Source organism: Malurus melanocephalus, unplaced genomic scaffold (assembly GCF_030028575.1).
Source record: "Malurus melanocephalus ecotype Western Australia unplaced genomic scaffold, MMel_1.1 scaffold_66, whole genome shotgun sequence".
In the NCBI taxonomy this organism is placed as follows: Eukaryota; Metazoa; Chordata; class Aves; order Passeriformes; family Maluridae; genus Malurus; species Malurus melanocephalus.
In genome coordinates this window covers 2,214,607-2,285,074 of record NW_026623298.1, presented here as the reverse complement: position 1 = coordinate 2,285,074, position 70,468 = coordinate 2,214,607, and the positions used below count along the sequence as shown (strand labels likewise).

The 70,468-nt window shown below is 41.5% G+C and overlaps 5 protein-coding genes across 21 annotated transcripts in view; 3 read left to right on the top strand and 2 right to left on the bottom strand.

The window, feature by feature from the left end:
* The window catches only part of MYCBP2 (MYC binding protein 2), a 168,462-nt gene extending 161,399 nt beyond the window's left edge, over window positions 1–7,063 (top strand). For all 15 annotated transcript variants that reach the window (XM_057366504.1, XM_057366511.1, XM_057366497.1 and 12 more), the window contains 8 exons: window positions 873–1,005; window positions 1,233–1,336; window positions 2,394–2,582; window positions 3,075–3,182; window positions 4,184–4,393; window positions 4,956–5,063; window positions 5,269–5,434; window positions 6,255–7,063. In XM_057366504.1, coding sequence (XP_057222487.1) covers window positions 873–1,005; window positions 1,233–1,336; window positions 2,394–2,582; window positions 3,075–3,182; window positions 4,184–4,393; window positions 4,956–5,063; window positions 5,269–5,434; window positions 6,255–6,370 — 1,134 coding nt within the window. In that variant the 3' untranslated portion in view covers window positions 6,371–7,063. The remainder of the gene's footprint in view (window positions 1–872; window positions 1,006–1,232; window positions 1,337–2,393; window positions 2,583–3,074; window positions 3,183–4,183; window positions 4,394–4,955; window positions 5,064–5,268; window positions 5,435–6,254) is intronic.
* An 8,377-nt stretch (window positions 7,064–15,440) lies between these two features.
* Window positions 15,441–33,548, top strand: FBXL3 (F-box and leucine rich repeat protein 3). Of its 2 annotated transcripts, none has more exons than XM_057366490.1 (5): window positions 15,441–15,696; window positions 19,856–20,219; window positions 22,305–22,427; window positions 25,454–25,625; window positions 30,461–33,548. In XM_057366490.1, the coding sequence occupies exons 2-5, from the start codon at window positions 19,857–19,859 to the stop codon at window positions 31,102–31,104; spliced, it is 1,302 nt and encodes a 433-aa protein (XP_057222473.1). In that variant the 5' UTR covers window positions 15,441–15,696; window position 19,856; the 3' UTR covers window positions 31,105–33,548. The 2 variants fall into 2 exon arrangements, with proteins under 2 accessions (XP_057222473.1, XP_057222474.1); XM_057366491.1 differs by lacking the exon at window positions 15,441–15,696 and adding an exon at window positions 15,895–15,976.
* Window positions 33,549–35,897: 2,349 nt separating this feature from the next.
* CLN5 (CLN5 intracellular trafficking protein) lies at window positions 35,898–43,427 on the bottom strand. The gene is made up of 4 exons (XM_057366493.1): window positions 43,266–43,427; window positions 40,286–40,451; window positions 38,913–39,138; window positions 35,898–37,100 (listed from the first exon to the last, which is right to left on the bottom strand). Exons 1-4 carry the CDS (start codon window positions 43,370–43,372, stop codon window positions 36,589–36,591), a joined length of 1,011 nt encoding a protein of 336 aa, XP_057222476.1. The 5' UTR covers window positions 43,373–43,427; the 3' UTR covers window positions 35,898–36,588.
* A 4,752-nt stretch (window positions 43,428–48,179) lies between these two features.
* On the top strand, window positions 48,180–54,283 carry LOC130573786 (glutamine amidotransferase-like class 1 domain-containing protein 3, mitochondrial). 2 transcript variants are annotated; one of them, XM_057366495.1, is made up of 4 exons: window positions 48,180–48,407; window positions 50,365–50,536; window positions 52,365–52,569; window positions 53,589–53,935. In XM_057366495.1, exons 1-4 carry the CDS (start codon window positions 48,300–48,302, stop codon window positions 53,713–53,715), a joined length of 612 nt encoding a protein of 203 aa, XP_057222478.1. In that variant the 5' UTR covers window positions 48,180–48,299; the 3' UTR covers window positions 53,716–53,935. The 2 variants fall into 2 exon arrangements, with proteins under 2 accessions (XP_057222478.1, XP_057222477.1); XM_057366494.1 differs by lacking the exon at window positions 53,589–53,935 and adding an exon at window positions 53,971–54,283 and having other exon boundaries at window positions 48,188–48,407.
* Window positions 54,284–54,779: 496 nt separating this feature from the next.
* Window positions 54,780–62,378, bottom strand: ACOD1 (aconitate decarboxylase 1). Its single transcript, XM_057366489.1, has 5 exons — window positions 62,323–62,378; window positions 60,761–60,922; window positions 59,581–59,670; window positions 57,364–57,569; window positions 54,780–56,788 (listed from the first exon to the last, which is right to left on the bottom strand). Exons 1-5 carry the CDS (start codon window positions 62,332–62,334, stop codon window positions 55,834–55,836), a joined length of 1,425 nt encoding a protein of 474 aa, XP_057222472.1. The 5' UTR covers window positions 62,335–62,378; the 3' UTR covers window positions 54,780–55,833.
* Window positions 62,379–70,468: the final 8,090 nt, after the last annotated feature.

Below are 70,468 nucleotides of genomic sequence, written 5' to 3'. Positions count from 1 at the left end.
CTGTGTGCTTCCTGTTCTTTGTCCAACTTCCATCATACACACCTCTTTAAGTATTTTCTCTCCCTTCAAGAAAGGATAGCCTGTGAGTTACTCAGATGTGCTTATGTGAATCCTTTGTGAAGCAGTTAGAGTTTTTTCCTGACTCTAGTAAKAATTAAAGTGAGTGTATACATCTATACCTAGGAAAAGTCTTAACTTCTATTGCATTGCAGGTGAAACAAATGCAAACAGAACTGCCTTCAAAGCTTGGGAGAAGAGCAAAAGGAGAGACTGCATGAAGTCCTCTAAGGATCTCATGCACTTTTTTTTTTATTTTGCAAAACAAATTCCTCATTGTAGCCAAGTGTTTTTATCCACTGTGTATCTACATGCAAGTCAAAAATATTAATATTACACACTTCTGTAATTGTTATTCTATGTACATATTATTAAGACCATAATTTTCAGTGTTGCTTTGATAAACTGCTAGCATGGTTGTGTGAACATATTTCTGATGTTATCTTGTGCTTTTAATGTACTGTGGCCTATTGGATGTCTTGGGTAGGAATTACGAAGTCCAAGCTCTGTATTTATTAAATCACAAAAAATGTGCAGCTCTCCTCTTAGCATTGCAGTACTATTGTTTCTCAGCCATGTTAGATCAAGAGTTAATTTTATTCATTTTTACTTGTAAAAATATAAAGCCTTTATTAATTCTGCAATATGTACAGGTTATGRAATGTATAGAAGAGAAAGAGCTTGCAGTAGACAAGCTCCACAGAATCTATAAAAAAAATTCTGGTGTAAATCCAAAGAAAGCGACAAAAATAAGAGAGAGACATCTATGCTCTCACTGAACATGCTATTTATTATCTGTTTGGTTAACCTGACAGGTGTTCAAAGAAGAAGAAGAAGCTATCAAAGTTGATCTTCATGAGGGCTGTGGTAGGACCAAACTTTTCTGGCTGATGGCATTAGCAGATTCTAAAACTATGAAGGCTATGGTGGAGTTTAGAGAACAGACAGGTAAAACACAACTGTTATTACTTGCTCTTTTCCTGATTATTGTGGTTTTCATCTGTTTTAGGGCAGTGCTTTAAATTGTTGAAAATAGAGTAGTGAGTAGTATAGCTGCATAAGAATTTCTGGATTTCTGTTTGATTTCTGTGACTGCTGTGTTGATGTCTGTTAGAGTATCAGTCCCTGGTGTTTCAGTAGAACATTTTTGTTCTTGTTCTCCGTTGTGGCTGTAGGCAAACCAACCACCAGCAGTTCTGAAGCGTGTCGGTTCTGTGGATGTAGGAGTGGAACAGAATTGTCAGCAGTGGGAAGTGTTTGTTCTGATGCAGACTGCCAGGTGTGTATACTGCAAGTATCAATCATCATTAATTACATAAATAGAAAAGATCATAGGATGARATGGGCTTCTGATATTGAATAAACCTTGTTTATCCCTGTGGTCCATTTTAAATCAGACCTCTCATGTGAAAACATTCTAATATTGAGTATTATCATTCAAATACTACTCAGCTAATATACTGGGTAGTTTCGCTGTTATATGTTCAGAAGTATCTCAAGTTTTCACAACAGTCTTGCATTTATAAAGTAAAATACATACTGACAACATAAAGCCAAAGGTACTGGAAAGCTTGATAAAAAGTTTGCCCAACAGTCTGTGCATTGTGAGCGTAGAACATTTAAGACTTGGCCAGTATCTGTATCCACGTATCCAGAGTGTTTTTATGYCCTGCAGTGTGGGTGCAAGAGGGCCAAATCCTAGCCATTTTCTTACCTCATCGCACTTACTTCTGTCTAAATGAAGCATATTGGTTATCTTTATTTCTCTCTCAGCCTATGAAAGCATCATATTTATGTGTCTTAAATTCAGTTCGATTTGCTGTTAGCTTCTGGATAACTTTTATAAGTTTTCTGTTTATTAGGGATGGGAATTAGAGATGGTTAAAAATCCATTTCCATGTAAAAGCACTTTATGCTGATGAATGATTAGCTTATAATGTAGTCTTACGAGTGGGTTACTTGATACCTCTCCAAAACCTGCAGAATCTTAAAGGCTGTTAATACAGGGTAAGCAGTGTTTATGCAGGAAGCACTCAATATGTAAAATGCGCACGGGAGGTTCAAAGAACAGTTCTCTTTCTACTGAAATTTTTAAATTATGATTCCATTAAGCCATTTCCATCCAGAAATAATGCAGGTAAACAAAGGAAACATTGTTGCTTAAAGTACACAAYATGCTGCTTTTCCTAAGTACCTGATGCAGCAGTAGACCATGTAAGTCRTGACTCTGTCACCTCACTTTATTGCACTGACCAGCCATCCTTCAGGAAGTGACACTGTCAAAACACCCAGAGCAGGAGAAAAGCTGATTAATTCTTTACATTGATTTTGTTTAGGAGTATGCTAAGATTGCCTGCAGCAAGACGCACCCCTGTGGTCATCCCTGTGGAGGCGTTAAGAACGAAGAGCATTGTTTGCCTTGCTTGCATGGCTGCGATAAAAACGCTACAACTCTTAAACAAGATGCTGATGACATGTGCATGATCTGCTTTACTGAAGCACTTTCAGCAGCACCAGCTATCCAGGTTTTTTGTTTGTTTTTTTTCCCCTTTTAAGAGATTACTATTATGATCATAATGTGTAGTGTRAAGGAAGTGAAAATGTAAAGTCTTTCAAATTACGCTCTTAAAAATTTGAAAACAGACATTATAATAATATTTAAGCTATTTTAAAAGCTTTATTTTTGTCCAGTATTAATTCTATTTCAAGAAGGCAGGTTGGATCAATTTAGTTTGCTGTGTCTTGCTTTATTAAAATACATGGTATTTTTTGAAGGAGAAAAGCAATGTAGATAATTACTGGATATAATTCACATGTAATTCACATGTCCATAGGTGGTCTTGGAGTGGTTAGGATTTTAATGCCCGTTTTATGTTCGTTCTTGTGGTGAAGAAGAAAATAGGTGTCTTCTAGGATTTKAAATAAATTGGAAATTGATATATGTTGCCACTTAAAAGCAAATAACTTCTACTTTAGTAGTTAACATAACTTCAATATTCACTTACTCTTTCCTAAAGCTGGACTGCAGCCATGTTTTCCATTTGCAATGCTGTCAACGAGTGCTAGAAAACAGATGGCTTGGGCCAAGGATAACTTTCGGTTTTATGTCCTGCCCTATTTGCAAGGTAAATGAGCTGTGTACCTGCCTAGGTCAAGCAAGTTACCTGATACTTAGCATTTCCTGTTTTTTTTTGTTAATACTGTATTGCTTGTTGTGGTATAAATTAGTTATACATGACTTGTTTTCTTAATTTCACATGTTGCTGTAGAAAGACTGTCAGTGATGCATCTTTTTACCTTCTACTGCTCCCTCAGGTGTCCTCTTAGAAAGAAAGATGCTCCAGACGTTGCCTTAATGTTGTTTTATTCTTAGCACCATCAGCTTGTGAATTCCCAGTATTTGGTGGTGGTGGGGAGGGGAAGAAGTAATCTTAATACACATTATCCGAGGCAGGAATTCTGTGTTTTACTAACCACTTTTAAAGCTACTTTGCTTTCCAGCGTGAGAGTGGAGCTGAAGAATACATGTATTTAGTTCAGCTTAAATTACTAAGAATTCCTCTTGTACTCTAAAAAAATTGCTGTAAGCAAAAGCATATGATAGGTGCTGGAAAGAAGAGCACCTTAACATACCCTAGGAATTTGAAATTTGGAAATGGTCAGCAATTCAGCATGCTTTGGTTCTTCTGTCATGTTACATTGTGGTAATTCATGGCAATAGCTCGTAGACATTAAATGACAAAGGGCTGCCACGACTGTCAGTCATTATGCTTCATTGCTCAGCAGTAAGCCAAAAAGGACCAAAATTACAGAAAATACACAATCAGAAAATTCCTGCGCTGTGCTGAACATTCCATATACTCTTCACCACCTCCATGGCAGTTAGTCTGCTGGAATGGCAGATGTTTCCATATGACCACCGGTCCTAGAAAAAAAATTCGTGGACACTCTTTTTGCAGCAAATAGAGTATATGCTCTATCAGCCATTTTTTGAAATGTTTATTGCCCAGGCTCATATGTTTTTATGACATCTATCATGCTATTTGTGCCTGATCATTACACAAATTATCGTAGCTGTTGGGATAAAGACGCAAGATACTTAAATCAGTATTTTTTTTTATTTCAGAACAAAATCAATCACACAGTATTAAAGGATTTGCTTGATCCAATCAAAGAACTCTATGAAGATGTAAGGAGAAAAGCACTAATGAGATTGGAGTATGAAGGGTTGCACAAGAGTGAGGCCATCACAACGCCAGGTGTTAGATTTTATAATGACCCAGCTGGCTATGCCATGAACAGATATGCTTATTATGTTTGCTACAAGTGCAAAAAGGTACGGTGGTGAGTTACTAAATGTGTGTTACCGTTTCAAAAGTAATTTCTTAGAAGAGAATGTATGTTTAATATATTGTGTATGGAACAGAAAAGCAGGAAAAGAAGTTGTTTATAGAATTATAATTTAAAAAATCGAGTATTGGGCAAATGAGATGTACATAGTAGCTTGTGAAGCTCAAATGTGTATACAGAGCAGCTCAGAAACCAAAAGCAGAGTGAKTTGGTGGCCATTTATGATAATATGCAGTACCTGTTCACCTTAAGCTATTATTTAATTCTCTGACATAGAGTTCACAGAACATCCAAATACCGTTCCAAAACCCCTACAGTCACAGACCAGAGTAAATTGCACAGTTTTTGGTCTTGTTTATCCTGAGACTGAGAGACATTGTCAAMGTCTCTCAGAGACAGAGTCGAGAGAGATCGGAATAGTGGAGGCCACTGAAGTGGCAGTCATTCGTTGTATTCCCCTTAGAAATGGAATTGGTTAAACTGAAAAGAATAGTTAAAAGAATAATTGTCTCTGATTTAACATCCAATCATTTCTATCTGCAATTAAGGCATATTTTGGTGGTGAGGCTCGTTGTGATGCCGAGGCTGGGCAAGGAGATGACTATGATCCAAGAGAGCTTATTTGTGGTGCGTGCTCTGATGTTTCAAGGGCTCAGGTGAGTAAATAACTTCTGTTCATGTTCTTAATTCATTCTCAAACTCTGAGTAGCTGAGCTGCACAATAATTCACAGTCATTTGTAATTACATGTATTGTACAATATTATATAGTATTAATATATAYGATAGAATGTAGCAATGAGTTGTTGGGATTGTTAGAACATGGGTGCTTCATTTATTGATGTTTTCTTTCYTTTGTTCAGATGTGTCCCAAACATGGTACGGATTTCTTAGAATACAAATGCCGCTACTGCTGTTCAGTTGCTGTTTTTTTCTGTTTTGGGACAACGCATTTTTGCAATGCTTGCCATGATGATTTCCAAAGAATGACAAGCATCCCTAAAGAAGAGCTCCCACACTGTCCTGCAGGTAAGACTTCTAGAAAGCAAATTTACCACACTGTATTCTTGATTGCGGTTGAGATATGGATTCTGCTTCAGAGGTTTTTTGCATGCAGAATTCCCCATAAATTCTGAAATAAGGAGCAAGTTCTAATTCATAATCTTAACTTTCCTCACTGATTTTTTTTTTTTTCTTTTCTGGCAATGTCATTGCACTGATCATTTAAACATTAGKTACTTTGATACAGAAAGACATTTCAATTTCCCTATACCAGGTCAGACTCTGGATGTAGAATGATGTGTAAAAAAGTGTATTGCTAAAATTAACACATTATTAAGTGATGTACCTGTAGTTAGGTAGCCATCATTTGCAAAGTGTTACCCCAATGCCTTAGTTACTAAGTTCATGTGCTGTGTATTGATTTGATATTAGTAAATGATTGGGAAAAAAGTGAGATCTTTTTGTTAAGATACTTACATAAAATAAGTAAACAAATTATGTKTCCTGGTATAATCTTAGAATTACAGTTTACTGCAGAATGTAACTCTTGTTCATTATTATCCATTTTGCCGTCAAATTGTGTGAACTTCTTCCACGGTATTAATGAGACAAAACTTCCTTAAGTGACTCGCTATTAAGCTTCTTGCCTTTTTTACTTTGCATTTTATTGGTTTAAATTACATGGCAGTTTGATTATTTGTTTTCTTTTCGAATACCAATTCAGCATTTGAATGAGATGTATTGCCTTCAGTTAGCATGTTTGGGGTATTTTTTGGGAAATGTAATATGTTGTTGTCTGCAAGCATTAATCCTTTTTTTTTTTCTCTTATCCTTAAATTCACTGTAGGTCCCAAAGGTAAACAACTTGAAGGAACAGAATGTCCACTTCATGTTGTCCATCCACCCACTGGTGAAGAATTTGCTCTGGGTTGTGGGGTTTGCAGAAACGCTCACACTTTTTAGACTAGCATTTTGTTTCAACCAGAGCAAAACAGGTGCCCTCATCCCTCAAGTGTCCTGAAAACAAAGCCCAGCTGGGATGAGGATGGGACCATTCCATAACCCAGGTAAAAGGAACAATTTACAGTGCAAGAAGGATGCCAAATACCATGTACATAATTCTTGCTGTGAGATATTGACATTTTTTGAACCAAGACATCAAAATTTGTGAGGTGTTTGCATGTGGCCATTACAGTCATCGGCTAGGAAACATTGGACATTTAAAATAAACAATTGTTATTAAAGGATCTGTGTGTCTGTGGACTATGAATGATGCTGGCTTTCAGGAGAAAGAAAAAATATTGATTATTGTATACTGACTTTTTGTAATCTTGTACAATTGTAACGCATCACAAGTGGGGATGGGAAAGAGGAATATTCTGGCTTATTTCCTAGACTGTTATAAAAAAATGTGTTAGGAAGGCATAAATGTAACAAGTATCACACTGTATATAAAGGTATCAATGTTTGTCCTGTATAAGAAATATTAAATTACAACAGCAGTTTCATTTAAACTTCTGGGTTATGTTTGAGCCTGAAATTTTAATGAAGTGCAATACTGAGTGTGCCTCATATCTCGCAGCTGTAAACATAATGGAATGTACATGTCAATAAAGCCACTGTACATTTTTATACAGTGAAAGTCTAACAAATGTGTAAGCCTCCATTTTCARAAACACTTTTAAAGCAGAGTGGGGGGAGGGAGGTGGAAGAGGGAGGGTGTCCTTCAATTATTTCAGCAGAAATAATTATTTTTGAAAAAGTAGGGAAGTTTTTTGGGTAAACTGGTGTTTATGGAAGTACTTAAGACATGAAAAGCACTGCTCCATTTTTCGACAGAAAACCTGGRTAAGTGTGCTAGCATTCATATGAAGAACTTTATTTCCATTTAAATTACAAACAGTGKTTTAAAACACAAAAGAAGACTGCAATTTAAATTATTTTTGTTCAGTTATATTTTACTGAAGACTCTTAATCACTCYCACTTCTAGAACAAACAGCTTTTTTCATGAATTTCAAAATGTTCATTTCATAAGAGTYCCAAGTGCTTTGCACATGCATAATGAATGCAAAATATAACTTCCACTAAAAACTTTCTTCTGTAAGATTTTGTTTCTAGATTTTTTTTTCTTAGATGTGTTCAACTCCTAGCATTTCTGTCTTGAAGCTGATGAAATGTGTATTACTAGCTTTTACATTTAGGATGTTGGTAGATGGCATCCACATCAGACAATATTGATCAGACTGGAACTGTGGGATCCATCTTGCCTAACTTCAGAYATTTGTGATCACAGAATCACAGGTTCGGTTGGAAGGACTTTTGGAGATCGTCTTGTCCAACCCCACCACTAAAACAGGCTCACCTAGAGGAGGTTATGGATCTCTGCACTTTGAAAGAGTTCTGAATAGTTCACACAACTCTGAAGTACAACTGATCTTACTCATTCTAGCTCTGCTGAGGAATCAGGGTGGATCAAAAGGCCAAGGCCAATTGTAGGAGATTCAACAAAACCAAGGACTGGATCCTACACTTGGGTTTCAACAACCCCRTGCAGTGCTATGGGCTGGAAAGCTGCCCAGCAGGAAAGCACCTGGAGGTGCTGGTGACAGTGACTGAGCAGGGGCCAGTCTGGCTGAGAAGGCCAATGGCATCTAGCCTGTATCAAAAATAGTGTGTCCAGCAGGACCAKGGAAGTGATTGTCCCTGTACTGGATGTCTGAGCCATTGTCATGTCTAGAAAATTTCAATGTAGCACCTTAATTACAAATTAATTCTATTTTTTAATTTTTTGGCCTTTTATTTTAGATTAATGTGAATGTTAATTTAGGAAATGGAGATCACTGTGTGGAAAGGACATGACACTGTTCATRTTTATTAAGTGGATAGAGTGAGGGGTAGGCAATACTGGGGAAACATTTCTCTGACACAAAACTGACCACCCCCTTTCACCACTCCAGAGAGGCGGCATGGCCACGTGTGAGCATCAGGCTCTTGCACAGAGCTCAGCTCCCTCACGTAATGGTTGAACCTTGGACACGCTGCTCGTGCACTGTCTCAGACATTCACGTCACCACATCTCCCCCACGCCGATCTCTACTGGTGATTATAGCAGATGCCAGCACAGGCTGCTAATCAGATCAGTGCACAATAAGATTGCTGTATGCCTTTCCAGCAGTCTCACATGTTTTTCTGTCAGCTGTTGATCTACAGCCCACGCAATGGAAATAGTCAGTTTTTGTTTCTACCACCCTGTTTGCCACAGCCCATCACACTSAACTAATTTATACCAAGCTCGGCTGCTGGCCAAGGGGAGGCCTCAGTGCTTACCCTTGAATTATTAGTGTATGAATAGCTTAAACTTTAATGGGTGTATCCACCCACTGAACATTAGACGAAGTGAACAGTAGACGTTAATAAGACACAGCTAATTAACATGCCACCATCAGGGCTGAATGAGCTTCATCCTTACAAAACAGGTTTTGCTGATTCCATCATGCTACATTCATGTTTCACCTAGACAGAGGCTTAGTTAGGGAGCTTCTGGACCACCCAGTCATTTGGAATAGAACTCAAACTTTGCAGGGCTTTTCCACTGCCCTCTGGTTAAGCCATGCCAGACACTGCAGGTGACAGAGTGCAGTGGCTGYAGGTCAGAAGCCTTGTCCCTCAGCCCAGGGTGTACTGGAAGGCTGTGCTGTGCCGCCCCTACTCTCATTGATGGGATCTGGTAGTGAGCTTGCRCTGCCCAGTGTTCCAGGTGTCTGCCTCCTCTCCAGGTGTTCCTGCRGAGATGCAGCCAAATATAGAACAAGAAAGCAACCAGCAACCAGCTGCAAAGGGGATCACGAGTCTTTGATCATCACCCAAAGATATCCCCTGCCATCTGGTCCAGGGTGTTTTCGCAGGTAATACCCACCTCTGCAATCTGCTGGGATTCMGCAAGTACTCTCTGCTCTTGACACAACGTTGCATGCAGGCTGTGGGCTGCTGCTTGAAATACAATCCCTTTGGATGTAACAAGTTTCTTTCCATTTGCCTAATCCAGGACAATGAAACCTGGGACGGGTACTTGTGGCAGTGCTTTGGGTCATCCACTGAGCCGCACACAATGCTCTTTGCTGTCACCATCCGTGGCCTTGCTTCTGCACTCCCACTCATTTCTGCATCCCAGGTGACTCAAGTATCCTTAGCCAGTGTTAGGTCTCAGCTAATCTATTATTTCCACYTCCCTGTCTGTTCATTCAGTAATAACTCCTTTCCTGGATGTGACTTCGTATACATCCTACACTGCACAGTTTAACTTGCTGGCTCAGTCAGCTGCCCTGGAAAGCATTCCCGCTCCACCCAGCTACATTCCCAGGTCTCTTCTCTGCCACATACTCTGCCAGAGCAGCTATTAGAAGAAGGAAGGATGGCATTAAATATTTTGGCAAAGGGAGTGCACACTGCACTGTGGCCACATGTGCAGCAGTGTCACATCACTTAAAGTTAGAGATTCAGGTGGTTTGGTGCAAATGAGCTACGATCCACTAGGAGTAACTCGCCATCCTAATGCCAGTTCCTAACAAGATGCTTAGAAACTTGACTGGGGGACCTGAACAGCAGCTTTTTAAAAGCATTTGCCTGCGGGCAGGTTCTATCAGTGACAGTGGACTCTGTCACAGAGCAATAATTGCAATGGGGTGATTGCAATAATTGCAAGGGAGTTGGTGTAAACACAACTCCCCACAGGTTTTGCTCTAATGGACATAATGTATGTAAGATGATACACTGTGTTTGCATCCACCTCTGTCTCCCTTTTCTCCAAAAAGAATTTGAGCAATAACATTCCAGTTCAAGATGCTGTTACTCATAAGATTGTTGTCTCTATTTCTACATCTTTGGGTTTTTTCCATGCTCCCAGTGGGTTGTGGAATGGCCTAGGCTCATAAATCTTTATTTCCCTCATGATGGAGGCTGGGCACAATTAYCTACCTTCCAACAGCCAAGTCCTACATTTTGGCCCTGACTGCCTTACTGTTTGTTGACTGAATTTGACATTACCCATGAATAGGTGCCCATTGACAGGACTTTGGATCTGTTCATCCAGCACTCATACATTCAAGGAACTGGTGAATAACTGGGGGTTTGCCCCCAGTGCTAACAAGACTTACAAACAAGCCGTATTTGAAACCCAGCATTAGGGTGTCCTTGCAGGACACGTTTCACATGACACATAAAGTACCCTCTTCTGTGCCTTGGTACCAAGGCTAATCCTAATACAAATGCCAGCCCCCTCTTAGCAATAAGTCTGTTTGGGAATTTTTAYCACTGTGGCTTGCTAATCATGTTAACTCCTCACCCACTGGCAGAGTCTGATTTGCACTGATTTGCAAGGAGCTGCACAGAATGCAGAGAAAAGCCTTGTAAACAAAAACCTCTTCCACCAGGATGCTGTCAGGTCSACACTTAGATGAGCTGGTGCTGTCCCTTTCCAGCAGCATTGTTCTCCTGTCCACAGTTCACACCATGGCAAAGATGAGGCGCTATCTGTGCCGCTGTGCRCAGCCCACTCCACCCGTTTGTATGCAGCCCTAGCCAAGGCCATGCCACRAGACTCCCAGATGAGAGGGATTCCAGCAAACAGTAGTTTTTACTGTTACCTAACAAAATRCAGCAGAGTGGTACCACAGCTTTTACCCATGGAGCAATCATGTGAGCTATTCATCTGGAAAGAATTAACTAGAGCCTCTAGAGACAGAAACAATATTTAGACAGTGAGGAGCCTTTTAAAAGAATTCTCTCCAGCTTCTACTGAAGCATGAGGTAGACATCAGGTAATCAGCCTGTTGCAAGCAACACTCTATTCTGCTGTTGCTTRTCCTTAGTTTTATCTTTTTATTGTTCTGTGACCATGAGGCCTTAAATTGAGGCCCACTAGTTTAAAGACCATTTCACTTGTGGTTTTGTTGTTTTTGTTTTGTTTGGTTGTTTTTGTTGTTTTTTTTGTTTTTTTGTTTTTTTTTTTGTTACAGTCCCTGTTTTATGAGTCTTGCTTGTGATAGATAGAATGTACTTATTTTATCAGTCCATAATACCACATTCAACAGTGTAAGAAAGTTCCATGCCCTAGAAAATCTTCCTGTATAGATATATTAAGATAATAAGACCAGGAAGTTTCCCTAATGATATCTATTGCTGAAAAACATTCACTTCTTTTGGCATTTGATAAAGAACAAGTTCAGATTTCCTCTGGTTTTTATTTTTCAGTGCAATCTGTTGAGGATTAAGATTGTCATCAACATTCTAGACCAGGTCTTTCAGCCACTACTTATCACACTAATGTTCTCCATGTTTTTCACAGCTTGTATTTTCATTAAATCTGAATGGGCTACTCATGCCCTGAAAGCCTGACATACTTTCATCATAGCTGGATCTGGTCTGTTGTTGTTACTTAATTCTCTTCCAACTACTGTGATTTTCCCCTCTGCATTCTTACCCTAGCCAAATGCAAGCCAGGCTTATCAGGGTGGAGCACAGCTGCTTGCTTCAGGAATGCTTCAGAGCTAGTTGAGTATGGCCAGAAAGTCAGCACAGGAGACTTTCAGTGCTAAAAGGTGCAGCATTTATAATCAAGACCTGGCATTTGCAAGGTGACTGTGGCTTCATCAGGCAGGCAGTCTGCTAGCTGAAATGAGGTGCTCCTGTACAACCCGAGCCTGAGGTGGTGAGATCCCCCATTAGACTCTGGGATTTTACTGGTTATCTCTTGACTTCTATGTTCGTGGGCTGTTCCTCTTCCTCACAAGGTGACAGTGAGGGCTGCTTCACATCTCTCCCATAAGCGAGTGACTCTTCCACCAGAAAAACTGGAACTTCAGAGAGCTTCTCCTTCTGTTTCAGAAAAATAAAAAATTACAATGTAGTTTCCTCAATAGTCTAATTTCTGCATAGCAGGGCTCAGCACAGGCCCCGGACTTTTTCTGTTACTACTGAAAGTGTACACAAATAAAAATAATTTCACATTCATAATTTAAAATATTCTTCTCTCAAAAACTCATCACCTGTTAGTTAAGTGATTAAAAAGGCAGAGAGACTACAGAATGCGACACACCTGATAAAGGAGTCCAAGTTCCTGACTGAAGCTCTAAGGTGCCYGGCCTCCGCTGGCAACAACACAGCTCTTTCACAGACCAGCCCAGACCTGAGAATGTTCTTTGGACCTTTACTACTTGGACCCTTTGCAATCTGCTGCCACCTATCTCAGTGCCACCTCCCTGAGTCCAAGAGCTCTGCCAACAGCAGGGCTTTGCCTGGCACCTAAGCCACAGCCAGCCCTGGGGGGTCACCAGGAGCCCACACCAGGAGCTGCCCCCAGGTTTTCTTTCATTCAGTTCTGATGAACTCTCCAGTTCTTGTGCTTCACCAGCTGACACCACAGACATTTTTGTCAGTGCTCTGCACTATGTCCAGGGCCTGGTTCAGCCTCAAGGACAGAGCTGCAGCTGCCTTTCTTGTTGATTTTAGCTGCTCTGTCCCCAGATATGTGACACTGAGGGTTCTTTCCATACTTGCTCTCCCCTCCTACACACACAAAGGGTGCCTAAAACATACACAAGCGGTTACAACAAAGCAAATAAGGGCAGAGGCAGTGAGCCAAACTTTGTTTACCCTGAAGATAAGGCAGCAAAGTGTAACTGCACGGCACTGTAAGAAGTCCCTCCCTGTAAGTCAATACACTGAAATTCAGATAATATAAGAAAGAGTTTTAAAGTAATGTTACCTTAAAAATAATGACATGTTACAGATGTTACATCACCCAAGACTTCTATACAAACTCAGAGAATATTTGTTTTGGTCAAAAGATGTTCCTTTTTTTTTTTTTTTTCCTGCAGACCCCAGAATTTGACCAAGAAGAAAATATATTTTTACTGATCTCACATGACATGGCTCAGTTAGATCACATCATAATGGATGTAATGCTGCTTTAAAGCAGTAAGAGAGGTGACCAGGAGAAGTATAGCTACTTGCTTTGTATTTGTTGACAAATAATAGATCCTTCTCCTACAGAGTGGGCCCRGGTCTGGTTCCAACCTTTGCAGTCAGATTCTGACTTTGTCTCCCACATCTCCAGCAGTTTGCAAGTTATATACTTGCAAATATAACCTCCCTTTACTAGAAATTGTTATCTTCCCACCATTAGAAACCAGCTCTGCTGGAACACAGGGCTGAAAATACAATTCCTAAGCAGCAAGAATTGAAGACACTGAATATTTCCACATGGGGACAGCAAAAGTTACTGCAGGTTTCTTGACAGTATTGGCTTTGTTCCTAAACACATCTTATTATCTACCAAGGTTCACACAGTTGTCTCATATAACTGAGCAAACTATACAGTCATATATTTGCTATTTACAAGCTTGTCTAAGATGTTCATTAATCTGCACAAGGTGAGGTCATAACTCACCTCTTATTTCCAGATTTTTGTTGCATTTCCTGAAAAGCTGAAGACAGATGGAGGTTCATAAATACGCACAGAACTATAATGGCTGAGCTTTAGTAAATGGCTCAAGACATTTTGAACTGGAGAAAAAGATATTATTTTCTCACACAAACTCAAAATAAAAATGAACATTTCCCCACTGAAAAACAATCCTCTTTCCATACAAATATTTTTTCCTCACTAATAATCTCAAGGAAGTAGACTTAAAAATGGAAAAAAAAATAACAGACTTTATGTATGCAAGGAAACATATTTACCTAAAGTGCTTCTCAAAGATTTCAGGGATGTGAGTGACCACTGAAGAATGTTTCAGAGCCATTTCAAGACTGGGGCAAGCACCAGATCACATCCAGCTGTTTCCAAGAAACTTAATGGCAGGAATTGGGATCACAGCCATTCCAGCAGTAATTTATTTACTATAACTTGCAATAAATGAATAATTAAGTTTTGTAAATCTCAGCAACTGTGGACAGTTTAGACACATCCAAGGTAGAGAAATGAGGCATATTGGAGTGTACCACATATGTGAGGGACACATGGTGACAAGGCATTTGCAGCTTACAGGAAATGTCACATGCCACATTATCTTCTCTGCCTGGCAATATCCCCAGCRCATCATTCTGAATACCTGCTGGCCCCAGCACACCTTGGTGGTTTGCTTCCCCCATTACATCTATCCTAAGGCCAGTCTCACACGGAGCTCTCAAGTCACGGATCCTAACCGGCTGTACTGGTGATAAAGACACARCTCCATTGCTGGTAATATTCCATGTGTCCAAACGACCAGGAAGGCTCACGACAGCCGGGTTGTATCAGGAATAGTGTGGCCAGCAGGACCAGGGCAGCGATTGTCCCCCTGTGCTGGGCACTGGTGAGGCCACAGCTGAAGTGCTGTGTCCCGTTCTGGGCCCCTCACTGCATCAAAGACATTGAGATGTTGGAGCATGTCCAGAGAAGGGCAATAGAACTGGGGAAGTGTTTGGAACACAAGTCCTGTGAGGAGCAGCTGACGGAGCTGGTGTTGTTTAGCCAGCAGAAAAGGAGGGTCCTGTCACTCTCCACAATCCCTGAGAGGAGGCTGTAGCCACGCCGGGCTCGGCATCTTCACCCGGGCAAAGTGACAGGACACGAGGACATAGTTATAACCCGTGCCAGGGGACGTTCAGGTTGGACATGAGGAGGAATTTCTTCACAGAAAGGGTGATTAGGCRTTGGAATGAGCTGCCCAGGGAGATGGTGGAGTCACCATCCCTGGAGGCGTTTAAGGGAGACCGGACACGGCATTGAGGAGGCACTGAGCGCCATGGCGCGGCTGACATGGGAGTGTTCGGTCACAGGTTRGACTCGMTTATCTCGGAGGGCTTTTCCAACCTAACTGATTCTGGGACCACCCCCGGCACACCCCCAGACTTCACGACTCCCTGCCCCRGGCAGGCGACGCCCAGGGCCGAGCCCGGCGGAGAGAGGAGAGAGCAGAGAGGAGCAGAGAGGAGGAGCGAGCGCGTCCCTCGCTGGCGGCGCCGCGGGCGGAGTGCTCTGAGGGAGGGGCGGGGCCGYCGCCTCCCCGCCCGCCCGCCCGCCGCCATTTTGGCTGGTTCGCGTCGCTTCCGCCGCTGGAAGTAAACAGAGAGCGAGGCAGGGAAGGAGGGAAGCGGCGACGCGGGCGGGACGGGACGGACCGGACGGCCGGGGGAAGAAGCGGCGGCCCTGGGGTTGACTTCGGYGGAGAGAGCTGATGTGGCCGGAGCGGAGGCGCCAGCGCGGCCCGAGCCCCGGTTAATAGGAAGCGCAGCAGGGAGCCGCCAGGTGACGGGGCGAGAAGGGGCGGGCGGCGGCGCAGCCCTCAGGGTCCCAGGCCCCGGGAGCGGCGGGGGCGGYGGAGCTCGGGGCCTGCGGGGCTGGCGGAGCCCTGCGTTCCGAGTCGGGGCTGGGCCGGAAGGAGCCGACCCTGAGGGGAACCTTCTTCGGGAGTAGCGGGCGGTCCCTGAATCTTAGTCYTTCGATTTTGGGGGTCGCTGCCTCGCAGCTTTCCCGTGATAGCGATAATAAATCGTGAAGCCCGCTCTGTGTCCTGATAACGGAACAGGTTGGTTGCGGCAGGGAGGGGTTGGGTTCGTGCTCGGGTCGCTCCCTGTTTTTGCCCGTGCTCCGCTTTAGCGCATTCCTGGTGTTCCTAGACCAGCCTTGGTGCGGGGGTGAGGCACAGCGAGCAGGTTCCTGGGTAAGCGTTATCAGTACGGTGCAAACAGCTCTGCACAGTGGTTTGTTTTGTTTGGTTTTGGTTGTGTGTTGGTTTTTTTCTTTTTTTTTTTTTTTTTTTTTTTTTTTTTTTTTTTTTTTTTAACTGCCGTTGTGTTCTGGCTGCACCTTACTCGGTAATAAAAACAATGTTAAGCACGTGCTTTGCTCCTCCTCCTCGGTGACTGAACTGTGTGATTAGGGTTGGACATGACTATTGCAAACAAGATAGCGTGGGTTGCGCCCAGGTGCGGAGTTCAGATACAAGTCGTTRTAATAGGTGGAGAAATTAACTTGGAAAATCGTAAGTAGTCAGGCACCCGGCTTTCAGCCATTCTCTCTGCATCGGTAGAGTTGGTCTTTGTTGTCTTTTTTTTTTTTTTTGCCTTTCTGCTAAGATCTTCGCTTCTAAAGCAAAGTTGATTTTAGCAGCAGTTTGAAAAACATCGATACATGTGTGCCTGAGTATGCCTGAGAGAGTTGAAAGCGAGATTGATGGTTCATGCATTGCTAAGAARTGATAAGTAATCATTCCTTGAAAAATAGGTTTTACTCATACGGTAATTTGCTACAAAGGAATTTTGTGTWCGTGTCTTCCTTGTTGAAAAGTTGGCCTTGAATTTCAAATGGTCAAATCTTTAAATTATTGGATCCATAAAGCAAAGTGAACGGAACTCCCAGTATCTTTCCAGATGGCTTTACAAACTTCTGCAGGCAAATATGTATTCTTTAAATTTTATATTTGTTTTATTGTTAGTCATGTAAAGAGGTTGAAAGCAGTTACATTAAAAAAAAAAAAAACCAAAATTGTTCTGATACTTTAAGTTTGGCAAAACGAGATGCCAAAAACTAGATGAACAAATTGTTTAGAAAGTAGATGACAAAACAGTCATTTCATTCTTAAAATCATATTTTTTAGTCTTGAGCTTAAGCACTTTTTTCCTGTTTGGAAAAAGTTTGCCAAGGAAATACTTTTGAAATGTTGTACTTAATCTCTTTTTAATTACAAGAGCATCCAAGATGTTGGTAATAAAGTTGTCTGGAAATCTTACTTTTTCCCCATCCCTTGCTGTAAGTCATAGCATTTAGAACATGTAACATCTAATTTCCTTGGAAGAAGAAATCATGATCAATATACCTGTAGTGATGGCTGTGTGGTCTCTTTTTTTTTTTAAATTCGCTGTTTATAAAAATGTGACAGTATCCCACAGCTTCCAAGAGACGATTTTGGTCTGTAACCAGCATACGTTAACTACTTACAGCTCATCACAGTTAACTCAGAGGTGCAGATTGGGAGACTGATGACCTGGTTCGCTTCTGTTGGCACATCACAGAGGCTTTTTTCCAGTTGAAAAATTAATACGGTTTTTGTCAGTGGCAGCTCCCTCCTGATCTTCTCTGRAAGTGAGACAAAAAAGACAGAAAAAAAACCCCAAACCCTACCTTAATGCAGTGATAGAAGTAGCCTATAAAGCTGGAACATTTATGCAGGTTTACTACCTGATTAGCAAAACATAAGACAAGATCTCGGAATAGGAGAGCCAAGTCTAAGAGTRCCTTGTGTAGCTTTTTACAGATGGCTTTGGAAAGACTTAGACATCAAACAGGCAAGCCTGAATTTGGCAAGTGAATGGCTTGCCTGTGGTGAAAGCTTGTTGTAACCTAGTTATTTGGAATATCTGTTTAGCCTAAAGTTTAAGCACACTTTGCATTTCAGACTAACTTATTATAAATASTGTTCTAATACTATGCTGAGTTGTTATCTGAAACAGAAACATGACAGGCTTGCAGTGGATTTGCCAATTAATTCTTGATTAATTTTAAGTTGAATTCCATTTTCATGATTGCAAAATCCAATTCCTTTATATTTTTGTTAGTTGCAGATGGTTCTGAGTCRCTGTTCAGTTTTCTTGCTTTTATTCACTGGTGAAGTGGCTCAGCAACAGAACTCTGTCTCTGGCAAAAAGCTTCTTCCAGCACAGGAATTGTGTTTTGCATAGTCTCGTAGTCGTGAACTGAATCACGGAAAATAGCTCTCAGWAAGCAAGTAGAGACTTTTTCCCAGTACTGTTTTCATCCTTTGCTTGTCCAAGTGCTGCTGGGAGTAAAAGTTGGGAGTTGAAAAAAGTGAGGAGACAAATTTTGTTCATCAGTCTTTGATGACCGTATGTTCAGGTTTGTTTGCATCATCTTATGAGTGGCTTTAGACTTTAGGTGATGATAGCTTGCTTCTGTCATGTGAGCAGCTAGGATTAAAGTATTTTTAAGATAGGTAGAGAGGTGCTGCCTTTGAGAAAATAATCTGTGATGCATTGGATTATAAGCAGTGTAAGTTTTCACTTGCATTTTGTTTTAAGAGGTGCTTCCAACATTAGTTGCAGTACATAGCAGGGAAACTTAACTTKCCAGATCCTAGAAGGACTGGGCATATGGTAATCTTAGACATGTAATTGTACTTGAATGTTAAACCAGAATAATTTCACTGTGTATCAAGTCCTTATTTATCTTCTAGAAATCATGGAGGCTGGAGGTCCTTTGTGTGTCAGGCCCACCCCACCCCACCCCACCCCTGGATTCTTTCAGTGCTTTAGTATTGAGTGTATCGTAGTTTAGTATGATGTATCACAGCCCTTTAGGACATGGTGTGCATCACACTGAGGCTTTTAAAAATAAATTTTCAGATGCCAAGTTCACTGTAGGATGGCATGTACAAGAAAACAYGTTTGGATCAAAGCCCGATGGTAGTTTAATTTCAGATGTAGGTAATGGTTAGGGGTTTTTCCTCTCTAATAATGTAATATATGGTAGAATTGTTTAAGTGATGTCATTGTGAAAAAACGGTGCTGCAACCTTTTGCCTCAGGCGTGCTGAATTTACTATAATTTTGAAGAAAGTTTTCTGGCCCTTCTGTGGGGTGGGTTTTTTTTGGTGTTGGTTTTTTTTTTGTTGTTTTTGGGTTTATTTTTTGTTTGTTTGTTTTTTGTTTGGTTTTTTTTGTGAGTTGAAGCTTCCAGACTGTTACTGGAAATCTTCCGTAATCCCTATTTAGTAGCTGGAAAAAGGAAAACACACCAATGGACTTGATGAAATACATTTTTGAGGATACTGATTTAAACCAGATTCCTATTGAAGCAGCATTTTAAGTAAATAAATTAAAAAATAAAATACTCTTCCTTTCTGAGAAAAAAATTATTTGGTCTGATACATCATCTGCAATATGGAGTGCCTCAAGCATGCATACAGTAATTATTTACTTCCTTGCATGATTTTCATCTCCACAGTTTCAACTGTTGTTCCTTATAAAGAAGACTGGGGCAGCAGTATGGATGTTGTTTCAAAAAATTGTTTAGAACACTGTTCTACTTTTCATTAGTAGAACTGTAGAGTGATAATCAGCAACACAGTAAAACAAATTAGGTTCAAAGTGTTCTCAAACACACAAATGAAACACYGAAAGGAGAGTGACTGTTATAAATGGGTTGGCACTGTTAATGATTAAAAAAGTAATATTAAAGAGATGAGTTTACATGATAATGTTATTTCTGGACTGYGACTGGTTTAATTGTTAATTGGGTTTTTTTCTTTATATATGGGAGGAGAAAAACTCTTGTCAAAGCATTGTTTGAGAAAATACCTTTTGTGACCTCCACCATTTTCTAATAATATTGTTCTCAGCTCTATAATGTTTACAAAATAAATAGATTTATTTTTTGTATTGGTTCTGTAGGATGAAACGAGGAAGGAAAACTAATGAGGCCAACAGCAGTTCATCTGAAGAAACAACTGAGAAGGAATCCAAGAGACACAAGGTTGTAGAGAAGAAAACCATAGTTGTGCAGAGTCCTGACTGGGCAAACCTTCTCCAAGACATTATCCTGCAGGTGTTTCAGTACTTGCCCCTTCTGGATCGTGCTCATGCATCCCAGGTCTGCAGGAGCTGGAACCAGGTGTTTCAYATGCCTGATCTCTGGAGGTGCTTTGAGTTTGAACTGAATCAACCAGCTACATCTAACTTGAGGACTACCCATCCCGAACTGATCAAGCAAATAATAAAGAGGCATTCCAATCACCTGCAGTATGTGAGCTTCAAGGTACTGTATTTTATAGGCTTTTTAAAAGTAATTTATTCTAAAAGAAATAGGGCAGCTGTCAGTGTGATAAGTGGCCTTGTTTTCAGGTTTGGTATACTGAAAAAAATGGGTTCTTTAAATGGATATGTAGACATGGAGATTACTTCCCAATTAATTTGTTCTGATGTATTTTCAGGACCATATCTTTTCGTTGCCTTATTTCTGTTAGATGGGAATCTGTTTGATGGTGTGGTTTGTTTGGTTTTTTTTTGTTTTGTTTTTATGGGTCCTTTGTTTATCGGGTTTTTTTTGACGGGTTTTTTGGTTTGATTATTTTTTTGGTTTTTCGGGGGGGTTCTTTGTTTGGTTTGGTTTTTTATTTTGTTTGTTTTTTTTTTATTTTTGGTAGCAGTTTAGCTGCTTAAAATTCTGATTCATTGAGTAGACAGAAATAATTCAGTTCTGATACAACTGCATGTGTGGGTTCCTGCCTCAGAATTAAGTTTCATCAGGATGCATAAGTTGATCATTTCCCCATTTCATATCCTGTAGGGCCTTGGCTCTAATATTCGTGGTTAGAAATCATCTAATGCACAGAGAGTGACTACAGTACTACTAGTCAGCAACTGCCAGTTTTAATATTAAATTGGATGTGATTGTCTCTACTCAGCACAACTGTGTTTCGGGTGACTGCGGAAGTACATGGGATTTGCATAGGATTGTTCCTGCCTGAGAAATACAGTTTGGGAGAATTGGTTCTTTTAACACTGTGGAATTATTTTCAGCAGATGAAAACCTTTAATGTTGGCTTACGTGTTAGTGTGTTTTGGAAGGTTGCTGTGAATCTCTTGGCTGCATACGCATTAGGTATGTGAGAAATTTGGAAAGGAAATTACTTCTGCAGCAAGTTCAGGGTACTTGTTTCTGAGATCAGGCAGTTCTAATGCTGTAATCATCAGCATATGAGTAGTTGAGTCACCTCTGCCGGATCACATGTATTGCTGCTGCTTGTTTGGAATAGCAGATACAAACTGTTACCTCAAGGTTTGCAGGGCTTTTATCAATGTCCAAATATAGGAAACTTAAGGCTGTAGTGGAATGGTCTTCTAATGTCTTACCTCCTGTCTGTGTTGCTTTACACTAAGTGATTTTGAAGAATTTTGGGTGCCCTTGGCTTGTAGAGTGATCCTTCATTTTTTGAATGTGTTGCTTCAGCTGTCCTTCAGTGCTGCAGAATACACGATCACTGAAGGAAGTAGGTGAAACACTCACCATTCCTCTGTAAAGGCTGAAAACATGAGGGTTATTTTTTGTAGGCAAGGAAAGATGGGATTGTTGAAAAGCAAGGTTTTTCAGTTTGTGTTTGAGCAGAAAATGAACATTCGTTGGACTTTATTGCTGCCAAGTTAGCGTGGCATATGGCAGAGTTAAATTTGATCCTGTTACCAAGTTTTATACTGCTCTGTAGGTTTGCAAAGCTGTCATGACTGTTGTATAGAAGGGCTTATTTGGAAAGCGCACCTGAGTGTCAGGGAAGTCCRTTGGAGACACAAGAAGTGATTTGGGTGGATAACAAGCTGACTAATGAAAGTTTTAGGTGTTGTGTTGATTTGATTTTTTGTCTTCTGATGTTTATTTTTCTCCAGAGTATCCACTGCAGATTTGTTGTGATTTTAACACTGAAGGGCCAGTCACGCAGGTTCATGTGATAATGCACTTAGCCCTCCAGCAGCTCAATTTTATGAACTGAACCACTGTAAAAACAGGCAGCTTTTGCACATAGTAAAGGATTTATAGAATTCTTGCATTTTAGTAAGGAAGWATATAAAGAGGAATTGGGATAGGCTCTGGACCCTCCACTTGCTTATTATTTGATGTGGACTGAATATCTTGGAAAAAAACTGTTTAGCTGACCCCTTGCTATGGTGTGTTTAGTAAATTTATAGTAAATTATCTTGGATTTTTGGTGTGTACTTTTTTGGGGGAAAAGAATAATAGTGATGGTGTTTCGTAGTGGGATTTGACTTCCCATTTCAGAAGATWAAGTGAAAAAAAAAAGAGTATGTTTGCAGTACTTTCTGAACGTGAAATTCATTTTGTTTTAAGGTGGACAGTAGCAAGGAATCTGCAGAAGCAGCTTGTGATATTTTATCACAGCTTGTGAATTGCTCTCTGAAAACACTGGGGCTAATTTCAACTGCCCGGCCAAGCTTCATGGATTTACCAAAGGTATTTTAATATGTATATATTCTATTGCAAAGTATTGCAGTGTTTCATACAGTAYTTCTATAACTTTATGAGAAGTTCTATCATAGGAATATGAATCTGTGTTTAAGAAAAGTTTATTAGTGGTCTGGTCTCTAATAAAGGGAGATATCCATCACAGTATCTCAAGCTCCATTCAGTCTCTGAATCATGTGAAAACGTAGGCCTGACCTTGTTCTTTCAAGTCCKACTGTCTGTTGACCTCAATGTAGTGCTGAGCAGAATGGTGCAAGTTAAGAGGCTAGACAGTTCAGATCTGTACAATTGTGTTGTGGGGGATGTTTAGGAGACAATTACAATCAAATGAGTGGTAAAGTTTTATCCATGTGGACTTGCCATAGGGCTTACACGATCAATGATCTCTTTTCAGAAAGAAATAGGATCATGATTTTCAGGACTTGATGTCATKCAGTCAAGCATCGGTGTCCTTGGTGAAGTGCACTCTGTTTCTGAAATTTTCAGTCAAGATTTTTACCTTGCTTTTTTACCAAAAATCAGGTCTTGTTGAAAGGCATTTAATCTAGAAGACAACAAATCTCTTATATGTGCTTCTAAAGAAGCATTCTTGCTAGTGAGGTGGAAGTGTACCAACTGCTAAGGAGTAGGGGAGAGGTTGTGAGGGGCCAGATACAAATAGTGTATTAGCTAGACCTTAGTGATGTCATTGCTGGTGATGGCAGTAAGGACAAGGAGGAAATAGAAACAGCCTCAGGAAAGGAAATAGGCTACAGGTAAGGTTAGCTACAGAAGGATTATCAGTTATTATCCTTGGCAGTGGTCACTGCCACATCATGTAACTCTCTKGAATATGTATTTTTAATCCTTAGTTTTCAAAGAGGCTTTTCAGATAATTGAACTAGTTTTGCTGCTTTTTTTCCTTTTTTGATGTTTTTTGAGGTGTGATGATAAGAAAACCTGAATGGAGTGTAAAAGAATCCATAGTCTCAGTCTGTTAGAGCTGAAAGGACAAACTTTTTTTTCTTACTGTTTCTTTATTAATCTGAATGCTGCTTTAGCTCTCTTAGTTTTCACAGGAGGGCTATGTTAGGGTCCTATTCGTCTAGCTGAGTAATCTGAGTAATTATTTGTAATTGTTCATGCCATGTTCTTACTCAGCTTTAAGGCTTACAAAGCACAGGCTTCCTTTATTTGTTCTCAGTAGATACGCACTTGGCCTTAAAAAATAAATTCAAAGTAAGACAAAATTAGCTCTAAGCATAATTTGCCTTTTGATGTTTACCACTTCAATAATATTGTCACTGGCATAAGGGACCACTAGTGAAACTAAAGAATTTAATTTGGCTATGACTGAATTCTTGTGGAAAGCTGTTAGTGACAGGTCCATTAGATGAGAAGCAGACAAAGATAAATTAATTTGGAAAATGGTTAATACTTTGCTGTGGTTTTGGACTTTTTTTGTGTGGTTGTTTTGTTTTTTTTTCCAGACTGTATAGGAAGTCTACTTGGCATTATCTTCATCACTGCTCTTCTGTTCTCAAATACAAATAATTGCCACATGTCAGGTTAACTCACCTTTAGCATTGTATTGCCTGTCTTTTCACTAAGTACATTCTACATGAGTAGAAGCTTTTAAAGAATAGTATTACAGGCTACATATGTGCCAATACTGAAAACACCAGTTCTTACCTGTGGGATACTGCCTATTTTCCACTGGCTCTTCAAACTAGAAGTTTCAAGTTACCTGCTTTTATAAGTGTGGTTAACTTCCTTTGTGCCTCTATTTAACAGCCTTCTTTTTCTAAACATAGAATAAAAACACAGTACTGACACTGTCATAATACAGAGTGGAAATAATAGTAAAGCATCTTTTCTTCTGGACATAACATACATAATCAGCATATTGTCAGGACAGTTGGAGTGGTCCCTAAAGCCAAAGTATGTAAAGATTCTGAGTTGAACTTCCTGTTCCCATTTGCATGAACTGACTTTGAGAGTTTGCGTTAAGGTGAGAGCAGCACATCCTATTCTAAATCTAATTGTGTGAGTTTTATCAAAAACTATAAAYACCTTGCCTAAGAATGAAAAAGTATAGTTGGCAGGCCATCTCTCATACAACTGTATTCAGGATATGTGCCTGTGGCTGAGAGTGAAACAGGATTGAAATCAAAGTAGCAGGTCAGTTTTTTACAATACTTAGTGTTGTGCRTCGAKAAAAGACTTTTAAAAAGTCTTGTATTTGGTCATGTAAGAGATCATGAAGATGCACTAATTATTCACTTCATACCACCAGTGGTTTCTACAAGCATTGCTATATCTGCTCCTTAGTTTCTGTTTCTCCAGTTCAGTTTCCCTGGGCTCTGTCTTTACTGGTAAGTTTCAGTGGTTCTGGTAAAAATGCTGAGCACTGGCCCTACCTTATCTATGCTGCTTAATCAGTAATTAATTGATCTCCTGCCATTTGTGTCTGCTTGGACCTTTCCGTTTAGCTTTCCAAGAAATTCATCCAAACTCTAAATACTCTTGTGTGGGTGGTAGGCAGGCAGTGCAATCATTTGGCTTTGGATACAACCACTCCTGATTGTGTTTGCATCTCACCAATGCAGCGCAACTTGCAGTGCAGGAATTCCTCTCCTAGAAGATGCTTCTTTTAGAGTGTTACTTACCTCATCTGTTCAAAGGACATTAAAAAAATCCTCAAAACTAGGGCTGCTAGGCTTTCTCTTTGCTTATGGTCTTTCTGTAGATTTAAATTTGTGTAGTGGATTGTCCAGGGTCAGGTTCTTGATTAGCATCTGATATTACTCATTCTGATTTGCCCAACTAATAAACTGATAGCAAAAAATTATTACACTTCCTCTACTAAAAAAACAGTTTTAGTATTATTTTTTAATTATGCTATATCAAAACAATGCTTTTTCAGCAAATTGCTGTCAAGAAGTAAAAACTAGGACTATTAGGTACAGTGTAAAACGATTGAGATTTTTACTTCAGATACTATGCTTTCATTTCAACTTCCTTTTATTTTTCAGTCTCACTTTATTTCTGCACTGACAGTGGTGTTTGTGAACTCCAAATCCCTCTCTTCACTTAAGATTGATGACACACCAGTAGATGATCCATCTCTCAAGGTCCTGGTGGCAAACAACAGCGACACACTCAAACTGTTGAAAATGAGTAGTTGTCCTCATGTTTCTCCAGCTGGTAAGCTACTGTGATTTTGGGGTTAGTTTGTCTGGGATTTGTTGGTTGTTGGTTTGGATTTTTTAATGCATGCATTAAATTCTGTCTGAAACCAGTACCCCTCTGAAAAAAACAGGGGTGGGGTAGGAGGGAAGACGAGTTTGGTATTACCAACAACTATCACTGAATAAAGCATTTTCAACTAGTGGTCAGTCCATCCTTCCACAGAGTGACTACTGTGCTAATAATAAAAGAGTGCATGTCTGTTGTGGGCAAATAGTTAATCTCATGTGGACCCTAAAAAGTAAATGTTGACTAGATAGTGCACTATTTRTGCAATGACTAAGTATTCCAATACAATTAAGCTTTTTTGGAACACGAGTTTCTTTTCCACATTTTATTATGGGTGGATTGTGAATGTTACCATGTCATGGATTATGAAGATGCTGATTTAGTTGTTCTGAAAGAAAGTTGTTGCTGGACAATAATTGCAGACAGCATCAAAATGGGGAGATGAGACTGAGCTGTACAAGACATCTACTATCACCAAGTGTGCTTCACTAACATTTTTAAATGTGCAAGAATGAAGCCAGCTCCGTATAAGAATGAAATCATTCAAGATRGTTAAAGTTCACAGAATTCACATTTTTGGTAGACTTATGCACAGCAAGTTTGAAATTTATTCACAGCCCATCAGCTTAACACTTAGAGTTTTTCACTAAGAAATGGAAGAGGAGTTGTAAATGAAATGCTGGCAATTTAGTATAATTCCTCTTCTGAGGATGAGTAGAAACTGTAGAAACCATAACACTGTAACTTTCTTCATGCATATATATTGCATCTGTAAATGCTAGGTATATTATCTGTCAAATTCACCAGCATAATTACTAAAAGGGGAAGGCAGTAGTGTAGCAGAGGGCATGTCGTTGTAGACTTCAGAGAAAATGCCAAATTTAATACCTTTTGCAAAGCCTTGTGTCTGGTTTTGTGTAAAGAAGTCCTGAAAATGTAGGATGGATGTTTTGCAGAGGACTGGTTCAGCAAAGTGTTCATGGGTGTATTAACTGGAATGTTGCTTCATCCAAAGCTTTGTAATCATAGATGGGGGTTGTTTAAATTGGCTTGAGTGCCTGGCTTTTCCAACTTAAAATTGGTTTTGAAAATCCTTGTGTCTGAGATGTACAAGAGCTGTAACATGTCAGTCAAGAGGAAAAGGCTTTCCTCTTCGCAGTAATTTGTAGCTAGGCAGAGGGAATCATTTCTTTGGACTTCAGTCAAAGAGTAACCTGTCAGTTTTAGCAGACTTTGCTGCTTTGTGGATAATCCTTGCTAGAATGCTTTATTGGAACATCATACACTTGATAATTTGGGAGGAGGCATGGGTGTGTTTTGATTGATGTATCTTGCATGGTTTTAAATTGAAGGAACAATGGGTAAGAAATGGTCATGCCTGTTTAAGGARCACAATTGTTATTGTCCTTTATGGAGTGGAGATGAATAGATTGGGATAAGGCACATTAGTAACAAAACCAGGGAGTGCTAAGCAAACAGCAGGAGAGTTTAAYTGCTTAATTCAGGTATGGGTGTGCCTTAAGATGGAGAAAAAAGTAGATGCATTGGATTTGCATGACAATGTTTTGTGCGGCAGTGAGGRGGCTACAGGAGTGGCTTCTGTGAAAACTGCCAGAAGCTTCCCCATGTCCAACAGAGCTAAGGCTGAGCGCATCAGTGACAGTGGTAGTGCCTCCAGAATAACACATTTAAGAAGGGGAAAAGGTACTGCAGGAGAGCAATTGCAGCTGGAGAGATAAGAAGGAGAACATCTGAGAGAAGCAGYTCTGCAGACACTGAGGTAAAAAGAGGGGCAGGAGTTGCTCCAGGTGCTGGAGCTGTGATTCCCCTGCAGCCTGTGGTGCAGACCATGGTGAGGCAGCTGTGCCCCTGCAGCCCTTGGGAGGGCCACGCTGGAGCAGAGATCCACCTGCAGCCTGTGGAGGACCTCATGCTGGAATAGGTGGTTGCCTGAAGGAGGCTGTGACCCTGTGGGAAGACCATGCTGGAAGAGTCTCTTGGAAGCACCTGTTGAGAGAGTAGGCCACTCTGGAGCAGGTTTGATGGCAGGAATTGACCCTGTGGGGGACACCAGACTCTGTTACTGAAGGACTTCAGGCATCCCATGCTGGAGCAGTTTGTGATGAACTGCAGTCTGGGAAGGACTGCCATTGGAGAARTTTGTGGGAAACTGTTCCCATGCAAGGGACCCCATGCTAGAGCTGGGGAAGAGTGAGGGTCTCCTCCTGAGAAGGAAGGAGTGGTAGAAGCAATGTCTGAAGGGCTGACTGCAGCCCCCATTCCCTGTCCCCCTGTGCTGSTGGGAGGGGAGGAGGTAGAGCAAATCATGAGAAGGTTAAGCCTGGGAAGAAGGAAGGAGTGAGAGGAAGGTGTGTKAAGTTTCAGTTTTATTTCTCATTACCCTTCCCTGATTTAATTGATAATAAACTGATTTCCCCAGGTTGAATCTGTTTTACCCATGATGGTAATTGGTGAGTGATCTCTCCCTGTCCCCCTTATCTCCACTCTTGAGTTTTTAATTTTATTCTCTCTCCCCTGCCCAGCTGAAGAAGGGAGTGATTGCGCAGCTTTGGTGGGCACCTGGTGTCCAGGCAGGGACAACCCACCACCAAGTAGAACAAAAGAAAGAAGCTGGTGTGTGGGTAGTTGGCTTCAAGAGCAGGCAGGCTGCAAAAATGAGACTCTGTGTGAAAATGTGACCTGGATTATTTTGTAATGGGAATATTATAATTAGCAGGCTGTTGTAAATGTGGAAAAATTTCAGTGAACCAAATGGGCTGTGAGTTGCAAAACTAATTACTTATAGATACCGTTAAAATGTCTTCAAATTGGAGGAGGGGGAAATGTTCATTACCAGGTCAGTTCTCAAGAAATTTGTTAGTGAAGGGCAGAAAAGAGTAATGAAAGTAGTGCATGAGAGACTCCACTGCTGCAGGGATAAAGGAAAAAGATTGATATCAAACAGTGAATTGCTCTAAATTACTGTACAAAGATCAAGAGGCATGTTTGAGCTTGGGCTGGAGAAACAAAGGCAGTGATGTATTTCTGATCTTTGTGAGCTTATCTGAAGTTTCTTCTGTTTGCTGTTTCCCTTCTGAAATATTAACTGTTGGAACAGAGGGAATGGAAAATGTTCCTGTAAAGGTGGAGTTTCTGCTGTGGCACAGGGGTAGGAGGGCTGCTTCTCATGGAGTGGGAGCTGGGAAGCAGAGCCAGGTGTAAGATGTGCCTTTATCAGGAAACTCATGGGTCAGGGATTTTTTTTTGGTGCAAATCTGTGCAAGTAAGATCAGAGAGCGGAGCCATTTACCTCTCAGTGACGTAAAGGTTTAGGCAGTGCCTAGGGATGTTCTGTGAACTACATGGACTCCAGACAGGCCCCCTTGGAGCTATTGACACTATATTTGTTGTCAGCTCTATATGGAGGATACATTTTTGTAAAATATATAATTTCATTGACAGACTGTGGATATCCAGTCCTAGACCCATAGAAAATCACTGAGTTAAACTCCAGCTTTTCCCTTTTTGTGTTGCACTGATCCATAATGCACTCGTACAGTTAACAAAGATTATTTTTGGAAGGATGGCAGCCAGGACAACAAGCTTTGTCAAGATAAGAAAATGTATATGCATCTTGAAACTGCCTGAAATACTTAATATACTCAATAGACCTAGATATTTTGAAGCAGCATGTCTGAGTCTCCTTAGTGAGTGATCATAGTAACCCTTCTGATTCATGCAATCTTTTTGTGTTTTTATTTTTTTAAAGAAAGTATTTTATGCTCAGTATAGGCTTAAGTTTAACAGTTGCACCTTAAATAACTACTGTTTRCTCTATTTCTTCCTGTTGCTTCAGACCTGGAGTGTATTGAGCTCAGGTTTTTCAGTTCCATATTAAATGCTGTGTTCTCATCCCCTCTATTAATGGAAAGGCTGTATTGCACATTTCAGTGTTTTCTGGGTCACATGAAATGCAGAGGACTGTATGCTTTTTTTAGTGCTTTTTTTTTTTCCCAGTACTTTTACCAGTATAATACCATTGCTTGAATTTACAAATAGTATGAGTGGAAACCTTGGACTAAACTGGATTCTCTTCAATGTTTTTGTCTTCTATCAGCAGCAGATTATATTGAATCATTAAAGACAGAGTCTGAAAACTGTTCTAGAAATTACTGCTCCAGATTTTTAGTGCTGTGCCTCTTTTTTGCTGCAGCTTTTCCAGATTTAAGCATTTATACTTTGTCAGAAAAAACAAATACTGACTGCCGCAGCCTCTCTAGTGAATTAAAATGTAACATTCATTTTACTTTCACTTTATGTTGGCTTTCTCCAGGTGACAAGTTTCATTCACAGGTGCTTTGTCAGCCACAGAGCAGTCAGCATTCCAGAGATGGCTTATCATGAGTAAGGACCTTTTACAAAAATGAAGTTGAGTATATGTGGTCTTACAACAGGGCAGAACAGTCAGAATATGTTATTTATGTATTTAAATACTTCTGTTTATATACTTGTAACTTATTTATTATTCCTAGCAAAATAAAGATTTMGTCACATTCTGTCTGTCTGTCTTACATATAGGTGCAAAGTAGTCACAAGGTCATGCTTGTGAAAAAGATTCACGTTCAGGTTGTTCAGTATAGTTTTGTTTTGATTTAAGGTCTTGGTTGCACATTGAAATAGGTGTGTGTAGCACCCTCCTAACACACACACAAATTCACTCGTTTCTTGTTCWGTTATCAATGCCTTTACCTATGTAACCCCTTGCATAATGTTTTCTTTCACAGGTATCCTTTGTGTGGCTGACCAGTGCCATGGTTTGCGTGAGCTGGCACTGAACTACCACCTGCTGAGTGATGASCTGCTGCTTGCCTTGTCTTCTGAGAAACACGTCAGGTTAGAACACTTGCGCATTGATGTTGTCAGTGAAAATCCTGGACAGACTCAGTTCCACACGATTCAGAAAAGCAGCTGGGACGCTTTCATCAGGCATTCTCCTAAAGTCAATCTAGTCATGTACTTTTTCTTGTATGAGGAGGAGTTTGACCCATTCTTTCGTTATGAGATACCTGTCACTCACCTTTACTTTGGAAGATCAGTAAGCAAGGACGTGCTGGGCCGTGTTGGGATGACGTGTCCGCGGCTGGTTGAACTGGTGGTGTGTGCCAACGGATTACGGCCACTGGACGAGGAGCTGATCTGCATTGCGGAGCGGTGCAAGTACCTGTCGGCCGTGGGYCTCGGAGAATGTGAAGTCTCTTGCAGTGCCTTTGTTGAGTTTGTGAAGATGTGTGGCGGTCGCCTCTCTCAGCTCTCTATTATGGAGGAAGTTTTGATTCCTGATCAGAAATACAGCTTAGAGCAGATTCATTGGGAAGTTTCAAAGCATCTTGGTAGAGTCTGGTTCCCGGACATGATGCCCACTTGGTAAAGTCCTTAAAAGACTCCAGGGCGAATGGAATAGCACCTTAAACCCAAGCTTACCGTATTGCAATTTCCTGTATAAGCTTATTTAATAATATAGATTTTACTGGAAGTTAATTAATTGTTTGATTAGAAAATTAATTTTTCTTTCAAAAATGGTTTTGGAACTTCAGAACCAAAAATAAGAGTTCACCGCTCCAAAATCTGTTTTCATCCAAACAAAAATTAGTTTCTGGTTTAGATTTATTCTTTGTCATTAAAAGTGGCCTCAAATATTTTTGGAAATAAATTATTTAAAATATTGAAATGTACCTGCAAAATGCCAGTTTTAATAAGCTGTCGTTTGATTTAGATAGTAGTATTGGACACAATCATATTTGATCTTAAAAAGCCAAACAAACCCCCACCAAAATTGCATGCTTTTGTTGCGAGCTGTAGCATTTCTAAATCCAGTCACCTCGATGATGACAATTATAAGAAGTGCTTAGTAGCCCATAAAATACACACATTCTSTTAAATAGTCATAAAAGGCAAAAGCAATACACAATAATAAGAGTTTAGACAGCTAAAATAGTACGTTTGCTACCTTATTCAATAGACTATTAGATCCATCTAAAATGTATTTAGAGTGCAAACCAGTAGTGTGAGCTACCAAAAGCGGTGTGGGGTTTTTTCCACCCTCTATGCATTTTAATGTAGTTTGCTTATGGGGTCTCAGATCTGCGTCTAAACCTGTTTTAAGGTATTTTATGTCTAGCTCAGGAAGCGAAAGCATTCTGGGGAAAAATGTAGATACATTGTATTTAAAACCACATTGGAGTTAATGAGCTTTTCTTGCACATTAACCGGTTTGGCAGCATACGGTGAGATGGATTAATGTATGGTTTGTGAAATGAACCCTGCAATGTTATTCTGATGACATGGGTGTGAGCAGTGTGAGATGGAAAGGTAAAATTTGAATGTTGACCAAGAACCTTTTCACAAAACCTTAGACCTTTTGGCTGCTTTCAGTTTGAGAGAAATTATATTGTAACAGTTGCTTAAGCTGTATAAACTAACTGTATACTGTAAATCTGTTTCAGAAATGTTTATGTATAAAGTGGATGTTTGATAGATAATAATTTTGTATACCTTTAATTCATCTAGTTATGTCATTTCATAATATTTAAAAACCCAAAAGGAGTAGATTTGGTGAAGTAGAGCAATAGGCAAAATTTTGTTTTGAACATTTGACAAATCAGTTTTATTAAAGAAAAGCTTTTCGTTTATAAGTGGTGTAGGCAAGACATTGCCTGTGATTTGGATGTGGCTTGTGACATCATTTCTTACTGCCAACAGTTACGTCATTTTCTCTTTGAGGTTACTGATGGTAACACTGAAGTGTTGCCCAGACAGCTGCATGTTTGAGAGATGTGGTCAGCCCTTAGCAAGGCAGAGTTGCCCTGGCAGACTGTTTTGAACTTAGCTGGTGGCTGCTCTCACTTGAGCTGTACAGCCCCTTCTAGTAGTAAGCAGAYTTCCTTCATCTCTGATTTCAGTCACATTTATTCAAATGTATAGTTGAATGTAATACACTTACAAGTGTATTTAAGTTCATAACTATATTTTGAGCAAACAATGCTCAGCGGACTGGACATCTTTATAGGGGAGTTCTATGTTTCTGTAGAGCTTTGATTTTAAAATTGCATTTTATGAAATACGCGGTTTTTGTATTAGAATTTGTTAATGTAATACTATAATTTGCTTTTATTTGTACAAAAGGTGTCAATATATTTAGTCCGTAAAAGTAAAAACGCTCTGTGTTTTTTATAATCTGATTCTCAGAACTGCCTGTATGAGAAAGGTGGAGTAACACTTGTAGTCTGGGGAATAGGATTTGGTTTTCAGTAATGTGAAATAATACCATTAGTAGTGGCTCCAAAACCTTTTTGGACCTTGACTGCAGGTGTCCTGATGCTGGCAAGGTAAGTCACCAACATGTTGGCAGTGGTAATAAATGGAAAGCGAGGCACAACCTAAGTACTAGATCCCACTTGTGCAATTCACATCTTTGAAACCCAGTGGACACGAAATCCAGCATCCTGCCAGCCTCTGTCAGACCCTGCTGTGAGGAATGTTATGAGCTGGAGGTGGCATGGTTATAGTGGAACTGCTTCCCCAGCAAGGTAACTGGCCTGCTCTGGGAAGTTTGTGTTTGTGCACAGACTTCAAAACGTCCCTCCTGAATGCAGCACTGTATTATAAGAGTTAAAAAGATGTTCAAGTGCAAGAAAACTGCTTGAAAAGCAGTTGTGTCTCTTCCAGTGGAGGTCAGCAGGTTTTATACACCAAATCAATTACTGCATCCTTGGCTCAAGTAATCAACATAAACCCTTTTATCAAAATCTGTATGTCTTGTTTTCTGTATGTTGAAACAAACAACAAAGTAAATACATAAATCTCATGGCACAAGCAGTAAAGAGTACCACAAACTCTTGAAGTTCATTAGAAACATGGGTGTCACAGCTGTATCATTTTTCCGAGTTCACCTTTATTTCTTATTTTCTAAAGAACAAAATTCAGTGTTGGCTTGGTTGTCCAGTTTTGGGTAGTGGTTGAAGTGTGTTGYGACAAATCTGACTTCTGAACATATTGAAGGCAGGACTTAATCCAGAACATCAGTGGGTGGGTGTGTGAGGGGGAAGACAGGCAGCATTTTTACCAGCGATTTTCATTGCATGGCCCTTTGGGAAACACAGGAGCACACTCCATTTGACCTTSATGGATGACGAGCCAGGATCTGCCTTGCTGGGGAACCCTCCTAGAATGAAGTGTGGCTTACAACCCCAAGCRGTTCACTGGTTTTGTGCAGCAGTTTTGCACAAGACCAGTGCACAGACATGGAAATTGTAGTACAGAACGACTGTATTTTTGCCCTCAAGTGCAATGTGCATAAGAGCAGGGAGCAGAACCAAGCACAGGCTAAAGTGATGAGTAAGTGCTGTTTTCAAAGTGTGAGTAAAGACTTAGTGACAGYGACACAATGCCAGGCTTATCCTTAAGCGTGGCATTTTGGACAGTCYGTTTCCTACTATTGGGCAAGTGCTAATGCCATCTGCCTGTGAGTGAAATGACGTGTGATCTGCTCCCTGTGTGGTTTACAGGAGGAGGCTGTCCTTAAATGTTTTAGGTGAATAGGTGGTTTTCAGTCACAAGCTGATCATCAGGTGCACAGAAGGGGTTTGTGACATCTAACACTTTTAAGTTATAAAAGTGTAATTTTTATGGATCTATTCTGGTTTCTCTAAACTTTGWAGAAGTAGCCTATTGATCATCTCTGGTTTTTTGGCTCTAACTCTGTAGGCCTAACTCAAGAATTGTGGAGAGTACTACATTCTACAGTGCAGTAATTCCAGTTTAACTTCAACAACTACACTTCTTTTGGGACTGCAGTTTGTACTGGTGTTTATTACCTCACCGCWGTGCATTCCATCTGAACAATTAACACACAACCCCACCCCTATTTGAGAGAAGCAAAGAAAGTGAGAGCTCCCCAACCCATGTGCCCAGAAGGAATAAATAATGGCCTCAAAAGGAACTCATGTATGTTACATAAAGTGCAACTCCTACACTGATGATTGCTACCTTTAAACTGAGGATGACACACATGGCTGCATGGAGAAATCCCCACATCAGCGTCAGTGTGATCTGTGTGCTTGGTTCTGTGATCCTATTTACCCTTCAGAGCTCTGGGCCCTGGTTTGTGATGTTGAGGCTTTTTCCAGAGAAGACAGATAYGGGCTCAAGGATGTTCAGGATCTGAAAGTTATAAAAACATGCATGAATGAGAACGGAAGTTCTGTAGACTGGCTTGTTGCCCCTCTCTTGACTTCTCTAGAGCCTCCTCCATGACCTTCCTCGTGGTGCTATGTGGTGCTTGGCTGCTGGCTGGGTGAAACCATGACAGTATCTTAATCCAAAGCTGAGCTCAGTCACMAGGCTTGTGACTTCGACTAAAAACCTCAGTCTTTCTGTCTGAGGCAAAAGATGAAGTGTCACCTGACAGTGGAAGAGAGGTGTTCTCATCCCCTCATTCTTCTCACACTACCTCATGCTCATCCCACTACATGATAATGTTTACTAATTCAACTTATTGTAGTGACTTTAATTACTAATTCAACCAATTGTAGTGACTTTCTATATACAAGGTGAGTTTTCTGCCATTCTTATTATTTGAATCTAATCATTGTGTATTCCTCTGTTTGGCTGCAGCAGGCCATTAGCTTGATTCAAGCCAAATGAAACTGCAGAGTTGGGTTCCTGTGTTCCTGCCTGGCCACAAGMCAGCACTAACCTCTGCAGGAGCACTACTCATTCCACAGCTAGTTTGATTTTTTGGGTTTTTTTTTAAGTGAGCAATGAATAAGAGAGTATTATGCTGCTGCAGGTGGCTTCCAAAAAGCCAGCCGGCTTCTCTGGCTTTGGTCCCTTGGGTGTAAAGGGAACTAAGTAGTTGCCAGGCTGCTCTAAGCTGAGCCTGAAACAGGACTCGAGGGCAGCACAGTGGGCACAGCAGCACTACTGCAAACATCACTGCTAGAAAGAGGCTGCAATCACCTTTTACAGGCAGCTCTGTGACAAGCACAGATTTTTAACTCCCATGTCAAAACCCGCCCCCAAACCTTTCATATTAAGGTTTCTATGCTTTCTGAAGAAATTTAGAAGGAATRTATCTTGAGTTCCATGAAACTGACCCAGTTAAAGCTCAAGTAGACTTTAAGATAGGAGACTGGTAGAAAGAACACTGCAGTTATGCATCAGTCAACATCAAAACAGGCAGCTTGGCTTTTATCTGTGCTATAGAACACACATGAATCTGAGGAAGAGCCATCTGTATTATGTTTACAGTGCAGTTGAAGGAAGCAAAGTGGTGAAAAGGCACCAGCCATGCCATCTTCTGGTTACATTCACTGCCCCTTCCCACCCTGCTGAACACCTGGGAACAGTTCAGAGATCCAARCTGTACCCACCAAAGAGCTACAGAACACCAGTGTAAGGCACATGTTGAAGGAAATGGACATATCAAGATGCTCAGGCCAAGTTAGTCCTTGTAATGCTTGTGTCCCATGTCTGTTGGTGGCCAGCTGCTGTCTGCTGCCACGTGGCCAGAGATGTGGAGAGCACCTGAGACCAGAGCAGGCAGCTGCCTCCCCACTCCCCATGTGGCACTGCAGAGCTCAGCCAGAGGAGCCAGTGCAGTGTCCCTTCTGGCAGCAGGGGCCATGGTTACACTGAAGAGGGGCCAGGTCACAGATGCTGAAGCGTTCATGAATGTGTTATACAGGTAGTAAGAAAATAAAAGCACAGTCTTTCGCGTGGTTTAGCAAAGCCTTCCCAACACACTTTTTACAGTCAGTAGTGAAACATCAACCTGCTAACACCATCATGGTAGCGCCCCAAAATCCATAAGAATATTTTGCCATAAAGGCAAGTTTTGTTCTTCAGYAGGCAGTCACACACCAAAGGATGCTTTGCTTCCAACAGGCAAAGGAACCTCTTCATAAATTATTTTGAGGTAAGGGAACTTCATAGGTAAAAACCAGTATTCCAAGTTGTAGAAGAGGTAAAACTGATGATTCAAGATTACGCGATCAATTATTTTGAAAAGATCCACAAAAAACTCTCTGACTGTCTGATGAGGTTTAAATGGATTGTAAAAGTTTCTTATAGCTGCTGCCAATGTCTTGTTTCCTTGTGGTCCAAAAATAGATGTTTCATTCCCCAAATAAATAGGTTCTCCACTGTATAAAATTATGCTTGTATAGTTTGTTTGTATCTTCTTAAATACAGCTCCTAAGTCAGCTAGCTTCTGGTAGGTTCTCAGTATGAACTTGGAGCACTCATAAGAGTCAAACCATACTGTTGAATTTTTACCAGGACTTGCTTGAACTGTCCAGGTCTCATAGTAAATGCCAGTCTCATTGTCATATTTTACCCACTGTGCCATTTCATTAAACATGGTTCCTGTAAGAGATGAAATAAGTATTACAGCGACAGGGTAACAAATACAGGACTCAAAATATTTTCCATCTATTTCAAGTTTCACCTCCCTCCCTTGCAAAAGTTTACCTACATTACCTCGCCATACACAGACACAAGGCTTAGGTTGGAAGGGAAAGAGAGAACCCACTGAATAAACTACATTTACATGCAAGTTATTTAAAACATGATTTTTTTTTTCTGACCCTTTTCCTGCTACTATGCCAGAACATCCAAACATCAGAGAATTGTAACACTTCTCATTTTGCTTTATCCATGCAGACAAACAGCGCAGGTAGTCCACAGGAGAYGCTGGCAAAATGCTCACCAGAGCAACAAGCATTTCTGCACTTCTTCAAGTTTTAACTAAATTCAAAAATTCAGAGCAGAAATTTCCATGTCTCTTCATAAAAGAGACACACTTAGACACCCTGCTGTTTTAGCAGCTCCTCAGCTGGCAAAGCTAAATTCAGTGGAATGTAAGAGCAGCAAAATGGGATGCTTTTTTGCCTGCTCTCTGAAGAAAGCAAGTTCAGCTCATGATGCTGTTCACCTGCACTTGCATCCAGTCACCCTCTTTCACAGCAACTTTCAGATTCCTACTCAAATTCAGACAACAGGAAACTCTTAGAGATGCTACTTCCCTGTAAGTTTCATGGAAATGGGAAGCAAGAGGCAAGGAGGACTGTAACAATGCCTCCACCAAGCAGCAGCATAACCTCAGCCTTCTTAGACCTCAAATAATCCACACAGAGAGGAAGCATGACAAGTTCCCCARCTGTATGAAAATATTTAACTCTGCATCCATACGAAAGAATGCAACCGTATTAGGCATCAAGTACTTTAGTCATGAACTACAAACTCACAGGAAAGTAGCTCCACTTCATTGTCTGAAGAAGTTAGACAATGTCTAGAATTTCTTAGCAGCACTGGATAGATTACGCAGAGACTAAGGCCAGCAAAGCTGCTAAGGGTGGAATTCAGYACACACAAAGCATCACATCACACAAGCTGTAAGCTGACTATCCWCTGTGCCTTGTACACTACACTAAGTTCAAAGAGTAAATGATTTTGGTCACAGAAAATGTAACTCTCCAAGTCCTCAGTGAACTGAGGACTGTAAGTTATTCACTCTATTGCTAGAGAAATCAATCAGATTTATTTAAATGACCTTTTCATTTTAGGATTGCAGTGTTCAGTACATACCCAGAAGCTCTTCTGGTGATCACTCATGTATTTTCAGGTATAAGTTCTAGGTTTGTTCTACAACATACGACAAAGACCTGCTCCTATATTCCTATACTCATACTACCTTATACTGGGGACATTTTCACAGTTTTTGACACATAATGGGGGTGAAAGAAATAGAGATTAATATTTTTATAACTTTGAGACTGTTGCTAAATATGCCTTATTTGTTTGCTCAATAATGAACATGTTTTCAACAGTTTTTCTGTCTCAGCGGTCATCTGCCACTTCACAATAGAAGGTTTTGTTTTTGTGAAGCAATGTGGAAAGAGTCCATAATGACTCTGTATAAGCTGTTTTGTTATTTTTATACTCAAGAGACTCAAGTGTTTTTGCACAGAAACACCAAATGACTCTCACTTAACAACTCTCCAACTGCTCAAAAGGCACCAGCCTCATACCACTTTTTGTATTAGAGTGTTTGAAATTAGCATCAGTGACTAACACTGCAAATAACCTACCGAACATAAATTTAAAGATACTGCTTTACGAAAGACAAGGCTGACTCTCTATTTTGTATTAACATTATCAAAAGCATCTAAAATCTACCTGATATTGTGGTCACAAGAACTAAAGTTCCATTTTCCTTCCAGTGTGCATCATCTATTCCTTCATAGAAGCAGGCAGCTCCCTGATTACACCAGAAAGGTGCATCCATGCCAGGCCGCAGATGTGGGAATGTGCAGTTCCCAAGTTGGAAGAGCTCATACCACTCCATTGTGTAGTTTTTGCCTGTTAGAGAGCTCTTGAAACCCACAGCATCATGCATAATTTTCTGGAAAAGAAAAAAATAAACAAACCACCAGAACTTTGATTTTRTAACAACTTCAGCTTGACCTGTCCAGAAGGTAAGATGCTCAGGAGCTGTTCTGTAACAGGGTAAGAAGAGGAGAAGGAGTTCCTATAATACCTTGAATTCAGTAACACCAAAGCACAACACACTAGATTGCATGACACACTTTCGTCAGAGCAATCAYGCTGTCTCAGTGGTTGTCTATCCATCCATTATAAATTCTGTCACTTGGAGGCAGATACTCAGTGGAGCTCATCATCAAGATTCAAGCTGACTTTTGAATCCTTGACCTCATGGGGTGTCAGAGAAATAAAGAGCAGAACCAAGCTACCTAAACCAGATCTTGCTAATGAATGCCATAAAAGGAATGAGATAAGTATTTTGTTTAAAAGCTGTATAGTAAAAACATAAATCCATATTTAGTTAACAACCAAGATATCAGTATGTGAATCTATTTCCATTTTTGACTGTTTGTGCTTGGTTTTGATTCCTTAACATTTCTTCACTGATTAGGAATCATGCTTTGAAGATTAATTTTGCTATTGCTGTAATTATAAATATTACTAAAGCTGAGACTCTTTCATATTTGYATGACTCCATGAATAGAGACTTCAATTCCACACTGATCATAACACTCAAGAAAGAACTGTAAAAGCAAYTGGCTTCTCATGATCCAGCATTCTCACATCTGTCCGCTCCTGAGAGATATCAGTGTCCAAGCAAATATGTGAGTTTTTAACCGCAGAAAAGTTAATACACTAAGCAACTTATTTTATCTAGGGAGACAAATGAAAGTATTTTCTTGATGCAGTAACAGCACAGAAGAAAAGAGACCCAAGACATAATGGCGTGCATGTACAAAACACTCAATATGCAGCCACATGGGGGAACATGTTCAAACCCACCAACAGTGCTGTTCATGCTGCTCTTGTCTTTGGCTGAGCTAAATCCTCTACATTTTGTTTGAAACCTAATGGTCTTTGAGTATCTTTCCTACAGACAGCCTAGCTTGTGTGCTCTTATATTCTTCCATCCAAGCATATCCTGACCTTAAAGCTCCCGTTCTTGATACCTGCTGTTAAATTCAGCTTAATTTGTCACTATARCTTTGTTAAAAACATCACCTTACCAAATGTCCTAGTAGGCTCCCATACTTGAATTCCCACACTGGAGCCTGTAACCGATACACTTCAATGACATCGTCGTCTTTCATAGCMGGAATGGCAGAGCCAGTGGGACAGAAGGTGTAACGAGCTTGGCAGTAAGGATCAGTCTTTGGACGGAAATCAAAGCGCCTGTGTTGAGAAACAGAAGCACAGAGGATGATGAGCACGGCCCTGCAGCTGGAGTAACTGTCATAGCTTTCTGTGGGGGGAGGCTTCAGTTTGCAGCAGCCCCAGAGGCAGATTCTGTGATTCAGGCATTGCAACACTTGGAGTTCACAAGTTCATAAGGTTGCTGGGGTGCACATCTGCAGAAACAAGACTTCAGGATTTAAGGCTCACAAATGCAAGTCACACTGTACTGATAGTGAAGAAATGGAAATAATGCAGATTAACAAGGGTGACATACTCCACAAAATCAGAGACAGACAGATGCTGGGTAAAAGAYAGTTTGAGATGTGCCTCAAAACCACTCTCCTGACAATTTACTTATACAGGGATTAACCAATATGTTCTTACTATTCTATAGTAAGAGGTCCCCAGATGAAGCTATTTTGACTCTGCCAMGATCAGAAAAAAAATTAACCCCTCTATGCTAATTTAGATAAAAGAGGTCTAACGACCTAGCTAGGATCATCATTTCCATTTCATTCCTATTAGATCTCAAAAACTGAAGACCTGACCCACTTACTTATCACACTGCACACAAACAGCAAAGAACCTTTTTGACAAGTGTGTGGGGTTTGTGTGGCCAGCTTTTGGTAGCAGGGTGGCTACATGGATGGCTTCTGTGAGAAGCTGCCAGAAGCTTTCCCCCTGTCAGGCAGAGCCAATGCCAGCCAGCTCCASSATGGACCCTGCACTGGGCAGGGCTAAGCTAATCAGGAATGATAGTAACAACTTTGTGATAACAGATTTAAGTAGGAGAAAAACGTTATTAAACACATCTAACTGAGGCCAGAGAAGAGCTGAGTGAGAATATGTGAGTGGAATAGCCCTGCAGACACCAAGGCTGATGGAGATKGAGGRGGAGGAGCTGCTCCAAGTGCTGGAGCTGAGATTCCTCTGCAGCCCGTGGTGCAGACCATGGTGTGAAGCAGCTGTGTCGCTGCAGCCTGTGRAGAAAACCCATGCTGGAGCAGGTRGATGCCTTAAAGAACACTTTGAACCCATGGAGCAGGCTTCAGACCAACTGAGAGAGAAGCCCACACCGGAGCAGGCTTCCTGGTAGGAAAAAGGTCCAGGAACACTAAAGAAGTTCATGGAAAACCGTCTGCTGTGCAAGGGACCCCATGTTGGAGTAGGGGAAGGACTCGTCTCCCCAAGCAGCAGCAGGAACAACATCTGATGAAATGACCATGACTCCCATTCCCCATCTCCCTGCACCACTAGGGGGAGGAGGTAGAACCTGGGAAGGAGAGAGGTATGGGGCAAAAGTGTTTTTAAGATTTATTTTACTTCTCACTRCTGTGCTCTGATTTTGTAAGTAATCAATTCAATTAATATCCCAAAGCTGAGTCTGTTTCGCCTGTGACAGTATTTCATGAGTGATCTCTCCCTGTCCTTATCTCAATCCATGAACCTTCTSCTGTATTTTCTTTCCCCTGTCCACTTGTGGAGGAGAGTGATAGAGTAACTTTGGTGGGCACTTAGCATCCAGCCAGGATCAACCCACTACAAGTCCTCCTCTCCCAATTTCGTTTAGAGTCACTCCCTGTATTTCACTTAAAACAAGGTTCCTATATGCCTGTTACCAAGACAAATTGGCATGCTCAGCTTGTCCAGATCTTGCTTGGTTAGCCTGAGAGTCTAACACTCAGTTGCCCAGGGCTACTTACAGAAATACCCCAGCTGTGAGATGACTCAAGGACACAGGACTTCGTGAGCAATAGCAAGGCCTGCAGCCCAGCTGAGATATCACCAATTTTCCCTAAGGACTTCTTTCCCAAGTTTGCTGGGGACTCCAGCACATCTGCCTTTATTTTGTCCTGGGGGAAAAGGAAAAAAAGGCCCCAAGCCCCAGCGAGTATGTCTGAAGAAAGAACACACAGAAAACAAAGATTCAGGCCAAACACACATTCGAGTCCTGTTTCTGGACTGCACATTTCACATTTTCAGCTCCTCCTTGCACTGCACCTTGCATGTAACAAGAAGGTAACAAGCATATTAAGAAGCACAAAAATCCCACATTTCTGAGCATTTCACACCAAAAGGTTTGTACTCCAAATATGACCATCCCAAGACCCAGTCTTGCTACTAGTGAACTTGCTGGAAAATCCCAACAACTCGTGACTACAAGATCAGCTCCTTCAGCCATCACCTGACGCAAATTTAACTTCTGGAAATTATGCAACAGGCTCTCAAAATTTCAGGTGCGCATTATWAAATAACAGTTAAACATTGATAACTACTCCCTTTACAAACAGCAAGCCCGCACAAAATACACAATCAAGCGTAGCCCTTCTTCTGAAGGGGCTCATTTCCCCGGCACAGTCACAGCTGTCGCTATTTTCATGCCTCAAAGTGCAGTCTCCTGCTGTCCCCAACAGCACCAGGACTTCTGCCACTCAGGCAGCTCTGGAGCAGCGAACGGGGTTTTGCACCGTTTTATTTATCATGGARAGAAGTATGACGTTAAGTTAAATTWAAAAAATAAAACAACCCGTACCCTGAGTTCCTCATCAKCGCCTTTTCTGCGGGCATTAGGAAGCATGTTTAGAGGCGGGCAGTCATTCCCGGGTACCAACCCTACCGCTGCTGAGACCAAACGCGAAGCTCTCGGCCTGGGATGGCACCACCGCTCCCTTGGCGAGCCAAATGCCGTGTAAATGACCAACACCCCACGATCAAAAAGGAGAAGCTTTTCGCGGCCTTTCCAGTCTGATACACCGAGAAGCAGAGGAAGCGCAGCGACGGCGGCCCGGCGAGGCCTCCCGCGGCACTCACCTGTAGGGCACGGGCCAGCGGAGCCCGCCCGCCACACGCAGCCCCCACACCGCCAGCAGCAGCAGCAGCAGCGGCGGCAGCAGCCCCGAACAGCGAGCGGAGCCCATGGCGGAGCCAGAGCCGGGCCCGGAGCTGCGGGGGAAGCGGCGGGGCCGGAGGAGGCCGGGCTGGAAGGAGCCGCCCCCGCKCCCGCCCACCGTGCCGGGGAGGCCGGCGGGGCCCGCCGAGCCTGGGCCTGGCCGGACGGGGGTGCTTTTCCTGCTTCTCTCTGGGGAAACCAGCTGTGTGCCGAATTGTCCCCCCAAAAACGTCACCCGACTGTCTTTTCTGTCGTTTCACGCATTGCTTTGGTGACGCTTTAAGGCTGGCGAAGGGTCTGGAGTGCAAGTCCGCTGAGGAGCAGCTGAGGGAACTCGGGGTGTTTAGCCTAGAGAAAAGGAGGCTTATGGGGAACCTTACCAGGCTCTACAGCTCCATGAAAGGAGGTTGTACTAGGTTAKGGTCGGCCTCTTCTCCCAGGCAACCAGCGACAGGACGACAGGACATAGTTTTAAGCGGCACCAGGGGAGGTTTAGGTTGGACATTAGGAAGACCTTCACAAAAATGGTGACTGGGCATTGGAATGGAYTGCYCAGGGAGGYGRTGGAGTCATCRTCCCTGGAGATGTTGAAGGAGACACTGAGAAGGCACTGAGTGTCATGGTAGAGCTGACGTGGAGGTGTTCAGTCCCCGGCTGGACTCAACGATSTCAGAGGTCTTTTCCAACCTAACTGATTCTGTGTTTTTGTCAAAGACACATCAAGCCCCCCATTTTCACATCCAGAACCTACAGAGAGGGGGGGCTTCTTAATCTGGCCCTGGGATGATGATGTGAGGCCTCACCAAAGGGCAGAGAGGCTTTTGCTGTGATAAAGCCTGTAACCCTGAGCCTCTTCAGGCTGCCATGAGGTCTTGGCTGAAACTTTTCAGTGCTTCAAGCTTAGTTGGTATATCTGTCGCCCCTTTCAGAACACTTACTCAAATCATAACCCATTATGGCAATCATATGGCAGTTTATTCTCTTGTCTTTATGATAATGTGTTAACYATCTTTCAGATGAACTATGAGAAACTGAAGAGAGGTTTGCCAACAACATCCTTGCAGAAAACACAGCTTTTTCCAGTTCTGTAAAGTTCAAAACTGACTATGCTGGTGTCAGAGTCCAGTAGGCTAAGTTTGGTAGTTGGCATCCACAGTGAAAACATTGGCGTATGTTATTCACTGGGTAAATAATAACTGTGCAGTGGACTTTTGACTGTCAGGAGACAGAAAAATATCCCTGCTCATTGCATATGAGCCCCTAAAGAACAATCAGTTCTCTAGCCAGCACTATGCTAGGCTGTATATTCAAACAAAATTGCAGGTGGAAAATCCTGTATCCTTCATAAAAATGCAGGAAATGCAGCTGAATATCAGCTTCAGTAATACTGGGGTTACTAAAGGTGTTCAGAAAACCTTAAAACTTTTAATTACAGCAACATTTCTGTATCTCACTTCCCTGCTACCTGATTCTATAGTGCTTATCTTTAAAATCCATGCCATTCATCATTATACATTAATTTAATGCATGCTTACATAATCTATACATACTTATTCTTCTGTATTCTCATTTTTATCTCATTTATGTCAATTGTGTCTGAATTAAGGTAAAGCTCTGGTTTCATTTGTCAGAAAAGAAAGTGTGCCAGTAATAATGAATGTTTCATAGCTTGAGTGTAGTACAATGTGTCCAGTCTTTCATCCGTTCAAAAAGATATATGTTTGTTTGGCATTTAGACATAATTTATATATAAACATAATTCCTAGTGCTAGAGATTTTAATGTGTAACTCTGGAAGTGCTTTATGAAATGAAGGAAGGATAATTTATCCCTTTTATGAAACCAGGATGCAAGGGAGTGAAATGACATAATGAAGGTGCCATGACTGCTCATTAGCCAAACTAGAAATGCAGTATGAACAGGTTCTTAGTCCTGGCTCAYGTATGTTTACAGAAGGGATTATTAAATCTCTAATATGTGAATGCTGAAGGTGTTGTGGTGAATGACTAAGTTGGCAAAGCTCTTGGTTTTTCTCCTTTTTTTCTTTTTTTAAATTTATTTATTTATTTATTTTAATAACATTTTTGTATCTCACTTCATTACATCCTGCTGGAAACTTTTGCAGCAAGGTAATCTTTTTTGTTTTTGTTTTTTTTTTTTTTTTCTCATGCAACCTAAGTCATGTTGTGAACATAGAAAACAAATCACTAATACATTTATGAATAAATATACTTCAGCTAAAAAGCTCACATGTCAGCAAGTTAAGTCAGCCACTGTCTAGTTTATTATGCAGAAAGATGTCAAATTCTCCATTATAAGCCCACAGAGCTGATCTGCATCTTTGTCCAGTAACAGGCTTTGAGGAAATACTGAGACTGGCTACAAAGATCAAGTTCTAGAGCTGACACGATTCCTAAATTTTTCTAATTTCCCAGAGTATTTTCACTGATTACTGAAAACAAAACATTTTCCTGAAACAACAAATACTGTTGGTGATTTCCTATTATAAATCAGTAGCTTCTCCATCTTTACCCTTGACATGGACAGGATGGAGGGAACTGAAAGAAAGGGGAAAACAAACCCTACTGCTTCAGCCAGAAGTTGTGGTTTTGAACAGATAGTTTGGCTTTGAACATGTACGTGAGTCATCACACTGTAAGTCACAGCAAAGAGGCTGTTGCACCTGAAGTAACAGCCCCTGTCTCACAAAAACAGTCTGCTCTGGATGGTGCTTACACCACAGCCACACATCTCCCAGCCTATGCATACACTGGCCATATGCCATTCTGTAGGAAAGTCAGTTATATATATGGATCACAGCAGATAAAACTACACATCTGGCAGCTTTACTGCTCACAGGGTTGTTTTTTATCCCACTCACTGCCATATGTTAGCTATTGAGTCAGTTGGCTGCAAACTGGGAAATACAAACATTACCTGAAGTCACACTGAAGCTGCTCTGAAAGACAGGAATTCATCAGTCAGAGGCACAATCTCTGCCTTTGAGGGGTAAGAAAGGAATCTTGAGAAAAAGAGCCAGAAACAGGGCTCCTGTGCACCTACACTCTGCTACATAGCCTGGGATTCCAGCTGAACTGTGAGCTGGGATGGGAGAAAGYCATGTCTTTTCCTACAGGAAGGGGGAATGACTTTGTGACTGTGTAAGGTACTTCTAAAAGTTCCCTCAGGACCTCCTTGATCCTGACAGCTGACAGGATGAGGGCTGAGCWCAGGGCAGATGAGCAGCCCAGTAACTGTTTGGGATCACAGGGCACCTCCTGCTTGTCTGTCAGCTAGGAGGCAGGCGATGGAAATTATTTCCTTCCAAATTGGAATTCCAGGGGGCGCTGYTGAAGCCTGAGAGAGAAGATGAGGGTTGGGATAAGGATGCAGATGAAGTTCATCACCAGTTTTAAACTGAGATGAACCCTCTGGGATTTACCGCAGTGTAGGGATAAGTGAACTGATGAGTCAGTTGGATGMAGCCTATGAAATACAAAGAGCTATCCAAGTCAAATTTAAGCCAACAGCTGTTGTCAGGCAAMTAAGGTGATTCAAAACAGGATTTTCACCAGAGAAAACATCTTTCTMAAATCCTTGGCAGTAGGAAAAGGGTTGGGGTCCAGGATGGAGCTGGAGCTATGCTGTAGCATAGCTCAACCCTAGGAGTCAGAGTGTGGGCTGTGGTGCAGATGGAGCTGAATCCCTACATTAATTTGGAGTAAACATTGCCCAGCAGACAGGAGTTTGCCCTTCAGCAGGGAATTTCTCTATCTTGGCCCTGTCCTGTTCCAGAATCTCTCTATCCATCATYCCACACAGATTCACAACCAATCAGTATTCAACTGAATTAATTTTGCTACAGCAAAAGGCTTTGCTTTCAAATGTAATTTTTGCTCCTCCCCATCTACTCACTGTGGTACCTTCTGCAGAAAACCCATACTCCAAATTTTTGGAATATACTCTCATTTTTCTACAAGATCCAGATTTTCAGCCCTCYGGTGCAGTTTTCATTATTAAGCCCAAGTTTCTTTTTATTATAAGAGAGGCAGCTCATGAAAAATTAGTAATGSAGACATGAGAGATCCTACTAAAACTCAGTACAGCTGATCCCTGGTGTAGCATTTGTGTGCACAGTCCTAAGGAGGAGAAATGGGATGCATTCATTTCCTTTGGTTCACTACTGCTATACCTTAGGGACTAAGCTGGAAGTTGGTGAAAGAAGAAAGGTTGGTTTTCTAAAAAAACTCTGGTACTCCTGGTAACATGGAGCAGCTCCTTAGAACTCAGCATGATGTTAAGGAAGAAAATGTAGGTGGATCTGATGCATGAGGTGTCCCTGAAACAAACAGCAGCACGACCCAGCAGGCCTCATACCAAACTCCACTATTTTATTTTTTTTTTTTTTTTTTTCTCCACTACAATAATTCATATTTAGTTTAGCTGCTGATGTATATTTTCATAGGTTGTTACATAAAACTCCAATGTAATAAATTTATGTTATAAACAAAGCAATTTGGAACTCAAATGTCATTACACCATTACATCCCTACGCGTAAAACAAGCCCCCAAAATGAAAACCACCTCCTAGATATCCCCCTGGGGCTCTGCGAGACCCTGCAACTTTGGAACTGGGGACGAACACGCACGTCCTACAGCACTCCAAGGGTCACCGTGCGGCACCAGCACACCACAGCCTTGCCGAGGGGCGCAGGCCAGGCCGAACATGAGGCTGAAAATACGTCTGAGTCTATTGTATTTAACACTAAAGACACATGCCCTTTGTTTTCCAGATTTCCTCATCGACTTTCCGGCCCGCGGCAGACGGACACGGCGGCGGAGCGCGGGGGCGCAGGCGCGGCAGGAGCAGGAGGAGGAGCAGGAGCASGGACGGTGCTGCCAGGACCGGGCCCGCCGCCTGGAGCAGCCCCTTCCCGGGCCTGAGGAGCGGCTGCCATGGGCAAGCGGGTGGCGCTGGTGCTCGCCGGCTGTGGCGTGTTCGATGGCAGCGAGATTCACGAGGCATCGGCGGCGCTGGTGCACCTGAGCCGCGGCGGCGCGGAGGTAGCGGGGAGCGGCGGGGTGTGTGTGTGTGTATGTTTATGTGTATACATACGTGTGTGTGTGTGTGTATGTTTATGTGTATACATACATGTGTCTCTGTGAGTGTGTATGTGTGTGTGTAAGACCCAGCGTGGGCTGTATTTGACGCAGCAGCCGAGTGTCCCCTCCCTCCTTGGCCGTACCCCCAGCCCTGGCTCCCGCTGTGTGTGGCACCGCAGCCCYTCCCAGTTCGCGATGTTCCCTACGCCGCCCCTGCGCACTACAAACCCCGTTCAGCCATAATCTCGCTCCTTTTGTGGCTCCCTTCCCTGTTTTATTCACCCCCGCCCAAAGACCTGGCCCCCTGACAGGAGCTGAGGTCGCAAACAGGCAGCTGGACAGGAGAAGACTGAGAGATCTCATTGATACCACTAATTTACAATACTAAAAGTCACGCCTACAGGTCATAAAAAAAACCCCTGCCCATGTGAACACCCAGAGCATGCGTAGAAGTTAGCTGGAGTTAGAAAACTTGTACGGAATTACTAGCTGATGGTAACAGATGGGCTGCACTTAGAGAACTACTAACTCTGAATTTCTGTGTGCAGACAATGGCACAGTAAGTCYGGTGGGTGTRCTTGATTTGTGGAATACCACCGAACACCCAGGCTTGCAGGACTCTGAAAAAATTAATCRGTGTCTCTCTTGAGTRTGTAATTATTGCCTTGTCTCACACCAGGTGATGAATCCAATTTTGTGGGCAAAAGTGCCAGTGATGCCCAGTGACAGGACRAAGAGCAATGGCCATAAATGAAAACACAAGGAGTTTCATCTCACTATGAGAAAGAACTTTATGTTGAGGGTSGCAGAGCACGAGAACAGRCTGCCCAGGCGSTCRTGGAGTYTCCCTCTCTGGAGACATCCAAAACCCASCYGGATGCATTCTTGTGTAACCTGYTCTAGGTATCCCTGCCTGGTCAGGGGGGTTGGACCACATGATCTCCTGAAGTCCCTTCCAATCCTAACAATTCTGTGATCATGTGAACCCAGGAGCAAGGAGCAGCTGGAGACCTGCCTCTTCTCTGGCTTTGGGGAGCTGAGGATAGGTTAAAATTCTTTATCTTCCTTCTGATAGCTTTTGCAGCCCTCACTGGGGTTCACTTGCTTGTTTTCTACTGCCTGTTTCTGGGCTCTCTTTGGTAATGTGGGACTTGTCAGAGAGGCTTGGGCCAGGACACACTGATGTACTTTGGTCCCATCTGTGGCTTCAGATAGAATAAGGTGGTCATTTTGTGTAGCCACATTCAGGTGTYTGATGGTAACAACAGCACCCTCATATTTAGCACAAAATTGCCATCTCTGAGAAGTTTTCAAAGGAAGCTTCAAAACAGACAGAAGGAAACAGCCCCTGTGGAACACCTGTCACAGAGCATCACATTCTGATGCAGTGTTTCCCTTTTGTGTCTAGCCAAAATCTGTTCTCCTGTGTTTCATTCACCCTTTCTGCTGCTGGTGTTTTAGGACAGCTGGTAACTCTAATGTTTGCTCTAGAAAATGCTTGTAAAATTTGCATCTTTAACTTTTTTATGTCAATTTTTTTTAGCACTTTCATCCCATAAGAGTTAAGAGCAACCTTTYTTCAAAGTCAGCTGTACATCCAGTTGGGCTGCTGCTATAAATTGTGGTGTCCTGTTTGTCCTTGGTGTTAACTGCCATGGCAGTATTAGCAATGTTGGCATAAGAATGCCCTCCTGTCAAAATGCTGCAGGAACAGGATGGGGAGAATGGCTGTGTTTACCCATCCTAATATATCCTATGTTACTTTAGATATTTAAGATGCTGAATTTATCCTGTGACATTCACTTAACTTGCATAAGAGGTTTCAGGGGCAAAACCTATTTTCATTAAATGATCTTTATTGTGAYCAATGTGTATGAGTTCTGTTTACATTCACAGAATTGCTTCATCTCTCTTCTAGGTGAAGATATTTGCCCCCAATATTGAGCAAAGGGATGTAGTCAATCACCTAAAAGGAAGTCCAGCAGAAGAGAAGAGAAATGTGTTAGTTGAAAGTGCCAGGTTGGCAAGAGGAAACATTCAGGATTTGGCTGAACTGAAAGCTAGTGAATTTGATGCTGTCATTTTCCCTGGTAGGTGTTACAGAATAACAGTATATTCTGAGCTAGGAGTGACCCACAAAGGTCATGGAGTCCAACTCTCAAGTGAATGGCCCATATAGGAATTGAGCCCACAACCTTGGTGTTGCTAGCACCATGCTCTGACATCTGAGCAAATTTTTTTAAAGAAAATTATTTGTGATTTTTTTAACTCAATGTATTTATTGATCAATGATTCACCAGGTTAAAAATACCAGAGGACTCTTTTGATTTTAATTTATGCATCACACCATTCCTTCTTTCTAAAGGTTGTGAAAACTTCACTACTTACTTGTGGACAAGAACACTGACCAGAATACAAAAAAGGGTCAGAACTTGGTTACATTACGATGCCTTAATTTTAGGGCCTCTGAAAACATCAGCAGAATAGCAGGTTGCCAAATAGATTATATTCCATATCAGATGTGAGTACATTTTGTTTTAATTATGTATCCACTCAGCTGCTGATCAAGTTATACTAAACATGTTTATGGATAATTTTTTATTTAGAGACCACAAAATCACCTTCCAGATGGAGGTAATTGTAATAACTTTTAGAAATTAATAAACTGGAGCATCACGAGGAAATCGTGACTTGCTGCAGATCTCTTTCCAGAATATTCATAGCACTGTTAAATACTGCCTTCATAATTTGGCCTAAGTGTTAAATTTGAAGTTTTCWCACTGTTGAAAGGCCAGCAGAGGGAGTATGTGTATAACAGAGAAACCAACCTGCCTGCACTGAAGGCGAGTGGTTGATGTCAGGGCTGATCAGGAGGGAGTAGAGGTTCAGGGATGTTTTCCACGTTAATTTCATGCTGTTATAACCCAGGCTCGGGGGGTTGCTGTAATAACTGTTAGAGGGAAACAAACCCTATTAAGTTTGAAAATTAAAATCTTACCTCAGAGATTTCAGATAACACTTGGAAGTAAGCAAACCAGGAAAGGAAAAATATTAAAAATGCAAAGCTTCTTGATGTCTGYTGAAATACTTGTGGAAATTTCCATATGTTTATTGTAGAAAAGTTGATGTCGTGCACATTCCATATGGAATAATCTTACTTTGATTATTCTGATGGTTATAAATCTAGCAAACAAAGGAGCTGTAAAATACAAATTGCTTATACAATTAGATGAAGATTAAATGCACCTAAAGGATTGTTAAAACTAATTTATAGAAAGACAGATCAGCTCTATTTTTAATAGGAAATTATGTTATCTTTCACAAGTGTTTGTGTCTTAGAATATCATATATAATGTCCATTTTATGTAAAATCCCTTTTGTTTTTATTGTATTAATCTCTTTTTTTTAAAGTTCAAAAATAATTCTAGGGAAGAAGAAAAGCTCTACTAGAACTGCTTAAGTATGAARGTAAAACTTGAGAGTTCACTACTGTAGAGGGTCAAATCATGGTTTGCATTACTCCCATGAATTCCATACTTGTGCTTTTAACTAGTATTGGTCTTTCTTCTAATCCCTCTTCCTTATTGAGGAGTGCATAACAGATGGTGCAGCAGTTCTAGTGACTAGTAAAGGAATGTGAGGTTTCCTGTTYGTCTATTTGTTGCTTTTTGAAACAAGATTAAACTTTCTGGCCTATGTATGGTATAAAAAAGAGTGCAGTTAAACTTGTAACATTGTAAACTCATCATTTAGAGGTTACAGTTACATTGTAAAGTTTTCAGTACAGTAACTTAASAATCCCACAGATACAAAGATTATGTTATGAGAAAGAGCTTCTCTTTGGTATCAAAGTTAATGGCTTTTAAGGCACTAGCCTTACATTTGAGCTTTTTGGTTTTGTGGTTTGTTTTTTTTTAGGTGGTTTTGGTGTAGCAAAGAATCTGTGTTCCTGGGCTGTAGATGGCAAGAATTGTACTGTCAACGAGCATGTGAACTCCACACTCCAAGCCTTCCACAGTGCTAAAAAGCCCATTGGTTTGTGCTGTATATCACCAGTTTTGGCAGCCAAAGTCTTTCCTGGCTGTGAGGTTACCGTCGGTCAAGATAAAAATGTAGATGGAAGGTAAGAAGCAAATGGATRGAAATKATTTACATGGGAATTAGAATTAGGRAATAGGTTTATGTGCAAAAGTCTCTTTGGTACCAGTAAACCTGGGAGAACTTAGTTACTTTTAAGAAAAATTAGGGACAGTTTTCACTTGCATAATAGTAGTAGGCACATAASTCTCAGGACAGAGTGGATCCATGAGGTCAGGTAACCTGTGGTGCTACTGCCAGAAATACACTGATCTCTGATACCATAGAATAGTTTAGCTTGGAAAACACCTCTGTGACAGTCAAGTCCAACCATTAACCCAGCACTGCCARGTCTCCACTAAACCATGTCCTTAAGTGCCACATCTCCCTGTCTTGTACATGTCTCAGATGTTCTATGATAACATTTACAGATGCAGAGCAATTAACAGTGAAAGCTCTAGGTGTTGTCACCTCTGGCCTTAGCCRTCATTCTATGAGCCACCTTTATTGCACAGTGTGAGGGCACATGAGTCACATGAGTCACTTGAGACAGTTGCATCTGTCAGTCCTAAAAGGGACAGAACAAGTGGCTTATAGGATCGTAGCAGTACRGACATGCTGGGACCAGGGATATCAAGTTATTTTTTCCTGTTTCATTCATGGCAGTTGAGTRATGGAGTGCAGGTCATCCTAAGCAAGATCTGGAATTTGTTTACCCAATGCCTATGAAGGCCATGATTCATCTTGCAAATGTGCAAGTGAAGAGYGGGTGTTTGGCCAGCTGGCATTCAAAGACTTGGTGGCCTGTGGTAATTTGAGTGGCTGCTTAGATTGCGTCTGTGGGCTTTTGTCTGCTCAGGGATTTTTAATAAAGTTTTTCTGGTGGAGTGGTTTGGGGCCAGTTTAGGGGAGGCAGATGAGARCAGGGCCTGGCAGAAGTCAGTGCTGCTGCAAGAACTGTCAGCTCCCAATAAAACTTCTGAATGAAATTCATTAACAGCAGYAGTGAGGGATTGCATCTGTTCCTCCCTTACCAGAAGGAAAAAATAATCAAAATCTCTACAGAATCCCAGAGGAACACCTTGCATGGAGGAAAGTTGGAAAAAGTTGCAAGTTCAGCTGTCTTCTCTCTCAGACTTTTGAGAATCAGTTGGTATCATATGCACTTGGTATTATCTTCCAAACCTACTGAAAGATTGTTAAAAACTGTTGTACCTTCTGACATATTGTGGTTCTGCATTTCACACCTTGCTTACRAAGGTATTAGATCACTTGATGTGTCCATAGAGGATAGGAAAATCTGWCAGGAGCAACTTCTTTAACTCCCTTGTCATCATCAGCTAAAGAGTCACGTAGATRTTACTGTAGTTCTCTCATTCAAGATCCGTGTGCAGAATTTTATGGCTGTATCATCTCTTTATGTTAATTAAAGTCTTTTTATTTACAGATTTCCTGATGCTGAAACGGCATCTGCTATAGCAGAGCTTGGATGTAAGCACATTTGCAAAAATGTAAATGAATCCCATGTGGATAAAGCCAATAAAATAGTTACTACCTGTGCTTTCATGTGCAAGGCTCCTCTGCATGAAATCTTTGATGGAATTGGAACAATGGTACAAGAAGTCCTGAAACTTGCTTGACTAGAAGCATACAGACTTCTGCAAGGAAATCAGTGTAGCTAAGCATAAATATTTAGCCTCCTTTGATTGAATTAATAAAATAATRCAACTGCTAAACTTCACTGTTCCTGGTTTGTTTGGTGTGGCAGTTTTTTAAATGTTTTATACATCAAGGGGTTACTTCTGAGTGTAACCTATTTATTTCTTTTTAAAAATAGAAACTGTATGTTGAAGGTGATAGGAAGGTTTCCTTTTTTCCCCCTTATGAATCCAAATGTATTCAGTTTTAAAAAGAGTGAATGGGCAATGGGGTTTTATCACATCACTGATGGTTATCAGTAATTCACATTTGCTGTTACCCAGCTGCAAGTGCAGGTAAAATAGTTGTAAATGATTCTGTTTACCTTCAGTACAGGTGAGTAATTCAATTCTAATCAGAAGGATAAATAATGAATGAATATGGTTATTTAAGGTTTTTGTCCCTTGCAAGTCTTTAAGCAAGTATTACTAATGGACTTGCGAAATTYTTGCAGAGCCCATAAGTAAACAAACTTTATAAACCAAGATCCAGCACAAATGAATTCATTGCACGTGGAAAATACACAAGTTTTGCTCTAATGAAGTAATTTCAGATTTATTTAGTAAAATGAATTAGCTTTATTTTGTAATTTCTTTTTGCATACATCGTTTAGTGCCCTGAGGAAGATACGTTTTATGTTAAAGCACATGCTTTCATCTTACAAATGTGAATAAAGGGTTGGCAGTTTCTCTTAGGAGCTCAGTCTGGCAAGGCTTTGTACTCCTTCAGGAACAAAAAATTCTCAGAATTCATTATCCTGGTTCACTGTGGACACTGATTTGCCTCACTTAAGAAGTGCTCTGGTGCTCACAGGTCCCCGTCACTCCTGCCTGCCCATGTACTGTAACCCACGCTCTGCTGGCCCTGAAGTAACCTGAACTGGCATCAGCTGCTCAGAGTCCCATGTAACTGGGGTGGGAATAAAAGAGGAACACACCTGTAGCTCAGAGGAGCCAAAGGAAGGATGTGAAGAATAATGTCCTTATGACGAGGAGTGTGGAGCAGTCCCTGTTGCTCGGTGCTGGTGTGATCAGGCCGAGCCCATACCTTTGCCTTCTCAGCACAAGAGCAGTCACCACAGTGACGCCTGACGTGCTTCAGAGTATCGAGTGCTACCACTCCCTGCGTGTGCTGTGTTTATTTTAGCTCAAATGTCAACGCTCAGACGTAACAGGTGCTCTCTTCAAGGAGGTTGTAGAGATAAAATATACAGAAAGAAACATATAAAGGCTTTTGTTCTCTGTGCTTCTAACAGTGATGATTTTCATGAACACAGCACTTCCATTCTCCTCCAGAATTTGGACTTCCTGTATGGAGTTATTTAGGAGAAGCAGATTTTTGGCAGAAGAATAGGGAGATTTTTGTGCCGTGTGCAAGCAGTGAATGCTCTGCCTCTAGAGGTACAAAGATAGCTGAAGTCGGCTGTGTCAGCAGAGGATCTTTTGTTCAGCCTGGGCATATAATCACTAAATTATTTACTTGGTGAAAACCCACAATACTGGACTGAATATGCTTCTTGTATTACAGGATTCATATTTAAAAGTGCTTGAGTTACTAAGAGTTTGTGCAGAATTTTGCATTGGGTTTGTGAAGAGCATGTTGGCCGGAGCATTCAAAGGAAGCACAGCTTCCCTGGAAGTGCTCTAGCTGACTGTCCTGATAGAAATGTGCTTAACACAGAACAGTCCTCCACTTTTTCCAGGTTGTACACAGTGTCTATAATGCATTCTGTGGCTTCTGCGGGCAGGATACTGAGAGCATTGGATTGAAACTTTTTCACCAAGTCCTCCTTTTTCAGGGGTTTCCTCCAGTGCCCGTAGAAGGTATTGCAGCGGTCGCTGATCATGTTGCCATCCCGAAGTGTKACACTCACTTCACAGTAAAGACTGTCAAAGCTGGGGGTGTTGTCAGGAGGGTGCTCCAGCTGTGTTTTGCAGAGGAGCTCCCATAAAGCCGGCCTGTGGACATTCTGACTGCTGAAGGACTCGACTGACATGCTGCCATCCAGCAAAGCAGAGCATGCAACAAACTGGAAGGAGTGTCGTGCTTCGTGCTCTGAGGCTGGGCTGGGTCTGTTCACATATTTGACCTCAGGAACTTTCAGAGTGACTTTCTCAATTTTATCAAGGGGGAGCAAGTTCTCACTGCTCTCCACAAGCTTCCTCCTAACAGAAGATGCTGCATCAGCCACCCAGTGCGTCGCAAGATGAGCAGGAAAGCGTTTAATGGCCACATCTTGTTGGTCCAAGAGCCAGGGGTAGGACTGCAAGGTTGGCAGAGTCTGTGGGCTGTAATCTGTATAAAAGGCCCCCATCCCTGAATCCATGTCCAAGATCTGTTTGTTTCCTTGAAGGCCCTGTAAAGCCAAGCAAGCTGCTTCCAGTCCGTGCTTCGCAGCATTCCCTACGTGGAGGGGCTTTATTTGGGTTGCTGCATTAGCCAGTGGGGCACCTGCATAGGAGGCAGCAATAGCCAAGGCATTTTTACATTCCAGCTGGTCAAGAGCTAGCAGTTTAGCACAAGCTGCTGCACTCCCYATTGTGCCAACCACAGCCGGTGGGTGAAACCTGACAAAACAAAAATATCTTCATTACCACATTTCAAAAACTCACCTGAATTCACTATATACACAAGTTTTTCATTCACTGCCATGGAAAACAGATCGGACCATACAGAAACATACATTCAGCATTCACAWGTGGGCCTTGCTGAGAGCTGTCACTTTTCCTCAAGAAAAAGTTAAATTGGAATAGTACTGTTTGCAGTAGATCTTCCCCAGAAACAAATTGAAACATTAGAGCTGCTCATAGTTCAAAGCAAATTAATAGTCACCTACAAAGTTACATTTATTATTACTATTTATATATTATTATAAATTTATAAAAATGCACACTAGGGAGATCATTGCCTTCTTTCTGTGAATTTGTCAATGGTTTCAAAAAGAAATCTATTAGCTAAAGAGTTAGGAGCCAAATAAGTGTATTTATGTTTAAGATAGACCTTCCCTAAATTTCCCTGACAAACAGCATAGGAAATATGAATAACTGTGCCATCTGTATTTTAACTGATATTTAATTAAGTATATTAACACTGATTAAAAAACAATTCCACTCAACTTTCTACTTGAAACATTTCTTTGTACCTTYTTGGAATATTCCTGGCTTCTCTGGAGAAGTGCAGCAACCTGCCTTGCACTTCAATTCCCACATTGAAAGCTAAGAGCAGATCAAGACCCGAGATTTTTTTCTTCTGAGGAAAGGCCTCTGCAAGTGCAATCAATGCAGGGAGCACGGCCCCGGATGGGTGTGTGGCTGGATGCCAGGTGTCGTCAAAGTCCATTGAGTGCACCTAATGGAAAGGAAAGCATTGATTTGTTGTTAGAAATAAACTCTGACTTGGCAAGGTTGCTTCAGTCCAATGAAAATACTGTAACTAGTATAAAAAAGTACCAAATAACTTTTTCCTTAGAAATCAAAAATTTCAAGTCTTTTAAAGACCTTTACTCCCAACAGAGCTCTCTGGGAAGTGGCAATGCAGCCGAGATCTTGCCTTAAAAGAGTGTAATTGTAATTCAAGTTGTACCAGCCTGAAAACAGTGTGACAGATTCATTTTTTCTGCAATTGGCTTTTGCTGCTTTGATTAGGCTGATATAATTAAAGCAGCTGTTCTAGGTCCACCATGTGAACAGTGAATTTTCACTTTCCCTGAAACATAATGAAATATAAACATAATGWAATATAAACATAATKAAATTATTTCCCCAGCGCTGCAACTGATGCTGCCATTAGGACTCGCACCATAAAACTGTAGCAGTAAAATACTGCTAAATGAAATTTATATCATCAAAACTACTTCTCTGGTGCAACCATCCACAGGCAACAGGCAYAAGTCTGCAAACGTACAGGAGGTTTTAGCCTGAATTTTCAGCACACAAGAACACAAGGAACCAGACTCCCTGGAGCTGCTGGGAGTAGGTGAAAGCTACAGTCTTAATGCGGATGAACTGCTTGTCTCAAGACAGTATCCCAAGTGCTGCTTTCTCTTTCCCATGGCCAGAGCCCAGATGCTCAGGAAGATTTTGGGTGTTTCCAGCATGGCATATGGCTGCTAATTTGGTAGCAGATGGTTCCCAACAGTGCAGTGAGTGTCCGTAATGTGCTGCTTATCAGACACATTCCTTCCCCCCGCAAAATTTTGAGAACCCCCAAGGACCTGAGAGTATCAGGGACAGCATTTTTTACATAGCGTAGTAATGTAAATTACTCAAAATTACCTCAAAAACTGAGCTTTCACGTCTGTTCACCTGTGTCTTACTTCAAAGCAAAGTGGGAAGCTGGTCAGGCTCCCCAGTGGTCAGATTTTGCCCTGTGATACTGTTAATATGCATTTTTGAGGTCTGTTTCAAGTCTCTAGCTTGAAAAAATTTTGATGTCATCTGGGAAGATGCCCTGCAGCGCAGGATAAGGAAAGTTATGACCAATATCCTGTAAGCTGTGTTTCTGGTGTCTTCAGTAAGTGCTTAAAATTGACCTGTGACCAAGAGGTAAACTGAAATGATCATATATATGCTAACAGCCAGATCTGAATATCACAAGGGCTGCTAGGAGCTGAGAGGTACCAGATCTCATTTCCAAGATAATTTTCTCTGCACTGGAAATGAGCTGTTAAATTGGACCTCCGATATTGTTGTCACACTAATTTAAATAGGCTTAATATTACTATTTCCTTGGTYGGTCACCTTCTCTAGTTTTGCATAATTGCCAAATTTGTCTATCCCACCTCTTGCGCATCTTTCAATTTCAAATTATTTCAGCCTCGATCTGAATTTAGACAAATGTCTGAGGAGTCARTTATTGCTTTAATGACAAAGTGTGTGTTGAAAATACATAACATGCTTTTGAAAACTGCATAACTGAAGATTAAATTGCCTTGTGATATTATATGTCTATGTGTCTATGTGTGCATCTGTCTGTGTTGTTCTGTGTTGTTCTTTGCTAGTTGCCATGAAATTTGGATCCCAGTGAGCCACATCTAGAGACTGTCATTTTCAGTGGCTACAGCAAGGCAGCAACCTTGCTACAAGGATACCAGGTTGTGAACTGCAGTGTTCTGACCTTTTACTACAGCCCCAGATCCCACGTTGAAGCTAAGGGATGCTGTCAAGTTGGATCCTAAGGTCAAGTTGACCCTAAGGTCAGTCTCACTGGAAGGAAGTTGAAGCACATTAGGAGAATACTCTAGGAAAATTTTGTAGCAGACTTCACAATAAGCTAAGATTTTTGGAACATTCTGTTCTCTATAGAGCAAGAATGGCATCAATTTGTATGATTTAAGAGCAAACAAAAGAGCATCCCTTACAGCCACTCCATTCACAAAAGCTGCATACAGAGGAGGCAGTCGGAAATCCAAGTGGCCCCAGATGGTACTGGATAAATCTGAGCTGTAGATCTGAAACAAATTGACATCAGTTAATTCAAAGTCCTGAACCCAAGGATAAATGTAACTCTCTGATGTAACTGAGAGCAGACCATGCCCTCTGGGGACCTAACTGCTCTCTTTTATGAGCAAAATATTGTTCTTTCAGAAAGTACGAAAAGAAACTCAGTATCCTGTTGCCTTATGTCCTATTCCACCCAAACASAGCTCAGGGCAGATCAACACCATCCACCTGGAGCCTCAGTAGCTTCACAAACCTCTGGCCACTRACATCCCTTCTCACCACCCATCAACAACTCCCTCAGAATCACAGAATCAWCWGGGTTGGAAAAAACCTCTGGAATCATCAAGTCTGACCTAAATGATGATGAGACCAYCATCATCTTTTTGGGGAGATGTCTGGCTAAAGAGTTCAATTTTCTGTGTTTTAGTAAGACCCTGAATAAATGATAGATGGCCTCCTGGTGCTGTGAATTGAATAAAAGGGCATAAACTACCGTGGTTTGGAAAGGAGAATTCTCTTTGGGAAGAAATAATTGGCACACAGAGCTCTGGAGCATAAGTCCACCTAGGCAGGTCTGAATAAAAAAAAACAGTGGGCTAAACTCTCCTCATTGATGCACTCATGTGTTGGGAAAGATTCTTTTCAGGGTCAATTACTCTGCCAGTGTGAGGAGACTAGAGGAGAAGCATGGCTAATGTACCTCAGACAATAATTATGTTTTATGGACTGCAAGTAACCCACTGCTAACTCCCCATCACATTAACAGTTCCTTAATTAGAAAGGTTGGTGATAAGTGATGTCTACTTTGTTGATGTTTTTAATACAATATCATAGGTGAAAGAAAGGAAAGGGTTCTTGGTTAACTGTGTTTGTAGAGGGGGATCTTAGCATGCAGACTGATGCACAGACTTTTGGCCATCCATTGGGAAAAGTAATTTGAGCACTGAAGTTTCCCTGTCTCAGTGGGAAGAACACCATTTCTCTCTTTGCATCCACAAAAGAATTTCACCATGGCAAAATTTCCTTTTTATAGGGCAGGTTTTCCCTTGTTGTCTTATAGCTAAACTTTAGGGTGTGCTGTGAATGCCAGACTCTTACCTTGCTGTACTGTGCCACTTTGTGGCAGACCTCGGTGCTGGTACCCAGAAGCCCCACTCCAAGAGTATCCAGAATCATTCGCTTACTTCTCTGAATTACTTGATCTGTCAACTGATTTGCATTCAAACCATGAATCACCTTGGCAAAATTTCCTGTAATTGTCTGGGAAGGGAAAAAAAGAGAAGAAGTAGATATTTCTCTATACTTAAATTAAACACCCTTTTAAATTTTCTTTCCTCTTTTTATTTTTTTCTTTTCTTATTTTTTTTTCTTTCAGTTTCGGGCTACTGCCTCGCATGCTGGCCATTTCTATTGCCCTGCCCCTGTTTACATGAATTGCATCACCGACACCAAGGTTTGAATTCTTCCTCTTTCTGTTCCCAGAAATGTCACTGTGTTATTTATATTTTATTTATGCTTTCATCATTATCCTTTTCTGTCCTGTATTTCTTCTGCTTTCTCCCCGAGTCCTTGAGAGTATGCACTGCAGGTGCTGCAACTRTGGAAGATTATCTCTGTCATCTCTRGCTCTATCTCATCTCAATCTCTATCTCTAATGACTATTCGCACACACATACACAAAACAAATAGAAATAAAAACATCTGTCTCTCCATAGCACCTGCTTATTGGTATTGAAATCAGTGGGAGAGCAGCATTTCAAGCCAGTGCACCCACTACCACACAAGAAGGCAAGATTTAATCTCCCTGATTAGCAGCATTACTATCCCAAATCTTGCTGAGCTCGGAGCTCAGTGGGAGGCAGGAGCTGGCAGCCCTACCTTGCACATGTTGCTCATAGCTCCCAGCTCCCACTGAATTCACTTTCAGCTGGACTCACAGCTTTTCTCCAAGACAAGATCTTGCCTCTTTGAAAAGCAGTGGCTCCTTGTTCCTGGATCCTGCTGATATGGGAATTATATATATTTATTTTCCTCTCCTATTGAGCAATGACCCGTTATGCAAATTCAACCTGCTTCTTGGCTGGAGTTGTGAGCTGCTSTTAGTATCTCTATTAGAAAATAATCTAAAACTTCCCTTCCTGGACCATTAGAAATGTCCTGCTGCAGAGTACACATTATTTACAACCAGTCTATACACACAGTTTCATTTTAATATAGGCAGTAATGCATATATATCTCCTCTCTCTTTCTTTGGAAATTATCTCCTTTCATGTATCCTCTTCCTGCACATATCCACATRGAGTGGTGATGTTTCCTTTTGACCTTCCTTTTGCTGAGTTAAACAAATCAAACTGTGCTATTCTGTCCTTTACAATACAGGCTCACCTCTACTGTGCTCCTATATTTTCATTGCATTGTTCACACTGGATTCCTCTTTCTCTAGCAATGGTGACCAGAACTGTACCCATCATTACAAACAAGYTCTCACTCACACTTGTACTAAAGCATTATCTGGAGGAAGCAGTTACAAGCAGTTTGAAGCAGGTGAACCATGTAAAGCAGGGCCACATGGTGCGATGGGTTCTAACTGAAATACATGGAGTAAGGATATGAAAGTGCAGACAATTGCATCTTACAGTGCAAAGAAACAAAGACAGTACCTTTGTCCACATCTTGCAGGGSTGTTGCAAGGTCCCAGAGAGATGCAGCAAATGAGTGGTGGCCAGTGAGCAGGGGAACTCACTCTCTCACTATTTATATGTGTCTGTCTGGGGAGGGGGAAGGAATTGTAGGCCTTTTTACTTGTGCATCTTGTCCTGCCCATTTCCTCTTTTGCCTGTAAATTTTCTTTTTTGCTTCACTTTCAACTTTCCTCTGACTAATTGTGCTATAAATACATGTGATAGGACTTAGCCAGTCATGTTTACATGTTGTATAAATTAATGTATGCAATACTTCATTACCAGATAGAAATGGGTTCAAGSGTATCACAACTGGTAGAATAGAGAGGTGTGTGAAACCACAGTGATCCATGGTTGGGAAAGTCCAGCGCTAGACTACAGGATGGCAAAGGCTGTTTTAGCTTAAAAAACCAGTTGTTAATATGGTTTGGGATTGTTTTTTATTTTTGCTGTGTCTCCTCTCCAACACATACAAATCAGACATGGGAAATGCATGCCATAAGAATTTGAGGCCATAAATTGGATTAAGGCAATTCTTGGCACTTAGCAGTGTTTCAACAGCATGAATCGCTGTGTGTTAGCGAGAGATAGTGAGTGAGGAATCCCTGCCCATCACATCAGGAAGAAAGCAGACCCCACAGGAGTATGAATAGGGGTCACTGAATAATTCTGAAGTAAATAAATAATGATGTCTGAAGTATGGGAATCAACTGGATCAGGGAACAAAGCCTTGCACATCCATACTTAAATGCTATCTAAAACTTAATCTAGGAACCTCAGCCCGTTACTCAGAATAGCTTCAAATAATTTTGTAAAGCCTTATCTAACTCCTGAGTGCCTCTAGTTAGAGAACAGCATAGGTCTAGAAGTGAARCCAAACATTGATTTGAGTGATTCCAACCACTACTGAAAGGTCCTGTTTCAGGCTGTGTCATTCCCCTTCTCCTCTCCCCAGATACATTGTACTCCACCTCCTTGGGCCAGCCCTAAAGCCATGCAGACCCGTTCCTGAGCTGGTCCAGCCCATCTCCAGAGCTACCTCAGTGATTCTCAGGAGTCAGCCATAACTGAGTTTCATTCCCTCGGAAATGCAAAATTAAATCTCGCAGCACAAACAGAGAGAGAGAGGAGTAGGGCTAGCAGTATGCTGTGAAATTTTGGGAAGGCAGGGACTGGTAATAAGAGAGAAGAGGGGATCAGCGGTTCCCAGCAAGCTCTAACCCAGACATTTGCCTATTTAGCCCATGCTTTTTGTGAGTTCTGCTTTTGGATGTCACCTTCTGGTGATTAAYTTGATGCTGAACATTGCACTGGGTAACAAAGAGCCTTAAATTATAGAAGCAGTGATGAGTCAGTTCATGGATATAGCCAAAGAGCCCGAGGCCCAGGACTCCTGAACCCCAGCCCTACAAACATACACATAATTTTGTACAGACTAACCTGCACTATGTGCAGGCTCCATTAAATTCTTGTCCTACCTTTCTTTTAAATATGAGCACATATGAATATGCCATGATTTCCTCACTCATGCAGGCATAACTTGCATCTACATAAAACATGCCAGCACATTTCCTAGCTCCTGGGTGATGTGTGCTTTGGCCAAATCCTGACCCCACAGGGAGAGAGACGCAGAATGTGCATCAGAGCTTCTTCCTTGCCCCCTGTATTTCCCACACTGAGGGAAACATCAGAGATATCCTGGATGTACTGAAGAATTACCTTTGGTGCTGTTAAAATCCACCCACATAATGAGATTGCTTACACTGACAAGGTTGGCAGTGGTTGGAAATGAAAATAGGAGTTAATGAGATTGGGCTAAAAAAATTGAAAGATTTTGTTAACTTTCACTATTGTTTTTTCAGCTCATTCTTCTCTTTAGAAAATTGGAAGAAAATATTTAAACTTCAGAACCATGGAGACACAGTCGGAAGGGACCCCCAGAGACCATCCTGTCCAACCTCTAACAAGGCCACTCAGAGCAGGCTGTGTCCAGTTAAGTTCTGAATATCTCTGAGGACAGACACTCCACAGCCTCCCTGGGCAACCAAAAAAAAATTACATATTAAATAAAAGATATCCAAACCCTAAAGTCCATCCTCTTTTTTCCATTACCTTTGGGATTTAATTTATGACCTCATTCTGTTTCTCATTTCTTTTGCCTCCTCGAGTGAGATAGAGGTCCTGCTGCCTTAATCCTGTGATGGGACTCCAAAGTGATTTTGGGTGGGASCTAGAACTTGTGATGTGCCTTGCAATGTGATGTGCAGTCACATGCTGYTAGCTGATCTCAGATCCGTGGCCACTGCTTTCTGTAACCTTCACTGAACAATGGACTGTCCCATGCATTRCAATCATAACACCTGTACTATTTAAGGGCTGAACTAAGATATTACGAGAAAGTGAATTTTTGTTWAAAAAAGAACAAAGGAAAACTGTAAATTTGCTTGGAAGACCGATTTCCAAACCATGGTCTGCAGACCTCAGACTCAGGTGTACACTGCAGAGTGTGAGGGAAAAGAAAGATAATTATCACTGCAGGGCGAAGAGGCATCTAAACAAAGTCCTGACGCTCCACAGCAGAATTCCTAGGGGTCTAGACAGAAGAAGGTTGAAAATCAGTGACTGAGAGTTTGGTACAAGCTGTCCACCCTGACAAAGGGAATCTGCTGCTTTCCTCTCCTTTGACACAATATSCATGGTTCAGCAATTTGGGCAGACAATTTGTTAACGAGCGAGCATGGTGGAAAGACCAAATGTGTTCTTCCAAATGCCATTTGCAGCGTCGCACGCAGCCACAGTAATGAGCTGTGTTGATTACAGAGCCAGGCTTTAGAAAACCAGTGCCCCACAGAGCCTATTTTCTCCTGCTGACATCACATTTTTAAGCCACTTTTTCCCTTCTATTGCCTCCAGTTATTTTAGGCTAAACTCTGCCCACACCTGCAAGCTGTATGCAACTGAAAGCAATTCTGGCCCTAGACTTAGGCTCTTTTGTACTAAAGAAATATTWAAAAAATATGACAAAATATGGAGTCCAGGCTTCCTTTTGTCTGAGCCAGCTTTTAAGAAGTAGCTTTGTTCATGGCCTGTGCTTAGATGAGAAAATGGGAGACAGGTGCCAATGTGCTGTGTTTACAGAGACTCTGCTGTTGCTGAGAGTCTGAAAACAACTTGCAAGTGCAGGATCTGCTCGTTTTCCCTCTACTGGGATGTTTTAATTACAGTAAAAAGGTGAGAATCCTTGAGAATTGTCTGGAATAGMTGGCTTGGTCTAAAACATGTGACCAGCCCTACAGCCATAACTCTTGGGATCCTGTGATTTTCTATCTCCTATTATTATGATTTTTGTGCCTCTTTCCTCAAGCCTGTCTTCCTATGTTTACCCCAACAGTGGGTACTGAGCCAGACAGCAATTACACACAGCAAATGCAATAGGCAGAGATTGCACCATGAAATGTATCATCCTGGAAACTTCTAGCCCAAAGTAGTTCTCTTATTCACTAACTTGCACAACTAATGGCAGTTTGGCAGTGAAATCTCTGAGAAATTTTTATCACTCTTGTTTCCTTTTTTTTTTTCTAAGTTCCCATAGCGAATCTTGGAAGTGCCCAGCCATATTCTGGTAAAGGTTGCTAGGAGTCAATGCTCGAGTCAATGCACYGCATTACATTGCCTTTCTTGCTTCCCTGAATTAGCAGTGCTACTSCTAAAGGCAAGGCCTCAAGGTTGATTTTAACTTGTGGTGTAGATGCTGGTTTGCTTAAATGAACTGCAAGATAGAGGCACTAGGCATACCTGGAATATTCCCTTAGGATCACATTCTAGACAGCATTCGACATCATTTATGGAGTAGGTGAAGAGTCCTGGTCTATAACGGTGTGAGGAGGCACTGCAGATCCACGAAATTCCCATGGACCCAGTGTGAATTTTAGCTCTCACCAACACTACAACCTTTACCTGTTTTACTGGTGTCAGCAATCAGTTTCACCCTGTCTTCTGCAGCATATTCAGGCTCTGTTGCAACACTGTGAATCACATGCAATTCCCTGGTGGAAGGACCAAGGAATGAGTCTGGGAGCGCTTTGGGGGATACCTTTGATGGTTTATGACACCTTCTAAGATATGACAGCTGCATCTCATGTAACTGAGGCAGTTATGCCCCATCAGAAGGGATGAAAACCTTCAGGCCCAGGGTGAGGGGAGTTTTACACCTGAGCAGAAGTGTAAGGGAGGACAATTGGCTTCGATTGCACCATCCCACCTCTGCAGGGCCTGCTTCTTATTGGCCTTCGGCCTTATCTGCTCAAACCCCAGAGCCTCTGGTGATGGGTGTTCACTCCCTGTCTTACTCAGATCAGAAGTTTTGCCACCACACATCCAAAAACTAATTTCCTCCCCTCGCTATGTGCAAACCCTGCCCCAGCAAAGCCCCCCACCGCCTCTGCAAATGGCCAAATGTTYGAGCCATCAACTATTAACATCTCAGTCTCTCCCAATGACCTCCAGCATGAATAATCGCAGTGGGTGCGGGAGATCATGCAGGTTTTGTGTACCTACAGAGTGTTTGCCTTAACTACTTCTTGTTTTTGGTTTCGGCAGCCTGCAGCACACATTGCTCTCTTAATCAAAGAGCAGCCCGTGATGTCTGTATTRCAWGGCCAAAATGCAGCCAGATRTCATTACACAACTTGTGCTATTTGRGGAGATGATAAAACTTGAGTAGCATAAATTCAGAGTTTGATAAGCAGAAACCAAAATAGTGAGAGCACAAGTGAAGGACGTGGCAATTTTAATTAAATTACCAGCGGAACTCTGGTGGTACAAGCAAGGCATTACCCACTGAGCTGGGCTGTGCAGCATGCTCAGAAAGGTGCCCAGCAAATTGGGGCTCCTGATCACTTTGGAGCAAGGCCAGATGTCAGGACATGATGGRTCCCAGCAAGGTGCAGTGGTGCTCYAGTGCGRTGATATGGTGTCAAGATTGAGTGTACAACAAGCTTAACCATTAATTAAGGGATAAAAGAGCCTCTCTGCATCTGAACTATTTCTCAGGGATTTGGAACCCCTAAGAAATGATCCAAGACTCGTTACAAAATTTTGTATGCACTGGAAGAGCTAAAATGACACCTATAGCATATACAGCAAACCCAGAATGAATAATAAACAATATTCTTCAAACAGAAACAGGCTTTGGGACAAAAAAAAATCACCTAATTTTGTGGGAGTCCATAATTTACCTGGATTGAGACAGGTACTGGGAGATGCTGTGTGMGTTAGCAGAATTGTTCCTCCAACTTTCATGGCAGACACTTTCTCTCTTGCYGTCAGCTTTGTCCTTTCCAAACATAGCCCCTCCTGTAAGGATTTAAACAATGAATCATGTTACAAAAGCCACAGAGTACTTGTTGCTAAGGGATTACCCATTCTTCCTTGGGTAATCCATTGGTTGGGTCATGCCACAATTCTCATTGTGCTATGAATTAATTTCCTCCCATCCCTCCTATTGGAAGAACAGCAACACCTGCTTGGACACCATRCTTTCATTGAAGTCCCCGAGGCAGCCTGGGCATCATCCCATGAGTGACRAGCATGTCTCTGCTCTTGAGCATCTCTTTTGGGGCACTCCAAGAACTGCAGAAAAAACGTTTTCCTCATCTGTGTTTGTAGCCAGCTAGATCATGCATTTTCCACCCTGATGTATTTCAAAGAGTGCCAAGAAATATTGCAAAACAGCCTGAAATTACACTTTAAATGCAGCAGTCTCTGATTTATGGTGCAATTATAAAACATGTCATGGTAGTTATTAGCTGTGAGATTGAGTATCACACATTTCAGACTGTRAAACATACTGGGGAATTTCTAGCTGTGATTGTGTATTCACCTCTAAAGAGGAAATGGGCTTAATTACACCAACATTTAGAAAAGGGAGAAATAACAGTGAAAATGGGAGAAAGGTTAAATTTGAACACAAGAGCTGTGAATACATAAAACATTCATATTATTGCACTTGTAATTGAGCATCTAAGCAGAAGCTAATGATTTGATTTAAATTGGTCCTTTTTACATAAGTAGCATTTGAAGAATTTTGGGTTTTAGAATTCATAATGACACTATTTTTTCCCTATGATTACTCATCTTCAGCATAGTAGATTCAACCAGATGCAGGAAGAATTAAAAATCAAGAGAAATAACTACTTTCACAAAATGATAGGAATGATCAACCATGTTGACGCTCCAGTAYTGGCAGGGTTTAAAACTCTTCACCTAAAAATGAAACTGTAAGATGCAGTGTACAGTATTTTACTTGCCATTTCCCCTCCCTGCAATAGTCGGAAGATGTCCCTCCTTGTGTGGCCTTGGATTATTGCAGGAGCACTAGGGTTAGCTGGAAAATAGCGCGATGTTTGTGTTTTGCAATATTTTATTTCAAAAGGTGGTGTTCATGAGAATAGATGGTGTTAGTGGCACCACCAACTCAYACAGCTTATCCTCCTGACTTTGGCTGGAGAACTTCCTTGCATGGCACAATGCCATCACTATGACTTTGGGGTTTATATAATACGGGAATCAACCATTGTTATTTCTCCTTTCCACAATTAGRAGATTTCTCAATTTCTGCAATCTGGCTATTTCTATTTTTTACCATAGTGGGCAGTTTTGAAGTCACTTTCAAAGTCTAAGTTTTCTTTGGGCATTTATTTTCCTTTTTCCTTTCCTTGATTTGGTATTTTATTAAACTTAAGGACTTTTGGTACCTCCAAAAAAGACAGGAGGTACATTTTTCCCCCCCATCTAATTTAATGAGTCTCAAATGAAAGAGCAGTGAAATGTTATGGCCCATCCTAGGCTGTCAGCACAATTGCAGTGGGGTGTAGGTCACCATCACCAGGGATCCACAGGGTAGGGCTGATGGAATGCTGTTCCACTGCAAAAGAAAAGCAGGGAGCTGCCTTTGGCAGCAACTTGTATGAGATAGTTTGATGCCTGTGCTGCCCATGAAAGAAAAGAAAAATGTGAGTGGGTTTTATGCTGATCTACCCATTGCTGCTGTGTGGTTCTGCATTCAGCTGCTGCTGCCCAAGGAATGGTTCCTAAGGAGGAAGGGAGTGGCTGATGCTGAGAAGCAGATTTTCCCYATTGCTTCCTCTCACCCAAACTACCCTTGGCAACAGGACTCTGCTCCACCTGCCCAGCCCAGCTCAGCCCTGCACTGCCCCATTTCTTCCTGTGCTAGCAAGGGTCAGGTATATTTCCCCATGCTCGTCTGCTCTGTGAAGATTTGGGAAGCCTTGGCAGTCAAAATCATTTAGTGAAGGTGGATGGCAACAKTAGAGGAGGAGAGAAAAGAGAAGATATATGATTGCATGGGAATAAAACATGACATGTCTCAGAAGGACATTGGAAAAGCACTTTTTTGTGGGGCAGGGCAAGGAAAGTAGGGGAAGAAAGGAAAAGAAGGGGAAGAAAGGAAAAGAAGGAGAAGAGAGATACCCCAAGCCCTTAAATATTCCCATCTACTAAGGTCCCCTGTCTCCTCACAGGTCTTCACTTCCCAGGCCCCAGAAGCATTCCAGTGTTCTGACAGAGGCAGATGAATGGTGAGCTTGTCTGAAGGGCAAGCTGAGCCTGAAGGGCAGTGTGTCCAGAGCCTGCCTGTAGCTTTCTGTGGTTCCTGTGCTCTGAGCACCCCTTGAGAGCCTTCACAGGAAGGACAGGAAYGCCTGGCAATCCTGGCCATCAGATCAGGCATTTCTGAGTGTTTCTGAGCAACCTGGCTCATGTCAGGCAGGATCTGGTTACAGAGGACAGAGCAACACACAGGTTATTGCAGTGTGTGATGGGATTCAGGGATGGAAACATCMTTGGTGCACCCTTCTCTACAGTGTGGGTTTCATCCACAGCAGACACTAGCACAAACTCCAGCCGCACAGAGGTTAACAAGTGATGGGTTTTAAAAGGCTGCAYATATTTGGGACTCTTACTGTTTTAACTTCACTGTTTCTGTATCCTTGGGCTTCCCATTTTTCCAATTATAAGAGTGAGAAATTATTATAGTAAAAAGTTAAATTCTCAGTTGACAATATGCCTTCAGGTGGTGATGGCTTTAAAAGAAAAAAACAAATGC

Excerpts from the sequence above, each read along its gene's own strand:
- LOC130573786 (XM_057366494.1), top strand. The coding sequence starts at position 48,300 with ATGGGCAAGCGGGTGGCGCTGGTGCTCGCCGGCTGTGGCGTGTTCGAT. Across the intron at positions 48,408-50,364 it reads TGAGCCGCGGCGGCGCGGAG|GTGAAGATATTTGCCCCCAA; the intron begins GTAGCGGGGAGC and ends TCTCTCTTCTAG. Across the intron at positions 52,570-53,970 it reads GATAAAAATGTAGATGGAAG|ATTTCCTGATGCTGAAACGG; the intron begins GTAAGAAGCAAA and ends TTTTATTTACAG.